The sequence below is a fragment of the Tiliqua scincoides genome, chromosome 2 (genome assembly GCF_035046505.1).
Source record: "Tiliqua scincoides isolate rTilSci1 chromosome 2, rTilSci1.hap2, whole genome shotgun sequence".
Classification (NCBI taxonomy): domain Eukaryota; kingdom Metazoa; phylum Chordata; class Lepidosauria; order Squamata; family Scincidae; genus Tiliqua; species Tiliqua scincoides.
In genome coordinates, this window is record NC_089822.1 from 106560210 (window position 1) to 106627774 (window position 67565).

At 44.6% G+C, this 67565-nt stretch overlaps 1 protein-coding gene across 1 annotated transcript; it reads right to left on the reverse strand.

The window, feature by feature from the left end:
* Positions 1–22026: 22026 nt before the first annotated feature.
* On the reverse strand, positions 22027–53188 carry LOC136639555 (sodium/potassium-transporting ATPase subunit alpha-1). Its single transcript, XM_066613854.1, has 23 exons — positions 52992–53188; positions 37777–37884; positions 37215–37274; positions 36038–36241; positions 35344–35457; positions 35100–35234; positions 34857–34974; positions 33653–33921; positions 33314–33512; positions 32330–32439; positions 30481–30615; positions 30073–30265; positions 29452–29627; positions 28973–29109; positions 28445–28595; positions 27750–27918; positions 26948–27102; positions 26642–26765; positions 24649–24794; positions 24097–24227; positions 23424–23525; positions 22716–22807; positions 22027–22315 (listed from the first exon to the last, which is right to left on the reverse strand). The coding sequence occupies exons 1-23, from the start codon at positions 53001–53003 to the stop codon at positions 22287–22289; spliced, it is 3069 nt and encodes a 1022-aa protein (XP_066469951.1). The 5' UTR covers positions 53004–53188; the 3' UTR covers positions 22027–22286.
* Between the last annotated feature and the right edge of the window lie 14377 nt (positions 53189–67565).

Here is a 67565-nt window from a genome sequence, read left to right on the forward strand (position 1 = left end):
TTTATAGGGCTTGAGCTATTGTGAGACCTTCAGGCCTTTCCTTCGCTGTCCAAGGGCCTGAGCTGGAGTGCGGGAACAGTGGGGGGTGAGCTTGGCACTGTGGCTGCCACCTTGGGGCCAACAGCGTGCTTGTCACCCTTAAACCTATCTATGGAAAAGAGAAGAATGGTGAATCTAATGAGAATCTCACTAGTCTCAAAGCAGATCCCAAATTGTCTCCTGATTTGTGTTAACCACCTTCATGTCCCATGTGCATCATTGCTTCTGAACAGGTTATGTTTTATTTCTGGGCAAGAGGTGTGCGGTTAAAGTTATGTTAACGCCCTCCCCCTTTCCTGACTTGGTCTGTATGTTTGGTAAAAGCACATCCCTGATTGTCCCATGTGCATCATTGCCTCAGTAAAATTCATTCATTCATAATAAGTTCCATTTCTAATGTATTCATTTCTGTAAATTTATTCAAATTTAAAATGTAAATTAATTCTATTTTTTCTGCCCTCGACACAGTGATGAGAGATGATGCGGCCCTCCTGTGAAAAAGTTTGGGCACCCTGGTCTCAAACCTTTTATAGGGCCTAGAGCAGGGGTGCTCAATACGTCGATCGCGATCGACTGGTCGATCCCGAGGCAAAATGAGTCGATCGCAGGCTTCTCTCCCATCCAGGCATCCCTGGGAGTGAGCCCCTGGCAGGCTTGTGAGCCCAGGAAGTGAGCCCCTGGCAGGCTCCACTCTGGGAGAGGAGCTGCTGGCAGGCTTCTCTCCTGTCCACGCATCCCTGGGAGTGAGCCCCGTTGACTCTACTGGGGCTGACTTACCTTTCCCCTGTTTTTGCCCTGGTATGTATGGAGATCTGCCCCCCCACCTTCCATCTGTTGGTTCTGTGTGCTGTGATGTCTATATAGAGATCTTCCCTCCCCCACACCTTTCCCCTGTTTTTGCACTGGTCTGTATAGAGATCTGCTCCCCCCCCCACTTGTATTGGAATAGAGGAAGATCTGGTGAGGAGGTAGATGTGGTGTCAGCAGTGGCCCCTTTAAGGGTAAGGCCTGGGCATCCAGCAGAGTGTGCTGCACAGCTGCAGCCACTTGAAGGCAATAGGGCCCTCAGGGATATAAGAGCACCTGAGGCAGGAAGGGCTCCACTTATTTATGTGAGTCAGCCTTTTCCTACATGAAGATCATTAAGTCCAAGTACCGTTCCACCATGACTGATGAACATTTGGAAGTGTGCTTGAGGCTGGCTGTCAGCAGCTACTGTCAGGACTATGCATCCTTGGCTGATTCACTTCAGTGCAAGTCATCAAAGTAAACTCAAGTAATTACAAAAAATGTTTATAGTTAATTATGTTGTGTTGTGCAATATTGGCTCATGCGGTTATGCAAGGTACACCAACATACATTGTACACATAAATGTTATATGTTATGATGGTGCGAACATTGTAAAAAAAACTCTGGTAGATCTCTGGGCCTTGCTGGGTTTCAAAGTAACTCTTGAGCCAAAAAAGTGTGAGCACCCCTGGCCTAGAGGCTGCTGCCTGGTTTATAAATGCCAAGAGGTGTCACTATAATGATGATTGGGCAGCAGTGCTCCCCTCCCCAGGTAAATGGAAGTCTTGCCCAAAATGGCAAGTCTTCCGTAAATTGAAATCTTGCCCAAATGAAGAGAATAAAAAGGAACATAAACTGTGGCAAAAGAAATGTAAGAAGGTGATACGGAAGACCAAGAAAGACTTTGAGGAACGTATGGCCAGCAATATTAAGGGGAATAATAAAAGCTTCTTCAAATATATTAGAAACAGGAAACCTGCTAGAGAAGCAGTTGGCCCGCTAGATGGTGAGGGAGGGAAAGGGGAGATAAAAGGAGACTTGGAGATGGTAGAGAAAAAACCTAAAAAAAAAGAGCACAAACTGGCAAAACAAGTCTATGTTGATAAGGCAAGTGAAACAAAATAATTTGGAGAAGCATTCTGCTAGCTAAAGGTATTCACCAACAATAATTAAAAACACATAAGAAACAGGAAACAAGCCCCCAAGGAGGCAGTTGGAATCTTAACTGGCAGAGGAGAATAAGTAGGCTGCAGAGAAGCTAAATGAATTCTTCACATTAATCTTCACTGCAAAATGTTCAACAGATAGCCATGCCTGAACCAACAATCATTTTCAGGAAAAGTAGCTAAGGAATTGAGTGAAATGGAGGTGGCTGGTTGTAGTGCTAACTGACAAATTAAAAATTAACAAGTCACCAGGGTTGGAATGTATCCACCCAAGAGTGAACTCAAACATGAAATTGCTTACCTTAGAAAAAAATGAAATTCAGCACTAAAACCTTTATTAGATGACTGGGAAATAGTCAATGCAATCTGATTTTTAAGGAAAGAGATGGGGAAATGACAGGCTGTTCTGTAACAGTGCGCTCAGTTAAATTTTTGAAAAGCGTCATTAAAAGCACAATGGGCATTTTTGCTCACTCTTGGTTTTCAGTGTAGTCTCATATTTATATCAGCTATATGCAGGGTGAGAAAAATTGCCAGTGTAACCAATCAAATCTCCAGAGGCACACACAGATAACTCTCAGATCATTTCACCTTTCTCCCCATAAAGGCCTGGGAAAACGAGAATGTCTTAAGTGCCTTTTAGAAATTAAGGGGGGAGCACAAACCCTATAAATAGATGTGTTCGAAAATGGTGTTATTTATTTTACTCAGAAGTAAGCCTATTGTGTTCAGTAAGACAGGCAGAGCAATCCCAATAAGCACTGGTGCCCCTATGCTGCCTCCAGAGTATCACAATTGCACCAACTCAGGAGTTGTCTGACCTGGCGTAAAGGCCTGTGCTGACTCCCAAAGGCCAGATCCAACCCCAGATGAGGTGATTTTGTGCTGGCCAGGGCAGGTCAGTGCAAAGGATGAGAGAAAGTGATAGAGGGTGGCAGGAGGGAGGAGCAGAGGTGGGGAGGGGGCATTTTTGGGGGACACACACGGTGGAGTAGGACAGAGGTCTCAACTTTTCGGTCAAGGGGCTGCATCAAATAGTGTCGAGGCTGCATGGTGTCGAGGGCTGGGGAAAAAAATCAAATATAAAATTTAAATAAATACATTAGAGATGTAACTTAGATGAATGACTGGAATGAATGAATGAATGAATGAATGAATGAATGAATGAATGAATGGGCTCAAACGTCAGGATTTTTCCAAGCACCAACACAGCCCAAGAAATAGAGCACACACACTTAAATGGACCCCCATTCCCCCACGCCACAAGCACAACTCTGGTTGTGTTTGGTCAACTGGGTCAGAGGCTCTCAGCGGATCAGAGGCTGGCCGCGGGCCAGATAGAGGCACTCTACAGGCCACATCTGGCCCCCGGGCTGGGGTTTGGAGACCCCTGGAATAGGAGGCAGATCAAGCCCTGGAGGGGATAGGATCGGCCATGGCAGTGCAGGCCGAATCCTAACCCCCTTCTCTGACCCAAGCAGCCTTACACAAATTTGCTGGCACAGATCCAATTAGCCCCATGGGGATAAAAATATTCCCTTACCCCAAGGTGATCTTCAGCCACCTCCTAACCTGCAATGGGTACAACACAGGTTAGTATTGTGCTCTTCGGCTATGAATCCTGTGTTACAAACACCTCTACCTATGAGATAGGGACTTTCACATCTGGACAGGTGTGTGTGCATGGGTGTGTGTGTGTGTGTGTGCGTGCGTGCGTGCGTGCGTGCGTGAGAGAGAGAGAGAGAGCTCTGTCCTGTGAGCATGTCAGTTAGACTCAGGGAATGATGGCGCACACAGATTATCTTTCCCCCCAAATCTCAGCAGATGGGTACGTTCATATGGCAGGAGGCTTCAACAACACCATATGCAGCCATTCATTCACATCTTCTTTCTCTTTGCATACCGCAACCTCCTGGAAGATGGATGAGGCGCCAAAAAACTGGAGATGTGTTAATGCTGTCCCAATCTTCAAAAAGGGAGAAAAGCAGGACGTGGAAAATTACAGATTCATCAGACTGATGTCACCATGAAAGATATTAGAACAAATTATTAAACAGTCAGTTTGTTCACATATGGATATTAATGCAGCGATTACTAGAAACCAACATGGATTGACTTCAAAGAATCAATTGAAAACCAAGCAGCTCCATCAATCTCTGTCTTGGGATGGACCGTATTAACTGGTCCTCCACCCTGTGAAGGTCAAAAGCTGCAGCAAATCTAAACCCAACCAGTGATATGTCAATTACGACTGTGTTATCAGAAACTAGTTGAGTGAGTGATTGAATGTATTGCATTTTCTTACTACATTTTATGAATGAATATATTGCATAATGACTTACTGCATATGAATCTATTGCATATTATGATTTATTCCCTTTCCCATTATTGTGTTTGTTAAAAGTTTCAACTGCATTTTTAAAAATTTTCTATTGTTACACCTTCAGCCTTGTCTCTGACTTGCTTGCCTGTCATTCCGTTGAGTTGTGCTTTTGGCCACTGTACTTGAACCCTGCACATGTAATGGATTTTCCGTGTTTGACACAAGCCTTAAAAAGCATACCCAGGGACAAATCTGTCCAGCTTCCACTGCTATATTTATCTCTATTATTTATCTCTATCATCTATTTATCACAGTCAATGAATGTTAGAGCCTCCTGGTCCACCCTCACCTGGACACATAACACATCTTCCTTCAAAATAGCACGTAGCCTCTGGAGCATTGGTTCCCAACCCATGGTCCATGAACCACAGATGGTCTGTGAGACCCTGAGAAGTGGTCCACAAGGTCCCAGAAAAAAAAAAAAGATTCCCTTTGATCACTTAGCATCTCTTTGAGTGAGCACTCCCCCACAGACCACCAGAGAGGGCAGAAAATAGACGGTTGGCAACAAAAAAGCAATCCACAAATCTCTATAAATAATAAATCTCTAGTAAATCTTCTCTAATTATTAGAAATTAAATTGTATTTTTTGGGTGCATGTAGTCTACAATGATTCCACCTTTTTGTCTCAGTGGTCCATGGACTCCCAAAGTTTGAGAACCACTGCTCTGCAGTGAGAGGTAGTGTCAGAGGTCAGCCAGGTTGGGTGCTGATTGAGATCCATGTCTTTCAGAGGGCTCACCCTGAACTGTACTCTGAACCTGAACCTCCAGTACTGGTCAGCCACCACAGGTTCCCTTATTCACCAATGGAGAAGATAGGAGGAGCCTCTGGCCACTGCCATCATTCATCAATTGTAAGCTTGAAGGAGTCTGCTGCTTTGCCCCAAGACACAACCTGACACCAGCACTACCCAGAGACCTTGACATCTCAATTCTGCCATTCCAACCCCAGCAAAGCAGCAGCCTTATCTAGTTACACTACACAAGTGGTGAGAAGACAGTACTGCACTCCCAAAGCTTTCTTCCTCTTATGCCACCCACAGAGCCACCTGGTGCTACATTATGTTACAAGTCTCCATGCACCCACTCAGTGTTCTTGGCAGCTTGGAATCCTTGGTGAAAGAGTGTGGGGAGTCAGTCTAATGCTACGAATCCATGTGGGGAGGCACATGTAGATATCCTGGCTGGGATGGGAATATAGTATGTTGCCATGGGGATACCATTTTTGGCAGCATCTCCTTAGGTTCTGGCTCTTTGAAATGATTATGGATTCCTCCATCTCACTCTGAACAAACACAGTCTAGTCCTAACAATGCAATGCCTCACATGCTTGGGATAAGGAGCTTGTTAGTTGGGTTTGGAGGGCTGCCAGCTTTAATTTCAGCGGATCTCATTCTTGCTATCAGTGAATGCTGGCTCCGCAGGACTTTGCCCTTAAAAAGGCAGGAGGGCACATGACACACCAAGAATAGTTTGTTCACAGCAGTCACATTGCTACTGGCTTCAACTCTGTGAATTTATCCAGGAGTTACTGTGCCGCAATATAGAATCTGACGTTTTAATTTGGGAACGAAGCACCATGTTTGTGTGAAAGGGAAAAGTGCAGTGAAGAAATGTTGCCAGCAATGACATTTTGTACATGGATGAAAATGAACTTGTTTTTTAAAGTTATTACAATATTCAGTCAGAGAACAAGAAAAACTACCACAAGGCATATCATCCCTGTACACACAAGATTAATCAATCCAGATGAATTATAGTTACATGCCCTTTGGCGGAATTTTCAATAACAAAATAGAGAATAAACATGTTTTTTTTTCAAAAGACATGTTTCCTAGAGATGTTGCAAAGCATCACATTTAATCCTATCTGTCAGTTTCCTAGAACTAGAGTTGCCATATTCCAGCTCATCCAATCAGGGCATCCTAATTTGCATATCAGGAATTTCCCCTTCCAGTTAGGCAAATTGCACCTTTATTGAAGTGTGACTCACTTGACAGTGCCCTGCACAAACTGAATGTATGTCTGTACTCTCTAACATGCTCTGTATCTTACAATCATCCTTTTTGGTGGCTCACATCCAGTGATCTGCCAACCTAGAATGTTTCCGAGAATCAGGAAACTAATCAAACCTAAAGGGGTTTCTTGAAGACAGAACATTTGAAAACCACTGATTTGATTAATCATTGTGAACTATTAAGTAACATCACGTCACCAGAAAGTAGCGAAAATTCCACTTGTGAGCTTCCCTGGGATAGTTCGCTAGTCCCTGGTGGTCTACAATGCTTAAAATTTTCTAGAAAGATGGATGGTGCAGACTTTCCATCTAGCCAAGAGTGTCCCATAGGCTCATAAATTTACTATTCTTATATTAATAATAATAGCACTGTGAAATCATTGCCAAATAATAAAAGTTACAAATACTTAGGAATGTTAGAAGCCGATTACATTCTGACGGTAAAAGTGAAAGATTTGACACAGCAAGATTACATCAAAAGAGTGCAAGAAACCTTAATATCAAAGTGGAATTGCAGAAATAGCATCAAAACCATAAAGTAACATGAGTAACAAGCGCACATGGTGAAAATCTGTTGTGTGCGCTGGTCAATGGCACAGCTCAATGGATCAGCAGAGAAGGTTAGAGGCAGCAAAGGTGAAGGTGCGACAGCACACCTGTATTGTAGGGATAATACTACAGTTATGCAGAAAGAGAACACACACACGGTAGAAAGACAGAAGCACAAAGTGTGTCATCAGCCTGACAGCACACATGGTGAGAAAGGGGGTGGGGGTTGTGGATTGATAGTGAGGCTGCACCGAGATAAAGAGATGCTCACCTATCTGTTTCTGTGGACTTGTGTGCAAAGCATTGCAGGAATCACAGGGCAAAGCTGCCAAGACCAAGATATCTCCTGGGTGGAAAGTGGAGCGCAGAAGGCAAAAAGGGGTTGAGCAGGAAACCCAGGAGCTTGGCTACAGCCATAGCGGGCCAGGCTGACAACGCTGCTTCCTGAGAGAAGGGGTGCATTGAGAAGTGGTCTGAAAAAGGGTGGTTGCTCAGCCTGTATGGCGCAATGGCTTTCAGTGGCGCTTGAGGAACGGAATAAGGGAAGGGGAGAAAGGGCTAGCCATGTTCCAGACCAGTACTGTGACTTTAAGGCTGGACAGGTTGCAAGAAGCCTCTGACCCCTCCAGGCCATATTTTTAATTTGTCAGAGCCATCACCTCCCCCCAATTCTAGCAGGTTGGCTAGAAGCCGCTCAGAGGGCCGCTCAGAGGCCAGGGTTTCCCACCTGTTGCAGTCCACTCCTAAGGCCTTCAGATCCCTCTTGCAGATGTCCTTGTATCGCAGCTGTGGTCTACCTGTAGGGCGCTTTCCCTGCACGAGTTCTCCATAGAGGAGATCCTTTGGGATCCGGCCATCATCCATTCTCACGACATGACCGAGCCAACACAGGTGTCTCTGTTTCAGCAGTGAATACATGCTAGGGATTCCAGCACGTTCCAGGACTGTGTTGTTTGGAACTTTGTGCTTCACACAGTACAAACAATACCATCAGGTAATGCAGCAAAATGAGGAATGACAAGCAAAGACACTTGGGGTCCTGTGACCCTCCCCCCCTTAGTACTTTTCTTCCCATAGAAGAATATGGGCTCTTTTGTGAGGTGAATCCCTTTGTGATTGGATGGCTCTGGATTGCTCATCTGTGGCCCTCAATGTTTCTATTGTGTTGCACCCAACTAAGAATGCAGTAGCTAACTCTGGGAACCTGTAGCCTCACTAGCATGGATCCCTTGACTGACTCCGGGCATGGTGAGTGCCTTTGGGGTTGGGAAGCCTTCCTTTGTGTCACGAACAACTTTGTTTACTTCAAGGCAGGTTCCTCCCAGGATTTGACTTTTGTTCACAAAGTCAAGTGTACAAGCAAGGAGTGGCTGCTGGTAGCATTTTTTTTTCCCAGGAACAAAAGCCAGGCAAAGCTTCGAGCCAACCTGCTAGAACTGGGGGGAGGTGATGGCTCTGACAAATTAAAAATATGGCCTGGAGGGGTCAGAGGCTTCTTGCAACCTGTCCAGCCTTAAAGTCACAGTACTGGTCTGGAACATGGCTGGCATCCAGCACCATACATGTGTATGCCAACACATCATGCATCTAAATAAAAGAAATGATAAGGTTGCCGTGTGTCATACAATGAGGTTGTCATCAACTAATAAAATGCAGGCTGAAAATATTCCAATGACAGCAGCCAAGGAAGTCAGTAACAAAAGGAGTGTTTGGGGTGTGTGTCACCTTTCTGGTGCTGATCCTTGGCAGAGGCAGTGCTGGGGGTGGGCGAGCACTATGGAGGCAACCGAATCTATTTGTTTCCTCCTGCCCAAACAACTTCTGCCTCCCATTCTGCCTCCTACAGCCAGTGTGGTTGCCTCTGGGCAGGTCAGCTCATTGAGGGAAGGAGCCCTGGGATGCCTTCCCAGGCCTGCCAAAAGACAGCTTGTTTTAAAAGAGCAAAAAATTCTAGCCCAAATTAGACCAAAAGAGAAATAGACTGGAACAGTGATTCCCACACATTTAGCACCAGGACCCACTTTTTAGAATGAGAATCTGTCAGGACCCACTGGAAGTGATGTCATGACCAGAAGTGACATCATCAAGCAGGAAAATTTTTAACAATCCTTGGCTGCAATCCTACCCACACTTATCCAGGAATAAGTTCCATTGACTACCATTGTGAATATACATAGTAGCTTGTTAAAACTACAGGTCTGTAACGTTTCCCCAAATGCAGTCACATACCATGGAAGCATCACGTTTAATACTTAAAAATAAGATACACATTGAAATGAATGGGGAACCACCTGGAATTGGTTCGCGACTCACCCAGTGGATTCGAACCCACAGTTTAGAAACACTGGACTGGAAGATAGCTTTCCAGGAAAAAATCCAGGAATTCTGGACACATGGCAAACCTACCCATAACTAATTTGGGCAGGAATCCTATCCACACTTACCTGTGTTAGGCCCATTGACTATAATGGCAATTGCTTCTGAATTGACACGCGTAAGATTGGGCTCTAAGCCAGTATTTGAGCTAGTGTTCATTTTCTTAGCTACAATTACTCTTACTGGAACTATCAGATTACCAACAAGATCTGTCTAATCTGGATAAATATAATTCCTTTCTCAATCTCAAATGACAAAATAGCAGCATGTGAGGAATGTTGCACCGTTTATTTTAGAAATCATGATTGCAACCTGTTTCTAAGAGTGTCCAATTTCCTAGCCTTTCAGCCCTGTAATATCACAGCACTGACACCAACAATTGCTTTCTGATGTATTTTTTGGTGTACAATACACAGAATGTTTAAAAATATACACAAAGCTCTTTAGGACTTGACACACACAAATTATGTCAAGCTCAAAGTCATTGAATCCCTTTGTCCATAGGTCCAGTTAAATTACCAGCTTTTTGCAGTAACATATTGACCATTAACATTGTAGTGGTTATCTACACAGGCGCTAGCCTTAGCCTTAGTATGTTGGCAATAAAGCAAAGCACACTCTGCACATGCGCAGAGCAAACTTGTGCGGCCTTGGCGACATGCTGAGTCTGAGGCTCTGTGGCCTGTCAACAAGGCGATGTTATAGAGAATCATATTTAGGAATGTGATTGTGGTTAAGCTAGAAAGTTGGCTGGTTACAGCCAGTGTGAGTCTCAGTTTCCTCTTGGAAATTTCCCTATTACGCAGACTATTGACTCATAGTTTAGTATTGTAAACAAGATCAGAGAATGGAAAACCCCAGCCTGTTGTGAATTGTATGAGAAGGAATAAAAGGCAGAGAAGGCTGAATCCCAGAAGCTCTTCTTCTGCATCAAACCTTTCTTCTGCATCTAGCTACTATACTTGTCTGTTGTATTCATTGCTCTAACTCTTTGCTGCCTCGAGATCTAACTTTCAAACCCTCAGAGTGCTTCTGCTTTTAAAACTCTCCATCAGGCCACAAGATATAGTCTTGTGTGTCTCCCACCAAGCACCAAGGCCCTCAAAAGCCTTGGGTGCTCCCCAGAGCAGCATCTTGCGCTGCTACAAACATATTACATCAGTGGTTTCCAAACTTTTTAGTGCTGGGACCCACTTTTTAAAACACTCTATCAGGACCCACCTAATTTTACAAGACTTTTAAAAAAATCTAGCAATTATTTATTTATTTGATTATTTAAAAGATCTATTTCTTTTAACGAGGCAGCCTTAATGAATTTCTATGAATGCTATCCTTCTTATCCCATTTCTCTCCAGAAAAAAAAAAATCTTCTGGTTTTTTAAAAATTCTTCATTAGCAGGCATCAACTGAGACACATTTATATCTCTATTTACACATGCTTGCAAACAGCAGGAGCTGAGCTCTTTGTAGGGCAATTAACTCCCTCCAGTTTGCAAGATAGTTGCTAATCGCTCTGCAAAGAACCTGCAGTTTGCAAAATAGCCGCTGAGCTCTTTTGCAAGGCAAGTTAGCAGCTTTCTTGCAAACTCCAGGAGCTGAGCTGTTGGCAGAGTAATTCACAGCTATCTGATTTTTGAATAGCATCAGGGCTTGAGGCAATTAGTTATCTGATCCTGCCATCACCTGTGTTTACATTGGAAGCTCTGTTCAGCACTTCATGACCCACTAAAAATCAGGTCGCAAACCACCAGTGTGTCCTGACCCAGAGTGTGGGAAACACTATTATTATTAAGAATATTTATATTCTGCTTTTTAAAAAAAAAGTTTGAAATGATTTACATAGCTTACAGCCCAACCCTATTCAGGTGCTGTGCCAATGTTGCACAGGTGCCAACACAATGTCCATCACATCCTAAGCTCATCCTAGCAATGCCAAACCAATAGTGCGCCAATGTTGTCATAGCATGGGCCAAAAGGCAAATCTGTCCTGGCAAATCACTGCTAGTGCAGCCCTTCCCAGTAACACCTGCAGCATTCACAGAAGCACCAACACAGCCTGAGAGTGGCATCCTGACAGCAATGAGTCATTGCAGTGACATCAGTGGATCATCCACATGACATCTGTCTGTCATCACCATGAAGTTGGTGCCTCATCCATATGACATCTGTGTGTCATCAGATGCCCAAGGAGCCAATCACTGCATCTAATCAGCCCCAATACTGGCAGCCAGAGAAGTGCTGCTGATGTGAACGGAGCATGGGATGGGGACAGGTGCAGGGTCAATGACTGACCAATGCTGGGGGTGACACCCCTTCATCAGCCCCTAGGAATGAACAACACAGTTACAGGCACGACCTCAACCATGGGGAGAAGCCCCAGGGACACCATACACACATAATAGGTGACATGAGGATGCCACAGCACTCCTACCTCTCACAGAAGTCACAAGCAGCAAAGATAACTCCTTTGGAAGAGGGCAGTCATGTGAAAGGTGAAGTAATTGAGTAGTGAGTCCTCCTGGAGCAGAGTCTCTGTAATAAAAATTCTGAGAAGTCCATTGTTAAGCAAATATTTTGCCAAGTTTGTTGTGTGGGACAAGAGGCTGTTTCTGCAGTGTGCTTCCTTTGTGCACCAAGTGCCCTTTTGCTATGCTTCTCCTCAGCAAAGTTCCCCTTAGAGAGATCAGAGAGATATAGCCCCATGCCACTTGTCTGCACATCTGTAAGCTGTGGTCTGCACAGCAGGGCCTTCAGTAATAGGGTTGGTATGCTGTGGCTGGCCACTAAATGTAGTCTGTATCCTATGCTCTGTCAAAGGAAAGCAGGGGGTGCAAACTTAACCAATCAAGGTCTTTTTCAAGAAAGCTATTTAAAAAAGGTTATTCCTATTTTACCTTTTCTCTCACCCACCCCTTCATCTTACCTTAGACTCAGAGTTAATTAGCAGTAAGAAGGACTTGCTAGAAAGAGGCAAGTTCTTGCCAGCCGCCAGCCAGCCTCTCCTTAACTAGACACATGCTCAGAGGTGCATAAATTTCTGCTTGGGAGCATGGGATTTGTGGTTTACCTCCCATAATGAATTGGACACACACACACACACACAATTGAGACACACTACCTGGCTTCTGTCTTGATTTGGTATGTTAATGTTACTCTTTGCTAGGGACAAGAATGAGACATGTCTACATGCAAATCAATGGAGCACAAGACTTCTGCATGTAATGGAACACTGGGCTTGGTTCTTCTGAGTGGGTAATTTAAGTAGGTTGAACTTTGTGCAGCCTCAGGTGTGCTTGGAAGATTTTTGGCTGGAAATCCAAATCCACCTCTGACGGAGGAGTGACTGGCTGCATGGGCTATCATCATAAGCCACTCTCAGAATATCGCTAGAGCTGCTTCATTGTTGACCTGGAGGCTCCAAGAGTCAGCAGTGATCTCCAAAGACTACTGAAAGCAATAAGGGAGATTTCAACAGGGCTTTCTTTGTGTAATGACATTACATCATGCTGGTGGAGGGGGGAGGTGGAAACAGTCTAGTTTGACAGAACACAAGCTTCTGTCTTTGCTGCTACCTGCTGTTTACAGGAGAAGACATGAGGCTGCCCAATCAGAGTTATGCTAAACTCATTGATTTTTCCATTGTCTTATGAGCAGCTATTATTTCCACCCCAGGGGAGATTTAAAAAAAAAAAAAGCACCAAGGGTATCAGGAAGTCCCGTCTCCAGGCAATGAAACTGTCATTCTGGCTTTTACAAAAAGGTCAGTGGAATTAGGCACTAGAGAAAGCGACATGGTAGATAGCATGGGATTCATAGTTTTCTCTGCCTTCCAAGCCTCATGGTCCCTGGCAGCAAATTATTCTCCTGACAATATGCAGGAGTGTTGTTTAAAACTAGGGAGAGGTTGACAAGACCTCTATCATCTGTAGCAAGTCATCCCCACAATGATGTCCCTTTATGAGCTTAGAAAGTGTTGGCTCTAGATTCTCTTCACCTTTCATTAATTTTCAGCATGAACAGAAGGATAGTCTCCAGAGCAGCAGAGCTGTACTGAAAGCAAATAAGTCCCATTGAGGATCAATGCCTGTAAACAACTTCTCTGCTAATACAGTACAATCTTTAAGAGCAGAAAGAGCCCTGTGACCGGAGAGGCTTGAGTGGAAAGGATGAGGAGGGGATGCTTAGCATTTATGTAGCAAATGTGTCCTGCACTAGTGTTTCACTTACATTATCTCTCTCATCCTTACAACAGCCCTGTAAGGTAGGCCAGTACAAGGCTGAGAATGGTGGCTCGTCTAAAGCCATGTTGCAAGATTATGGGTGAAGTAGGTTTGACTATTAGAGGAAATCTGCTTGACAGCCAACCTACTCTCCATTGTACAACTCCAGGGTTTTAAAGGTAAAGTCTCCAATGCAGGAATGAATCTTCAGTGGAGCCATATGTGTTACCCTTTGTTAGAGGCCCAGAGAGTTCACAGTCCTAAATCTACTCATTTGTAAGTGATTAGTGGCAGTAGCTTCACAATAGGGGTGATGCCACACCAGGTGTTACCCTCAGGAGTGGTTATACCACACTGCCAGAGCCTCTGTTCAGCTGTCTCTGGCACAGTCCATGCCCAGACACCTTGCACTCGAATTGACGATCATGTTTTTGGTACTCGCTGATGAGAATATGATGTGCCCGGAGTGGGCCAAAGATCACCAAACGGAGGTGGTCCAGAGGCAGGAGTCCAGAGGCACTTTTAGCACAATACCCCAGAAGGTTGAGGCAAAGTGATTACATCATTACATCACCCCTGAACTTCCAGAACACTGGGCTTTTCAAGATAAGCACTGCACCCTGGGGCACCACTCTCAGGGGTGCCTCTTGTCCATAGAGCTACTTGGAAGACTGTTGAATTATCAGCCAGGAGACCATCCACAGCTCTTAAGGGAACAAAGGGATTTAACAACTCCCAACTTCCATCTAGAGTCACTGTAGGCAAAACCAATAGTAATAAGACCCATTCACTGAGGCTTAAATTGAGAACAGATTTATTCCTCAGAAAAGGTGGAGATGAAGGGCCAAATCCTATCTAACTTTCCCAAGTTGATGCAGCTACAGTGCAATGCCAAGGTAAGAGGACATTTGTTCCCTTATCTTGAGGAGGCCTCTGTGACTGCCCACCCACTGCAGGGATGCAGTGTACATCTGATTGGCATAGCAGAGCAGGAAATTTGGTTAGGGTTGGGCCCTAAATCAAATCTATCTGACAGAGGCAGGTGCGGTATATTCAGGAATGGGGGTCATTGCTCAGTGGTTGAATACAAGCTTTCCTTACAGAAGGTTCCAGATCCAATTCAGGCAGGGCTGGGAAAGACCCCCATTTGAAATTCTATAGGGTGACTGCCATAAGCTACTTTAGCTGAAGTTCTGACTCAGCTTCATATGTTCCAGGTTCCTGAATTACAGTTTCGCAGCCATAAGTACAGGGTGTTTCAGTTGTCATATTTGTTTACTAGCTTTTTTTAGGTATGGAAAAGGCCAGGCACCTTTCCCAGTTATAATCCTATACACACACAGAATGGATTATCAGTAGAGTGGCTGGTTAGGAAATCTCACATTCACATGCAGAGAACCATCCAGAATGATCCATAATTTCCAGTTGTATGCTGGAAGATATGATCCAGCCAAAATTAAGCACCTGTAAAATTTTGTTATTTTCAGGCTATAAAAAAAAAGGGGTTACCTGACCAAAACCTTACCAAAATCAGCCTTCAGATAGCCTTTGTATTTGATCCAGAAAGCATTCTTTAGGCTTGTCAACTGATCAGAAAAATGGATTGATCTGCTCTTGGACCATTAGCAGCAGCTTAAAATGCAGAAATCAACAGGGGAAGCTTTTTACAAAATGAAGATAAACAAACAATCTTACCTCCTATTTGCTACAGATCAAATTTAACCAAAGCTATAGAGACTGGTTTAAAATGTGGAAATGGGATGGGCCCTCACTCCAGCCTCTAACTTAATACATTTCTGTGCTGCCCTTCGTCCATGGATGAACATCAGGACATACAAAGCAGACATTCTAATTTGAAGATGTGCTTTTTAGGGAATTGTCTTTCATATTTTTCCCACACAGTCCAATGCAAAAGCCTAATTTCCTCACTGTCTTTTCCCAAAGGGGTGAAATTTCTTATTTCTGAAAAGATTTGCTATCCTAGCCCTTCACAAATAGGAGCCAGTTTAGAAACCCTCTGCTCACCAAGTATACAGAACAGTTCTCTATATATCCACTTTTGACAACAGTAAACTCCTCATGCAACTGAAGACCCCATAGCCTGAAGAGCTCCTCAGATGGTCAATCTTGTATTAGCATATTGTGTGTTGGCATCCTTCAGTCTTGGAAGACTATGGTATTGCGCTCTGAATGGTGGCTCTGGAACAGAGTGTCCTCTCCAGTGCGCGAAGCCTGGGTAAAGTAGGTATGGAGGATAGGCTGTTACCCATGCAGCAAATCCCCCCTCTCCACGTCGCTGAAATGGTCCAATGGAAAGGCAGAGGCCAATACGGTTGGTTCCAGCGGCGTCGCAGGAGTTGCCAGAACGTGACTGTGTTCAGCCATGAACTGCCTCAGGGACTCCGGCTCCGGATTTTGCCTCGAGGTTAAAATTAGCATATTATAGGAAAGCCATTCACAACTGGAGCCTTATGGCCCCCTGGGTTGCCCTAGCATATTTGAAGGGACTGAAAACAAACGTTATGTTTATCTGTTCACATTGTATCCTTGCCCTGGAACAAGAGAAGAGCTCCTAGGGAAGCCCCCCCCAAACCAAATGTGGAGAATAGCTGTTACAGGCTACTGAAGACCCACCTATTTGCCTGCTAAGATTGGGAAGAAACTCAATGCACAGGTGAGACAGGCAGTTTCCTTCACTCAGATTAACATTTTATACGGCTGGAGTTTGACACACAAAACCCTGAAAGGGAATCCAGCCTCAGCTCAATGCTTGCCACCTGCCTCTGGCTGCATCCGCCTGCTCAGCTTAGTGATAACAAGAATTGATAGGCCTTGGCTTTACCTCCCTCTGAGGAGGTCAGCACTGGTATCTGTTACTCACCAGCTCAGCATGCAGCCTGAGGAGTGCGTGCAGCGCTTCGTGGGGGAAGGAGGTGTGGAGCAAGAGGCCAAGTCATCTGATCCATAATTGATTTATTCTTCTAAAATGTACTCTTATGGCACGTCAATGAACCGCTTGGCTGAGGTAGAGAGAACAGAGCTCTTTGTCTGCCCTGGGGGAACAAAGGGCTGCCTGTGAGCATGTGGGCAAGAGTGACCCAGCCGAGATCAGCTGCCTGGTTTCCTGCTTTGCGATTATACAAAGGCAGAGGCAAAAGAATTTAAGATTCCAAAGGCTCGAGAGATGGCGGCTGAGGAAGGGTCACAGAGGTGCTTGCTTAGAAGTTCTGTTTAAAACACAGAGCACTTTTTGGTGTGTTCTCAAATCTTCCACCAGTTTCCATTGGGCTGCTGCTTTCTTTTAATTTCTCTCTCTCTCTCTTGCTGTCTTTTCTCACATGCTCCAACTACCGCCTCTTTCCGTCACTGGCAAAACACTGCCCTGGTCTTGCCTTTTGGCCAGATGCTGAGGATACTTTTGCCACATTTTGCAAGCGTGCAGGTGACTCTTCCAAGTTTCAGTCATCTCCACAACTCTGTAGAAGTTGTACATACGCACGCACGTGCCCGTGTAAATAAAATACATTCCTTCCAACCTGTCCATTGAGATTTTAAATGTTGCCAAGTCTGTTTTTAGTTGCAGCCATTCTACACCAAGAATAAGCAGGGCCCAGTGTGGCTTGTATCTCCCCTCCTCCAATATGTGTGCTCACATCCTGGCCCCTGCCCCTGACTTCCAGGAGACTTCATAAAAATAGTGTGGGGTGGGGCAGTGAACCCAAATCACCTGCTGACATGCACTGCAAAACCTAGTTTTAAAAACCAGGATATGAGTACACATCTTATTTGGAACCAGTTCAAAGACAACACATCATCCAAGTGGAGAGATTAAGTATTTAAACAGGATCTCTCTCTCTCTCAAAAAAAAAAACCCTGAATAGTAGGCAGCCTTAAGGCAGGGTGGGTGGGGAGATTCAAGTCAGAATTGCACATGGGGGGGATTTTGTTATCCTTTCCTGTTTACCAGTTTGAATCCACCACCCCTACCCCCTTGGGAAGCATGCCCCTATCTTTTCCTCTGAGGGATGTGAAGCACTTTGAGGTTATTTAAATTTGGAAAAATTGTGCAAGGGGAGCAATGCGCCCTCCTTTGCAGCTGCCTTAAAAATGTTTTGGTTTTTTTGTGGCACAGGTCTCCCTTGGCACATCTAATTTGGCCCCAGAGGCTAGTGCAAGATGATCTATTGCAAGAAAAAAAATTGAATACAGCTTCTTGCAGGGAGAGAAGAGCTTTCAGCAATGTGAGAATGTAGGTAGGGAGACGTACAGGCAGTGACAGGAGAGTGACAGGTACACAAGCATGTCTCTGCTTTCCATATGTAAAATGGAGATGCTCTGAATTTCCTGCTAGAAAGACAAAAGGAGGAAATACAGTTGCTTTCTCCCAAAGTCAGATAACTACTGAAAATCAATTCATTACTTCCTAGCACTTGAGTACAAGCATACCTAACTTCAGGTGAGAAATATTCAAGTTATCAATGCCAAGTTGGATACAGGCATTGAAAATGACCAGGTTTCTCTGCAATACACCAATATTAGTAGTGGGCTCATCCTGAAAGTATCAAGTTTCACTTAAAATTAAGTTTCAAAGATTTTCATGCTTCAAGCAAAGGCCTGAAGTAGGTGGCCTCGAAGCGGCCTTCCAAATTTATAATTCTAACATATGCCCATGTGCTTTCAGGCCTGTGCCTGGTAAAATTCTGAAATCCAGAACAGGATCTCATTAAGATTTGCAGTGGATTTCTCGATATAGCTTTTCAGGGACAGCCGTTGTGCAAATTTTCATAATCACAGGGTCATAGAATTCAGTTTTTCTTGGTGCAGAATTTATAGGGTTTTTTTTAGTGCACAACACCTAACAGTCTGGACTTCAGAAACGTAATTGTAAGTTAAAGGTCAGCAAAGGCGAATTGACAGTCCTAGACATGTCTACTCAGAAGTAAGTCCCATTGTGTTCAGTGAGGCAATACTCCCTGGAAAAAGATTATAGAGTTTCTGCCTAAATTTTGCATTCCCCTCCTATACATGTTTACTCAGGAGAATAAGATTACTTTTTTAGTGGAAAGTACATAAACAGCCAAAGACCCAAAGCATGTTTTGGAAACCTTGCACGTGACTGGGCTATATAATGGGATAAGTTAATGCTGGAACATGATTTACTACCCCATTTGGAAAGGCAAATTCCAATGATCAGGTCTGACCAGCACACTGTAGCTTTCTCCCTCCTTCCGTTCTTACCCCCCCGCCCCATGGTATGCATGCATGCCCTCCTCCTTTACCTAGTGCTGGCTTTGCTATTCCTCCCATCTCTCTGCCAATCTGTAACCTGAAGCAGTTTCTTCCCCACACACTTCATTACCTTGGCCAGCTATGACAAGGATCAGATCAAAAAGTGGGTCAGAGACAAGATCTTTATATTCGCTGCCAACTTAGACCTGGCAAAAATCCAAAATATACCCTCTTTTGAGTTGGTATGATTACAGTTAAAATTTACTTGTCTATTCTTGAGAAAATGTTTGACCAGATTGTTTCTAACCTGGCTTTAGCATTCTTAAGCAGGGAAATATGGGAAACTCACTCCACAGAATGAGCACTTCTATATTTGTGGAGAAAGATCTGGCGCGCCTGATTTAGCACCTTCTAGAACAAGGGTATCAAACATAAGGCCTGCAGGCCAGCTGTGGCCTGCAGAAGCTCTTTATCTGGCCCCTGGGCTTTCCCAGTATCACCATCAGCTGCTCCCACCTGCTGAGCTGTGCTGAGGTGTCATTGTTGGAAGCGCAGCCCCCATGATCATTGGGCCATATCTTGAAAATATGATCAAGTATCAAATATTTGCATATTTTCTCTTCTGTCATTTGCAGCTAATGAGTTCCTAAATGAGAAAAAAGTGCTGATTTGTTATCATGACCAGCTTAATGATATCACTTTCAGCCCTCAGCAGGCATCATGAATGCTATTCAAACCACTATACAAAGTGTTTGACAGCCCTGTTCTAGAGAATACCATCCTAAAAGGTGACAGCAGCGGAGGAATGGGGGACGGGGACATTGCTTTATTAGTTGACACCTACCCAGTTGTCTGGGTGTTGGCATTAGTTCGAAACAGGAACTTCCAATAGATGATGAATAAAAGGTATTGTATAAAATCATGGAGCCTGAGGCATTTTTAGCTAGACACCAATGTTATAAACTGTGACATTTGTGTTCCATAATCATAGAAAAATCTAGTAACCCTTTCAAAACTGAGAACCTCAGTTTTCACAGTATGCTCTGCCCTTAAGCTATTCTTATACCAAGCCAAATTGTTGGACCAGTGTGGACGATACTGGAAACAGAAAATCTGGACTAGATGAGAATTTGGTCAGCTATAACAGATCTTGTGTGTTCAAACAGGCTTTTTGTGACACTCTTAATATGGTATGACACAGGCTTGATTCACAGAAGCACTTTTGCAACCTGGCTGCTTCTCCCAATGCTGACATGAACTGCCACAGCATCAGAATCATCTGCTTTTCAGTTCAGACAGTGATAGGGGTGGCTTGTGCTCATGAACCACCTGTGAGGAAGCACCACGACATGCCAAGGAATGCCACAAGCAAAAGCAGTTTCATGAATGACTTGAGGGATATTTGATTATTTAACTGTTGTGCTGATTTGGACAACATTGCTAATTTTTTTGTGCATTGTAGTAATTTGTATTTTTGTACTGACAATATACGTAATCAAATGTTATAAGTCACTGTGAGCTATCCATTGAGCTGGAAAAGCAGGATAAAATTCCTTAAATACTCATGAAAGAAAGAGGTCTCTAGTTTGCCCACTGAACCCTTTAAAAAAGTACACAAAAACCTAAGACAAAGCAAGAAAAGGTCAAGACAAGTTTGAAACTGAAGCTTAGTGTACTTAGTTATTCAATCTAGATCTTTCCTGGCAGGGGAAAGATTAGATTCCAAGGACCGGAATTCCATCTACTGTAAGACAGTTATTGCCGAGAGTCCAAAAGGACAGAAGAGAGCAAGCTGGCTTGCATTTAACCTTAAATGAATGCAAGCACATGCTAATAGTTGTCTGCCTGCCTCAGCTCTGCCTGAAGAGTCTGCTTATGGTAACTGGGCAAATCAATTGCCCTACAGAAGGCATCACCTTTTGGAGGATTGAATCTGGGCTATTCAAGAGATTTTTGTTCTACCAGTCTACCCAAAGGAAACCCAAGGGAAACAATCACCAAATAAAATTTAAAAAAAAAATCATTTGTAACAGAACCACCACAGGAAGCCAGCATATAAAACTCCACACCTGTAGAAAATATGCAGTTTTTCAGCTAGTGCTGAAAGGCAGGTAAAGAGCCACATGGATTTTCCAGGGCAGGCCAACAACTTAGCAGCTACCATACAGAAGGAGCTTTCATGGGTCACCACCAACCATCTAGAAGTGGAGTGCACAGCACTCTCTGGCCAATCTTACAGGGCAGGCAGATTCAGAGGCAGTAGGGAGAAAGAAAGACGATCATTCAGATATCTTGTTTCCAAGCTTTAAGATCACCACCAGCATTTTAAATTGTGCTTTCAAAGACCGGCAGCCAGTGGATCTTTCTAAAGTTCAGGTAAAAAGGGAAGGGTTTGTTAAACAGAAGGATGCAGTAGGTGCTAAACCGTACATTACACTCTTGGTATTTGGGTAGCCAGTATTTTGTGCCAAGTATTATTTGACAGGAGGTGTTTTGCAGCAGAGAAGGCACTGCCTTGAATAGTCAGCTAACCACAGGCACTTATTTCATCATATGGAAGAGAACTGGGGAGCTCAAACCAGTGACCCAACTCAAGTCCTTTCTTTCATCTTGACTGGTCAACCCTTTAAGAAATAAGGGCCCTTTAGGACAGTGGCATTCCTGGAGAGGTCCATGGGAACAAGTGACCCCAGGTGGCACAGCTGGGTGGGCAGTGGAGCCACCCTAGCCATGCCACTTGCACCCGCTACCTCCCCTCAGAGGTGTTCTGAGGGCCAGAGAGGCCACAATGGCTAACACTTTGTACTTGGAGGGTCAGATGCTTAAAGCTTGTGGGCAGTATCACTTGTTTCCAATGCCGTCTTATACCCAATTAGGCCATATTGTGTCGCAGGGTCATCGTAGAGTCCAGCTGCCATCATGGGCCAGTCACTAACAGTGCAATCCTATACATGTTTACTCAGAAACAGGTCCCATTAATTCAAAGGGGCTTAACTCTAAGGCATGTATAGGATTGCAGCCTAGGCTTCGGAGGTTTCTACCAGCCTGTGCATCTCTAAGCAAACCTTTAGCTCCCCAATTTTCTCAGAATACAAGGTTATGTAAAACCAGACACCCTCCTGCAAGTTTGGTTGCCATTTACCTTGTGAAAGCACCTTCTGCATTACCAAATTCCTGTGGCTTGCTCCTCAACAAGTACGCACTATGGCAGCAGTTTTGTCTGCACCTGAACCACCACGAGCAATGACACAAACATTCTCTTACGATCCATCTTTATTGTAAAAGTCCAGATATAAAATCTTATTCCGTTTCCTTACAAAAACAAAAAAAGGCACATTAAAAGCAAATCCACCTTTCACCCCAATCCCTAGCACTATGCTGGACACTCTTCTCCCTCTCCATTCCATGCTTCTTCTAGCTCCCTCCTCTTCCTTCTTTTCTTCTTCTTCTTGCATTCCAGAAGTGCACGCAGTGGAGAAGTGTCAGAGTAAAACCAAGCGTGGACCAGCAGTACTTTAGTAGTAGGTTTCCTTTTCCACCCAGCCTGTATTGCGGGGGGGGGGGGGGAGATATAAGGTTGCATTACCTATTTTCTCAAGTCAGACACAAGTTCTTAATATGTTATGTGCAAAGCAACTGCTTTATGAAATCCTCTATGAATGAACATAGTAGCACACAATTGCATAAACATGGATTGTGCTAAACATCCTCCGGTTCAGGCCATGTTTCCGGGCAATGCTAACCCTGACTAAGATCCTGGTCACAAGACCATCACCATGCCTATTTTTCTCCTTTTCAGCAAAGCTATGAAATAAAGTAGCAGGATCCACAAGACACCCAATTCTACCCCCCTAACCATAATGGACCCCTGGACATTAGGTGGATAGCTAAACCACCACAAAATACATCTGTCATCCAAGAACACTGCAGGACGGCAAGCTTACCTCCAGGGCTGCGTCTGATGATAAGTTTCCTTACTTCATCATACACAAAAATGAGAAGAGAGTAGGGGAAGGCACAGAACCACCAGGTTGGTCTGCAAGGGAAGAGATACAATTATCAGACATTCTTGTAAGGCATAGCCGGGGTTTGGCAACTACTACATGCAACTTAAAATGAGTCTAGAACAGGGGTGTCCAAACTTTTTGGCAGGAGGGCCACATCATCTCTTTGACACTGTGTCGGGGGCCAGGAAAAAAGAATTTACATTTCAAATTTGAATAAATTTAAATTTGATGGAACTTATATGAATGAATGAAGGTTTTGCAATAGCTCAAGGCCTATAAAAGCCTTTCCTTCACTGCTGCTGCTGCATCACAGATGTGGAACAGCAAGCAGTGGAGGGAGCCCTCGTCCCATAGCTCATGCAAAGGTCAAACAGTTGTCCTCATGTTGAGAGCAGTTGCATTGGGCCAGCATGGGCTCCAGCAAGTCTCTGGAGGGCAAGAGGCTCAATGGAGACTGGGGGCTCCCCGTGGGCTGGATTGGGAGTCCCTGAGGACCGCAAGTGGCCCCCAGGCTGGGTTTGGGCACCCCTGGTCTAGAACAATTCAAAATATTAAGAAAGGCAAAGATCATGCTGAAATCATCATCTGCTGCAGCAGAGAAGTTTTGATACAAGACAGCTAAATTCAACTGGATTTACTGCTTACTTGAGAGGATACATCCTCAAGGCAACATCCATTCCAGGACAGTAAGAGAGGAAGGCAGCCAGGGCAGTCTCTTCAAAGAGACCAAATATTAAGATCTTGTTCCTGTGAAAGTAAAGGAGAATTAGTCACAGGTATGATGACTTTCCCTAGTTCTTAGCATACATACTGAGCTCTTCTGCTTTAACAGCTTTCCACAAAGTTGTTCACAATATTATCTCTACATCATGTGGAATCAAAGCATACTGTCTCTAGCTAGTTACAGCCAACAGCATATTAGCCAGGAAGCCAAGCTACCCATTCAAAAGAAAGGGGGAACCTGATCAACCACCACCTCTCTTCTTCTGGGTTCAGCATTCTTAGCCATTCACTCCCACTTTAGTACAAGCACAACGGAGCACAATGATTCCTAGCCCAGTACCCACAGTACTGTAGCAAGCGCTGTTCCATGCAGTGGAATGATGTGCCATCTGCATCCCATCAGTTCATTAGAAGTGACTTTCATCCTATCCAGGATTAATCTACAGAACAGGTCTTGAATGCACAATTTCAATATAGAGTCCTCCCCATTCATCTACTGGCACACACCTGAAACATCTTTTTTCCAGGGAAGAGATACTTTGATTCTGCCTTGAAGGTTCAGTTATTTAGGAGGAATTAAAACTCTGATACTCACTTCATTCCCTGTTGGAAGACTGAATTCCTACGGGTCTTACAGATAACCAGATCAGCCCACTGCACCACCACAATACTGACAAAGAAGGCAGTGTGACAAGTGAATTCTACAATTTTCCTCTGCTCGTAGGTCTGAAATATTTAAGAAAAAGGCAAGGGGAGAAGAAAAGAGTTTGTTTTCATACTTGCTTCTTCAAGCCCATGGTCACAGAAAGTTACCACAAATGGGTCCAGCATATCTTGCAACAGCACCTCCTAGGCCAGCAGTTCTCAAACTTTTTGTGCTGCAACCCATCTCATCACCATATTGTTGTGCCCCAGATTGCCTTGCGTTTTCCTGATAAAGCCCCAGGAAAGCTTCCGGGCATTCTGGGGCACGGCGAAATGCAGTCAACGAAGTGACTATCATTGCCGGCGCTACTAGGAAGTCACAAAGCATTCTGGGGCACAATGCACCCCATAATGCTTTGCAGCTTCTGAATTGTGGTGTGCCTGCAACCCACCCAAAATCAGATTGTGACCCACAGTTTGTATGGGCTATTGGGATACTTACCCATTGCTGTCCATAGCTATCCTCCACATCATTAATCCACCGGTCATCCCATGACACTCTAATTCCCAGCAAGGAGTAAGGCAAGAAGCCATTCTCTGCAAGGATCACGAAGTATGTGAAGAAACCTCCCAGTGCTTGGATCATGCCTAAACAAAAAACGAAGATGGAAAGGTGCTTACACCACCTTGGGTAGCTATCAGAATACATTTTATGATTTAAAAAGCTGCACACAGATTCAAGTAGCCTCTAAGTTTTAGCCCATCATAAGACTACTGAGAGCCAATCCTATCCAACTTTCCAGCACCAGTGCAGCCACAGTGCAGCCTTGAGGTAAGGGAATACATGTTCCCATACTTGGAGGAGCAGTCACTAAGGCTCCTCAACTACAGGATGCAAGACATGCCCCGTTGGTATAGCTGCATCAGCACTTGAACACTGGATAGGATTAGACCCTGAGTCAACTCAGTCTCAGGCTAACAAAAGCTGCAGACAGATTAGTACTGAGCTAACGTAAGATCAGCTATTTCCCCCATTCTCAAAGGCTTTGTTGTGCTGCACCACTTCTGTATGCTTCGATGCCTGTCTTCCAAACTCCAGCTGATCCCTTCAATAGTTTGTTTAGCATCCCCCCTCCACTATCTTCGTTGCCTAGGCAATCCCCTTCCTGCCATCAGCTCACAAGCCCCCCTTTTCCTAGGCCCTGTATGTGGGTTTCTCTAGCTGACTATGCCTCCTCCATTTCCTAAGCTTCTCCTTTCTTCACCATTCATTCTTGGATCCCAGCATCTCAGGGCACTCTCTCATACTGCAGGAAATGATACAAAGATACAGCCCACATCCCAAGCCCTCTGCATTCTAACAAGAATATTGCACATCTCCCTTACGGGGAGAAGCACAAGCTCTTTCGCCATCAGCAAACCCCACATGCTGCTTCTGCTGCTTTTCTGTAATATCTAGAACAACCCTTGGGACCATTAGCTACCCTGCCTACTTTCCCACCCCTTTCAGATCCCTTAGTTTGAGGCTTCCTATCCACTTCAACTGTTCCTAGGCAGCCCTTTAAAGCCCATCACCACCAATTTGAGTAACATGGTTCTTGAAAAAAAGAAAAAGAAAAAAGAGTGAAGTAAATGCTACTATAAATTCACAAAGGGGACTTTGAAGCTCCATAATATGCAGTCAGCATCAACTGCCTACTAGGGGTTCACAGTTACTCATTGGTAATGAGCACTACCAATTTTTAGATTTTCCCCAATACTGTGCTGAGCCACAATCACTGGGGGGGAGGGGGTACTAACAGGACATGTTGCTGTTCTCTATACATTTGGGAAATAGAAACACCAAATCTTGGGCTGTTGGCTACACCTGATTGGTTCCCTCGTATTTTTTAATAATAATAATAATAATAATACAGGTATTTCTATACCGCCTTTCTTGGTCCTCAGATTTCTCCTTAGACTTTATTCAAGGCGGTTTACATAGGCAGGCAAATTAAACCCCCATAGGGATTTTTACAATTTGAAAGAAGGTTTCTATCTTTCAAGAGCCACAACATTCAGATGTTTCTTTCTGATCTGGTCGCAACATTCTGGCCTCCATCCTCCCATGCTCAGAGCAGATGGAATAACTCAGCTCAGCTTGTCAGCTGCTTCAAGGTCGCACGGTGCCAGTGGCCTCAAACTGGCGACCTTCGGATGTTATCTTCAGGCAAATGGAGCCTCAACCCTCTAGACCAGACCTCCTGCCCTCATTTGAAATGTTAAGAGGGAGCGAGGATAGGATATTGAAAATAGCACCAAAATGGCTAAGGCAAGACAAGATCTCCCTGCAAAGAGAGGAAGAAGGCAGTACCTTGCAGAGGTGCCAAGAGTGCCTCCAAAATTCTGTAACGTTAGCTTTGTAGTGTTAGCTTTGAACACAAATTCTGGTTGGTCTCAACACCTACTTATGAGCAAAGGCTTATATTCCCATTCATCAGAAAGTCTACACTTACCAATCTGACCATAAGCCATGCTGATCAGCCTTTCGTTTACCAGTTTGTCTGTTTTGGGGTTTCTGGGCTGTCTCTTCATGATGTCACTTTCTGCTTGCTCATAGGCCAGAGAAATTGCAGGAACCTTGAGAGTAGGAAACAGATCTTAAAACACTACTTCATAGGCTATGTTTCCTGCACAAACACATATTGTCCGTGCCATATTGCAACATAGGTCCGTGCCTCAGAAAGTTCCACAGACTATTGAATGCAGGAGCGCATTTACTCATAAAGATGAAAATCCTGCTCAGGTGCTTTCTCACTAACCATGTCAGTGCCCAAGTCAATGCACAGGATGGTAACGGTTCCCAGTGGCAGCGGAATGTTGGCAATAATGAAGATAAGGAAAGGAGTAATCTCAGGGATGTTGCTGGTCAAGGTGTAGGCGATTGACTTCTTCAGATTATCAAAAATCAGACGGCCTGAGAGAGGGGGAAAAAAAAAGAACAGGGAGAATATTCAGATTCACACTGATTTGGAAAGGGTCACTATAGCAGAACATACAGGTTCAATCTCATTACCTGTGGGTTCGTTATCTATAGTAAAAAAAATTCACAGTCTTAACCTGAGCTTCCGGATGCAACTGGAGTTGTTCTGTGGTCACATTCTGGAGCCTTTCTGAAGCCTGCAGAGGCTGCGCATGGCCTCTACGGGCCCCAGAAAGGCCTATGGAAGATCTAGAAGGGCTCTTCCAATTTTTATGAAAACTAAAAGTGCCCTCCTAGGACCTCTGGACCTCTTCCAGTTTTTATGCAGCCTCTACAGGCCTCAGAAAGGTTTCAGCTGTGGTTCCAGTCGTGTCTGGAGGATTTGTGGGTTGGAATTCATGGATTTCATTATCCACGGGTTCCGTACGCATGAGGGGACTGGGAACAGATCCCCCACGTATACAGAGACTTCACTGTATATGAGCTAAAGCAAGTTTTACTTAACATTTGGGGAATGGAAACCCAAATCTTGGGCTTGGTTGGTCCCCCAGTAGCCAACAGTCTGAAATTTTTAAAAGGGGGGGGGGAACGAGGATAGGATATTACAAATGCCACCAAAATGACCAAGAAAAAACACTCACCCTCTTCAACCCCAGTAACAATAGAGGCAAAGTTGTCATCCAACAGAATCATGTCAGCTGCCTGTTTGGAGACATCGGACCCAGCGATACCCATAGCAACACCAATGTCTGCCTTTTTTAAAGCAGGGGAGTCATTCACACCATCACCTGTGACAGCTACTATGGCACCCTGAAAAAGGGAGAGAAAAGGAACTTCAGTTCCAAGCCCATGTTTATGCAAAGTATCTTAAGCACAGTCTGAAATGGCTTCTTTCCTTCTCTTAAGGAGTGCAACATTGCTATTCACAATCACCTTCATGTCTGACACCAGAACAGGGCACCACACACAGCTGCAAGATGTATCACTTTGAGACAGTGCCCTGCACTACTGTCTATAGTGGAGGGATGAAAGCTCAGAGGGATAACACCTGCAGCTAAAAGCATTTTGTGTGGCCATGCTGGGATGTACCAGCAGGAGTACAAGACCTTGGAAAGCTACTGGCAGTCAGTAGGCAGTAGCAGGTTAGAATAGCCCATGGCAAATTCACAAAGCAGTTACTGGTTCTACTGCATCAGGAACCAGTAGTGGCTGGTAGTGGTTCCAGAAAATAGGGGCTAGAGAACATGTTGGGAGAGGCGGTTGAAGGAGCAAACAGAGGCGGTTGAAGGATACAGTGAACTGATGAAGCCACATCATGGGGGTTCCTTCCACTTGCCTGTCGTTGACAGCCTTCCACAATGATAAGCTTCTGCTGAGGAGAGGTTCTGGCAAAGACTATTTCTGTGTGGTGTAGAAGGATGTCATCTAGCTGCTCACCAGTCATGTCCTTCAGGTCAGAGCCATGAATCACACAGGCTTTGGCATCCCTGTCATTTAAAAGACGAAGGCTGAACACTCTAGACTGTCACGCTAGTTCTTACTCCAAAATACCCACAAAGAAAATCTTTCTTCCCCCACCCAATACAGCAACAAAGTACATTTTAATTTTAAAATGTTATCCTTCCATCTTTCTTGAGTGGAAGAAAGTAAGGCACTTTCTTGAGTGCCTTACAAGTCAAATTCAAACAAACAAACATGAGCAACACAAGATGGAGACATTGTTTTGCTTTCATTTTCAGCCAACAATGCCTACCATTCACCTTCACATTAACATTTGATGTAAAATGCTGGAATTTAGGAGAGATTCAGCAAACTCCCCCCCATCCCATGACAAGCTCTGTAACTCGTTTCTGCGGCTCAGTACCTGGGGTTGACCTGGCTGACAGGAATATTGAGGCGAAGAGCAATATCTTCGACGGTCTCATTGCCCTCAGAGATGATGCCAACTCCCTTGGCAATAGCTTTGGCTGTGATCGGATGGTCGCCTGTCACCATAATAACCTGCAAGGTCAACAAGGTAACATCAGTTCTGTGGCAGCAGAGGCCCAATGGAAATGTATTTCCAAATATATTTTGCCCTGAGCAGAGACAAAGGAGTAGGTGTTGCTGTAGTTTTAGCAGACAGAAGCATCACTGTGACATTTTCTCTCCTTCTTCCCCCACTCCCTGCAAAAGAAGTCATAAAAACAATAACAGATTTGCCTAGGCCTCCACCTTCCCATGTTCCCCCATTGGCATGCAAATAGCTCTCAAATACAGTCCCTTTCTCTGTGCTTTTGGAGCTGTGTTTACAGAGTGTTCAGATTTAGGTCTGGAAGAGTGCGGTGGGGAAGCAGGCCTGACCTTTATTCCAGCACTTCGGCATTTGCCAACAGCATCAGGCACAGCAGCACGAGGCGGGTCAATCATGGATATCAAGCCAACGAAACAGAGATTCTCCACTGGGAAGTTCACTTCATCTGTGTCAAACTGGAAACCTTCAGGGAACTGTTCGTCTGGCAGGGCCAGGTGGCAAAATCCTGCAACAATGCAAACCAAATTCAAATGACTTGCCAGGCTGCCATACTAGGGGAACTGGTACTCAGCCTAGCTATTTAAAATTCCTAAGTTGCCCAACTACCTTGGCAAATTTGGTTCGGCCAGCTGAGTTGCCAGTGAAAAGTATAATTCAGCCAAGGCTACTGCTTATTCAAGCAATAAGTAGCTAAAAAGTGCTAATAAGTCTGATGCAGATTGTCATGCAGCCCGGCGAAGGCTGTCTCTCCTGTTCCAAGACTGCACCAGGCATATAAAAACTTACAGGAAACCAAGCCAATCATGTCCTTGAAACATTCTAGTCTAAGAAAGATAGCATGTACTGCTCCACTTGACCCAATCCATTTGCAAGCATTTCAGGTGATCTCTTGGCTATACTGGGCAGATAAGCAAGTCCTCCGTTACTAAAAACCCACTCGCATGCCTTACCCAGTACTCTCTCCCCTAGGCCTCCCAATTCAAGGTAGGCATTTTGGAACGCATCTTTGGCCTCTTCATCTAGGGGCTGTTCCTTCCCATGCATCAAGATGGTGCTGCAACGGTCCAGAATCCTCTCGGGAGCACCCTTCATCACAAGCAGATACCGCGATTCTGATGGGTTTGCATTCTGGTGGATGGACAGCTGCATTTGAGAGAGATTTCACACTGTATTAGAAGAATCGCGGTATCTGGTGCACTTGATTTGGGGTGCACTCTGCAATTTTTATGGTTGGCCTCCACAGTTCCCTAAACTGCAGTCTGAATAGCATGCTATAGGGCCAACTGAACCCAAATTAGAGTCTGCAGATACCATTTCCATTAAACACACGAGGCATTTATTGCAAGGCTTGTTCTTACTTGGTATTTGTTGGTTGAGTTGAATGGTATCTCCACCACCTTGGAGTTCTTGTCCCTCAGTTCCCTGACAGATCCACAGCACAGTTCAATGCATTTCAGGAGAGCAGATTCAGATGCATCACCTGCCACTGATCTCTAGCAAAGAAAACACATGGTTCAGTAAATATCTGAAGTCTTTTAAAGTGAATCCTCTTTTCTCCACATAAATATCATTTCTCACTGGGCATGTTTCCCGTTTTTATGCAGTAACTTTAAGATAAGCTGTTCTTTTATGAAGGAACAGAAAAAAGTTCTTGAGAAAACCCAGTGGTGTGCCTAGCACGTTTGACACCCAGGGCAGACATCTCCCATTGCTCTGCCCTTGATCACTTGAAGCCACAGGTAGACCTGGCCTCCACAATGAAGATCTTCAACCCCCATGGAAGCCAGGGCTACTGGTCTTTTGAAGTGAAGGGTAGACCTGGCCTTTGCCTTGAGATGGTGAGGCCAGGTCTACCTGATTTTTGCAGAGATGGGAAGACCTGGGCTAACATTGAAGCCAGCACCCAGAGTGACAGACATGCAACATGGAGCCCCCTCTTATTGCTGGCACCTGGGGTAGACGGCCCATGCCCCCCTTTTATGCCACTGAGAAAATCCACAAAAATGCAAAAAAAGTACTTATTTCATCAACAGAGTAATTCATTTTGAACATAAACATCCTCAGACAAATGCAATGTTTGACAAAGCCCTTGCTAACCGCTCATGCTTGATAAGTGACTGAGCTTACACTGTGACTTGCTCCTGAACACACATTATTTGTTCCCCTGACAACAGGCAGCTATGCTCAAAAGGAGGTATCCACAAATTCCAGTTGTGTACAAGGCTTGGTAAAACATCCTACTGTTACTGCTTGTCTTGGATCATGGGTGCCCAAACCCCGGCCCTGGGGCCACTTGCGGCCCTCGAGGACTCCTAATGCAGCCCTCAGAGAGCCCCCAGTCTCCAATGAGCCTCTGGCCCTCCAGAAATTTGTTGGAGCCCACACTGGCCCGATGCAGTTGCTCTGAGCATGAGGGCGACTGTTTGATCTCTCCTGTGAACTGTGGGATGAGGGCTCCCTCCACTGCTTGCTGTTTCACATCTGTGATGCAGTAGTGGCAGCAAAGGAAAGGCCAGTCTTTGTTTGTTCATGAACTTTTATAGGCCTTGAGCTACTGGAAGACCTTCATTCATTCATATAAGTTCATCTTTAATATATTCATTTATGTAAACTTATGTAAATTTATTCAAATTTTAAATGTAAATTAATTCTTTTTTCCCTAGCCCCCGAAACAGTGTCAGAGGGATGATGAGGCCCTTCTGCCAAAAACTTTGGACACCCCTGCCTTGGATGATTAAAAAAAAAAGAACAGCAGAAGGCATCAAATGCTTGGCAAGTCACTATACGTTTCTTATGAGCAATATTAAGCTTGGTAGGTTGCAAGTTGTACAAGCCCATTCAAAACATTAGGCTAAGGGATAATTTCATTGGAACAAATCATTTTTGCATCTTTTTGTGAATTTCTATTTTTTTTCTGTTTGTGAAACAGATGGAATCCTTCAGTGTGCTTCTCCTTCTGCTGTCCCCAAGCTGCTTTCAGTTAGTCATGGAATCCAAAAAATTTGTGATTGCTCAGTTTGGAAATACTGACAGACTGTTGCTTTATCCTTCAGATACCAGAAAGGCTGATCTGATGCCTTTATCACCAGCAAAACCTCCATCATGTCCCAAATGGCTCTCTTTTTGCAGTGCTTCTCATATACAAAGTCAAAACCCAGGAGGCAGGTTAGCAACTACTGAAACTAAGCCAGGATGCAATCAACTCACCTTCAGAATGGGTACATTTTCTTGGTTAGCCTGAAACACAGCACGGTTGCATAGGCCTGCAATCCTGGCTAATGCAGTCCATGTGGCAGACGTCTTGTCAAAAGAAGCACCTTGGAAAGGAGAGGACAGGGGAAGCAGGAAGGTTATTTCTGTTCCTTTTGCAGATGGATTTTATTTGCTCAAGTTTTATTTGCTCAAGTATTACAAATCAATGCACTATACCAAGAATTGTTCCTTTATAAAGGGAAAAGCAAAAGAAATTTGTCTTTCTTTCAGACGAAGATACTTTAAAATTGCAAATGGGATCCCCCCCAACCCCCAGATTATGGAAGCAAGGGTTTGGTTTTTTAGTTTTGTCTATCTGCTTGGCATGTCTCCTGCAGCCTAAACAACAGAGACAGCAAAGTTACATTTCACTGGGGGGGCGGGAGGTGGAAGAAAAGACAAAAGACAGCCAGCTGTTCCCATCTCCTTCGCCCAACAAAGAGCACAGGACTGTCTCTTATAAAGGGTGATGGTGTTAAGCAGAAAGAGACCCATCTGCTTTCTCTCTCCCCCCCCCCATCTCTGCTACAGTTCCTAAAGAGGCAAGAATGACACTGTGTTGCTCAAGCACAGAGAGCCCAGGGCAGAAGGTGTTGCAAACACAAGCAGCAGACTTATTGCTAGCTCTTCAACCCTTCCTTGTGGCCTTCAAGTGACAGTTTGGTGCCTCCTTCCATCCCCAAGAAACATAACTACTTTTGACTGTTTCATCTAACAGAACAAGCCAGCTTTAAAAACATAGCAGGAAATTGAGATTTCTAACTTTCTTCTGATGTTATAGCTAAAAATTCTTCCACAAAGGCTGCCAGTCAGGTTTTGAAAAACTATTCATGTGTTTTCCTCAGCTACAGTGGGAACTGAACAAGGATTTCATGCAAGGGATTGAAACTGCAGCTCATTAGCTCTTTTGGGGACCATAAAGCAGAGCAGGCATCTTACCACTCTGGTTTTCTGTAGTATCAGCCTCGTGAATCTGGTTATCAAACCACATGTGTGCGACTGTCATCCGGTTCTGAGTCAGAGTGCCTGTTTTGTCAGAGCAGATTGTAGACGTGGAGCCCAGAGTTTCCACAGCCTCCAAGTTCTTCACAAGACAATTCTTACGAGCCATGCGCTTAGCTGTTAGTGTCAGACATACCTAGAGAGCAACAAAGATGGAAGCTTGTATGAATGAGAACCCTGCCTGCTCACAACTCTTCAAAAAGAAGTGACAAGTGTATGCCAGCAGTCAGCATACCGCAGCCCCCCTTTTACCATATAGTATCTGCATCAACTTACTGTCACAGTGGCAAGCAGACCCTCGGGGACGTTGGCCACGATGATGCCAATAAGAAAGATAACAGCCTCTAGCCAAGTGTACTGAAGGATCAGCGAAAGGATGAAAAAGGAGACACCAAGGAACACGGCTACACCCGTGATGATGTGGATAAAGTGTTCAATCTCCACGGCAATAGGTGTCCGACCCCCTTCCAATCCAGAGGCCAAGGTGGCAATGCGACCCATTACAGTACGATCACCAGTGTTAATGACAACACCACGGGCAGTGCCTGCAAACAATGACAAGAATTTTAGTAAGGCCATGTACTCCGCCAGGTTAAGAATGTATGCAGATACAGAAGGGTAATCTATAGAAGTCAGTGAACTAGGGAGACAGGTCCTTTGAGGTGCTTACTAGCCCTATAGCTTAAGGATACTTCATCCTGTATTCCCTTCTAAAACACTGCTCATTTTTATCCCAGTTTTAAAAAAAAGGTTATGAGCCTCTACAATATTCTTGCTGTTTATCTTTTACAGCCACAGCTCCAAATGTGAACAGAATATGAGATGGGCATCACTGCTGATTGCTTTTTGAAGACATCTGGCAATTTATTATTAAGAATATTTATATACCGCTATGCAAATGTCTCTTCCCCCCCCCCCCACACCCACTGCATGCACATGTACACACAGTTGTTCTTTCACTCTATACTACACTACTCACCAAAACACTGAATGGCAAAATTCTGCACCCTCCAATTTGTATACTACCTTTCATGCAAGGCCAAGGCCTTGCAAAATACATTTACATATGACAAAGCAGTTCTATATACAAGAACAACATCAGTTTTTCTCCTTTATTGGCCTGTAGATGTTGAGCAGCTTCCTTGCACAAAAGCTCAAAGAGGTGTGGCTGCAAAAATAGCAGTGACTTCTAGAGCAGATGCATATTCATACTTTCAAGTCTAGCTGAGCTGTGGCTAGAACTTAAATTCCCCAAACCATCAAGCACATCCCTAAACAATGACAATATTCAGACGGAGAACACAGAATATAACTGTGTGATATTTTTGGTGTGCATGAACAATCACCTGCCAGCTGCACTGTGTTGACAGAGGAGGTGCCTTGTCCGTTTCCCTATCTTTCATAGTATCAGTCACAGCCAGAACGCAGCACTTCAGTGCTCCACTGGCTCATGTTATCAAATACTGCAAGTAGTGTTTACCTTCAACACAGTTGGTAGAGAAGAAAGCAATATTTCTTGTTTCTAGTGGGTTTTCATTTGTGAAGTCTGGAGACCGGGTCTGAGGCTCTGATTCACCAGTGAGTGAAGAGTTGTCCACCTATGCAAGAAAACATGTTGAAGGAAGTGCACAAAAGGTTGCAATGAATCAACCATGGCAGACCTGGTTGCTCTGCAGGCTGTGGCTGTTTTCTTTTTGGTCCCTTAGTCCTGGCACACACATACCTTACAACCATGAGCAGAGATGATCCTCAGATCAGCTGGGATTCTGTCTCCTCCCTTCACCTCCACTAGGTCTCCAACTACAACTCCTTCAGCATTGATACTCAGTTTCTCCCCGTTTCGGATCACCAGAGCTTGCTGCAAGAGGAAGATGCTGCTTTCAACATAACATCTGACAGCATATGAACAATACTTCACCCACTTGTGCCTAGAGACCAAAGGCACGTAACAAAAAAAAAATGAATACCTGGGGCACCATGTTTTTGAAAGACTCCATGATCTTTGAACTCTTTGCTTCTTGGTAGTAGGAGAAACAGCCAGTTATGATGACAACAGCAGACAATACAACACCCAGATACAACTGCAAGGAGACAACATACATTTGATCAGTTTAAGTAAAATGCTTTGAGCATCAAAGCTATCCGTTTTCACACAATGAAGCCAGAATCATAAAACATTATGTGCAGTGTGAGTGAAGATCATCACCAGCAGCCCTTAGGGACCATATGATGGTAGAAGGGATGAAAAAAACAGAACAAACAAAGCATTTTCCAGGCCAAGAGGAGAAGGAGGGGGCCTGTGCCAATACAAACTGCCATTGATGAACCCCCTTAGTAAAGTTGAACTTAGTAAAGAAGTTTGAAACAAAGACAGATCCTGGCAGAAAAATGGATTAGTTCTGGAGGAAGCAGCCATAGCATACTGGGAACATCACAGGAAAGGTCTCGATAGTCTGGGCTGATGAAAGATACAACACTCCTACATTTGGCAAGTCTCACTAGTTATAATGAAAATGCTTTGGAAGTTTGAGAACAGTGAAGCCAAGCAGATCAGAGTTGCCTTGCCCTGTACCTCATGTATAGTTTAGACACAAGTTGACATAATCCTTGTAGCTATACACAGGACTTCTCCATTTTTCTCTCCACAACATATTTACGTACATTGTCGTTATTTGGCTCCTCCCCTGTTGCAGCTTGAATACCATATGCCAGAAAACAAAGAAGAGCTCCAATCCATAGCAGAAGAGAGAAACCCCCAAATAGCTGTCGGCAAAATTTAACCCATTCTGGGGTTGTTGGAGGTGGGGTGAGAGCATTGGGGCCATCGCGGGCCAAAATCTCTGCAGCCCGGGATGTCGTTAGTCCCTAAGACAGAGGGGAAGAGAAGAAAATTCAGTTACAGCTTCAAGCTTAGAGGATGCCATGGCTGTGCTCCACTCAGAAGGGCTATCCTCAAATTATGCAGTCTGGTTGGCAACCTTCATTCTCTGGTATACTATGGTTTAAGCCTACAGCACCTGGTATTCCAAGGTGGTCTCCCATCCAAGTACGAAACAGGCCTGACCCTGCTTAGCTTCCGAGATCAGACGAGATTGGGCATGTGCAGGGTAACAGTTGCTCTAATTATGCAGTAATGGGTTTGTTTTTGTAAGCAGCTATTAAACACACATACACAGCTTTTTTTTTCTGCTGATCTTTTCTAAAGATGCTTTCTTTGTGGGGGATAAAACATTTTAAAATGTCCAAGTAGGACTGTCATCAGATTAAATAAATTTTAGTCAGACAATTAAATCAAGTATGTGATTAATAGTTTAAGAAACTAAGCTAAAACTTGAAGGGTGAGGGAGGTGGATACTACATGTGTTGCCAAAGCAGCAGCCATCTTAGAAGAGGAATTCGCTCCTTGTGAGAGAGAAGGGAGAATGCCTCTTCTAAGGTGGTACTGTCACCTGCAGTTTTTAATAAGTACAAAAAAAATTGCTGGATTAGTCAATAAGCAAAGGCTGCACATCTTCTTTCAAGTTTACATTATATTCTCCATTTCACGAGTCTGACAACTCCACCCCCTGCCATATGATCTTCCAACCTCACTCAAAATGGCCATGGGCCCTTGGAGTGACAATGGAAGATCGTATGGGGGGTGTTCATGGCTAAATGGCATCTCCCAGCAGGGCATGAACTCCTGACCAAGACTCTGAAGCTAGGAAAGTAAGGGAGCCTTAACTTTTGAATGGGTCAGCTTTGCTCTGTCCACTATATTAGCAGTTTTCCCAACTGAAGACAAAATATTACAAGAAAGGAACCAGATCAGAAAGGAACTCTGTATTGGCCAACATACCCGGCTGAGGTCTGTTCCATATTTCCGATGAAGTTCATCAAGGCTAAGTTTGTGATCATCCTGCAGAATGAAAGAAAGTAGTGAGTCATGATCCAGGCACTCAAGAACACTGTCAATATGACAATGACGTTTGAACAGCTAGCTGAAAGATACATTGTGTATTACCAAAGCATCATAATAATTTCATAACCCTGAGCTCTGCTGCTAGACCAAGCCAGACAGTGGCTGTGTGGCCTTACTGAATATGCATGCTTGTTGTACAGAGGGCTGTAGTTGGCTGCTGCCCTAAATCAAAATGCTGGGCTTCGTCCTGATATAGCCAAGTGGATTGCATTTTCTTTTCTGTCTTCCATTTGACAGACGAGGTGGCGGGGAAGAAGAGAGAAACTTCATGAATCTGTCTAACAGTCCCAAAATTGAATTTCCATGTTCAAACAAGAAGCTGAAGTTTAGGAAAAAATCTTTGGCAAGCCTGACAGGAAACATTTTTTGACAACTCTATATACCAAATGTTACTTCACAATTTCATTTTTAAAAATCAAATCCAAAAGCTTGTTCTTACCAGTGATACTTCCTTTTTCAGTTCATCCATATCTTTTTCTTTCTTCGCCTTTTTCTTCTTGGCTCCATGCTCAGATGTAGCTGCAGGTTCATACTTTTCACGTCCTGTCTACAAGAAAACAGAGAATAGATAAAGAGCTGCTCTGTTCAGATGGTCATTGGGCCACCCAGCTCAATACTCTCAAATTGATGACAGTCTTTCATGGCCTTAAGGAAAAGCTATTCCCAGACAGGTTATCAGATAACCCATAACTTGACATGCAGGTGATCTAGTCTTGTTATTGCAAAGCATATGTTCCATGTGAGCTACAGATCCTTCTCCAAACTGAACAAGAAGTGGCCATACAGGAAAGAAATTTCATACACCAAGATTCACAATGCAACAGAATCAAGAGTCTTTGCTGGAACTTAGCTTTGCATTCATGATTGCATAGCATATTCATTTTTGTTAAGTGTTCCACAGCAAGGCTTTACAGCAAAACACAACAGAATGACATAAATACAAGTTAATCACCAACAAGGAATAATAGAGATTCCAGCTAAAAGTCTCATTCAATTAAAATAGGGTGCCAAACAAAGTCTCCCTTGTGTGTATTGTTGATTGACCCACCCAATCTCCTAGTCACATCCCATGAATCCAGAAACAACCTCTTTAGAAGTTGCTGCCAGCAGAATAAAATGCTATGGCTCAATTCAGGAATATTCAGCTGTAACTTAGCAGGATGTCTGGATTGACAAGCCACAGTTATGGCCATTACTCTACCTCCAGTGCACTGGTTCCCAACCTGTGGTTCGGGGACCACAAGTGGTCCGTGAGACTCTGAGAAGTGGTCCGCAAGGTCTTGGGGAAAAAAATCTTTGCTTGTGTGGCAAGACACTGGAAGTGATCAACCTCCCATGGACCTCCAAAGAGGGCAGATAATGGAATGCCCACAGCTACAACCATTGAAGTGTCAGCTGTGGCTGTGGGCAGGCCATTTTCCATCTTCTCTGATAGTCCATGGGGGAGCACTTGGGAGTCAGATCTCCAGAGAGACCAGAATCTCCACAGCCACAAGTGGTCCATGACAATTCCAATTTTTGCTTCAGTGGTCCATTGGCTTCTAAATGTTGGGAACCACTGCTTCAGAGATTCTGGCACCCAAGAGACAGGAGTGAGCTTAGTCTGGAAGATTTAAAGCCACCTGTCTGCTTTCACTTTTATTTGCCTTATCTTACATTTTAGAAGCTCAAATCTCCAGTTTGGGTTCTATACTACAGTTTGCACACTTTATGGTTAAATGCAAAGTCTAGACTTAGCCAGCATGACTGCATTTCCTTTACTTTCACCAATGGTTTTGCATGGCGAACCTCCTCTTCTCCCCCACAGACTTTTTACACTCTGGCTACAACCCAAGGAACCACATGTTCATAAAACAGCTCTTTTAGGAACAGATATTCCAAACATCTCATTTTGTTAAGAATGTGGTGGTTTCTGAAAACATTTTATATAAGTCGTACCACAGAATTAACAAATTCATGCAGCTCCATCAATTCCATGCTGCTACGTCATGGAACAGTTATAAACCTTTTGCAATACTCCTGATTTCATGAACAAAGAGGAAAGAAAAATCAGTCTTCAAAAGTCCCTTTACAAACTGAATCATTCAACCTTTCTGAACTTGGGACTTCTTCTTCCAAACCTATTTTGCATTCAAGGACCACTTTTCACATGTATGTTTCTTTTTTAAACAACCCATCTGCTGATGTCAGAGACTGTATTAAGATTCCTACATGTGGTAGCATACATTCCCTCTCTACCCATGGGAATTTGTGGATCTGGCTGAAAGAATATTAACCATTTTAATAAGGATGTTAACTCCTTTCCCAGCTCCTTTTCCTGCGTAGTTCCCTCTAGCTGCCCTTTGCAGAGTTTCTACTTTTGGTATTAGAAAGAGAGGATCTCGGTTTGATGCTCTTGAACCACCACCAGCAACTAGTCACTCCCCAGGGCTCCAGATCTACAGATTGGGAACCTACACTAAAAAGCAAAAGAAGTAGACATTTTCATGGACCTGAACCTGGTCTTGTCAGACTCTGCACCAAGTTAACTGAAGCCCTCTCTCCAATCATCATAGTCCCTCATAACAGGCAAAATGCCTGAGAGAATTTCCCCACAAGGAAGTTCACAAGGGCTCTTCTAATGGGAAGCTAGAATTCAGAAGTTGGTTAGTCACTGCTACTTTTGTCCTTTCGCTTTGTGGTTGATGCCTGCCTGGTTTGAGAAGTAGCCAGAGCTAGGGGGTGCTAGATGAACTAAACCCACTAACAAATCTGGGAGGGTTGCTTTGGCTGATCTCCCCAGTCTTAAGCAGGCCACCCAAGTCTGCCTTCCTGTTCTCCCTGCCATAGTACTCTCTGCTTTATGTCACCCTCTACTGATATGTTTAACAGGAATGACCCAGATGGAAGAGGTGATGCTTTACAACTTTACCCTTCTCCTTCCTCCCACACAGAATCACTTTGGAGTAGAAACTGAGTTGAAGGGAAGCTCTACTTGAATCCCCGCAGTCATTACAGGGACAAACCTGAAGGCTGCACTTTGTCCCCAAAGTGACTAATGAAAAGGGGACACAAGGGAACTAGGTTGGGAAACATGCCCCATGCAGCCTCCCAAGCAATCAAGGATGTGAGGCAGGCATTGGGAGGCAATTGAGTTTACCGGCAAGCAGGGGAATCCATGCAAGACTGGTAGTGGCAAGCTACACAGGATATTCCCCAATAGTATGATTAAGTGTGCCTGTGCAACAGAGAGAACTTTTGGTGTTTGGGTACAAGGGGAGTGGTGGAATGTCATTCCAGCTGCCTGAAATTCCTCTATCCTTGTCTCTTCTTTAGAACCCTGAGGTGGCAATATAGCAGGGCTTTTAACCTTTGTTTGCGCAAGCACCACTGCCTCCAGACATGATGGCTATGTGCAGAACTGGGTGGCTCGCCACAGTTGTTCCAGCAGCAAGGGAGAGGCTTCTCCAGTTTCTGCTGCCTCCTGAGCTCTCTTCGGTTCTTCACCCTCCATTCCCAAACCTGCCTCTCTCTTTTAAAGAGCAAAGTCTATGCTGTCACACAACTGCACTTGGTCAGCTCCATTCCTGGGCCAGGCAGAGCAGAGCCATGCCTGCACTTCACTTCCCATGACAGCACTTCACACACACGTACCACCTGCCAGGCTGTAAAGTATACTACTGGTTGAAAAGTAGTGCTTATACAGAGAGATCCAATTTTATAAATACAGGGTACAATTCACTGAATGGTTCCAGGGCTGATTTCTTAAAGTAAACACTTCAAAGAAGAATCCTGGAGAGCCGAAGAACTGTGTTTGCAACAGTCAGTGTTGAGGGAAAAACAAAATCCTATGTTATACTTACTGCCTAATTGGATAAACTAGGCCAGGTGCTTTTTTTTTTTTTTTTTAAATCAAACCAACAAGAACAAGCAACAGCCACTTTAATTGTGGAATATCCTGGGATATTTAACGATCATATCAACTTAAAAGCTGGAAGTGCTCTATTTTTACACACAGCACTAAACCCTTTGGCCTTCAATGCAACTGATAAAGACACAATTTGAGGGTAAACAGGGGTCAGCTGTTTGTGAACAAAACTTTAAGATGTTCATATGTGGTCGGGTTCATTTTCCTTCCCTTGGTTTTTCTCCTACAAAACGTCTACAATTCTATGCCACTGGAGAGGCAAAGAATATTTATTTTCCTCATAGTTCCACAGGGCTCACAAGGCCATGCAACATTATTAAAAAACCGCCCATGGTGTTCTTCCTAAGTGGAATGAAACTTTTGTTCTTTGCCTCTTATCTGTGCTGAAAATGCTCTACATTCTTTATGTTCTATTCACTGCACTGTTTCTATCTCACCCCCCCCTCCTTTTTCTGTTTTAAAAAGGAGTCATGTTCAGAAAAAAACAAATCCAGCACAGACCAATTTTCAGAAAAGCCTATAATTGTTATCCCAACTTCAGCTCTTCTAGCTTCTTACTTTGGACACAATGAAATGGAAGAAATCTTAGATTAACACCAGATAAGCACACCAGAGACTGCCTAGGCCCAGGGTGGATTTCACTGGCACTTCCGTTTCCATCTCAAAAAGGAAATGTAACTTATGAATCATGAACAGGCAGTATTCTTCCCATGTTCTCCTTCCTCTCTCCACTCCCAATTTCAAAAGTGGCTTGGACGTTTTAGCATTGTGCCCTCCCACTTCTCCTGCAATCAAATTCATGTTCCTGACATGAATCCCCTTCCATCTCAGTGCAAGTTACTGAAACACAAGTTAAGAGTTCCACTACTCACACATCACATGCAGTCAACTCATTCTGACAATTGCTGCCGAAAACCAACTCCTATCAGAGCTGGAGCCCAAGACAGACAGTACTTCCTGGTTGGGGGGGGGGAAGGTTTTCATGGATGTTTGGCTTAGATACAGCATGGAAACTGTCGGGATTTGAGCAATACCAAACCAATTCTTCATTCCAATTCTTCTTTCCGTTCAAATTCATGACAGGTCAGAGTAGTGAGCATAACTAAGTACAAAGAGTCAACAAGGGCGAGGCCTCACAATCCATTCACTCTTGCTAAATACACTGGGGGACTCCAAGAAATGTAAACCTGAGACGGGATAGGAGCCAGGACACTGCAGGCCAAATAGATCAGCTGTGGATTCCCTCAAGCTTTAGAGAAAGGCGAGAATGGCAACTATGGCTGCAGCAGGGGAAGAACGGGTGAGCCAACATAAACCAAAGCAGCAAGCATCCATTGAAATTATGCAGATACTTGGCAAAGTCATCTATTAGAGGTCATGGATATTCCTATTTACAAAGCAATACATACTTAGTATATTTTGGCCACTGTGGAGCTTCTTTCTAAACACCAGTGAACAAAGACGTGAAATACCTTGTCTCTCAATGCAACTGTTATTGCAATACAGATAGTTCAAGCCCTGGATATTAAGGAATGTGGTTAGTCATATCAATTTGTTAATAGGACACTCTCTTCATTATCTGTTTTTTATAATGGGCATTTATGAAGTGCTGGCTGTACTAAAAGTTTTTTTTTTTTTTAATGCAAGGCCTGCCATTCAAGCACAACGCAACATGTTGATTGAGCATAAATACCTACAGCTGAACACGAGATTTGCTTGGTCCTTCCACCACAAAGAGGGGTGAAGAAATGCACTGTCATACATATTGAATGCAGGGTGGTGTTGACACCTCATGACATGTGCAGTGCAATACCTAATGCAGTCAATAAACATGTGCACTTCTAGTTCTAACATCATGTTGCAATGCTCCTATCTTTTCTTGTGATTGATCCTTTTAAGCTTTCTGCCCCACTGCTGCAGATCTGAAGGGCTGTCAGCTACTCTTTTTAACCCAGGTTCCTGGGTTGCTTCCTGAACAAAAGCTAAGAGAGCTTCCATATTTTGGAGATTGGCACAGCCAAGCAATAGTTGTGCTATATTTCAAATGCGAGACCAGAAAAGCAGCGAGTTATCAGAGACATGGCTGCTGGGGAGAAGGAAGGATAGAGTGTTCTCTAAGCTCTTCCAATTTGTACATGATCAAAGCTGGAGTATATAAAACAGAGCCCATGGGAATCTGTCCTGCTATTACAGTGACATCACTGAAACATCTCAGAGGGAGCTGGAGACACTACTGTTATGTGGCCACAGCAAGAGATGTAAACCAATGGTTATAATCAAGGCAAGTCATGGGAAATGAACTCTTCTCTCCCCCACAAGCTTGGAAACCTTTTACCAACTGGGATAAATCAATGTGTCCTACATGTTGTGCAGGATTTATACAAGAGGGCCTGCTTAATCTGCCTATGTCGCCATGGAAAATCACTACAAGCTTATACACCAGCTGCACATGATACCATACTGTATCAGCAGAATTTGTTCTTGGTTTTGTGCTCTGGAAAGATTGGGTTTTATACATACAGTAGAATTGTATCAATATAGAACAGGTTCAGGAAAAGTTATTTACACCATTTTTTAACTGTTTAAAAACCAAACAATTCTTCAGATACTTGGTGACCTGGGTTGAGTCAGCACAGAGAGAATGTTGCACTAACACCCCCAGGCACAAATGGTATTTTTCCCATTGGTAGAAATACTCACTAAGTATTAAAGTAATACTCACTAGGTCCAACCCCTAAGGTTCACATTCCTCTGCTTTAGAAGGAACCCTTACATTCCACTTAGTGCTAAAGATAGCTGACTTTCATACTTTCAAAAGGGAAAGCTGCCATTGTTTCTTTGCCCCAATAGCCCTTGGGGCAACCAAAGATCTTTTGCATTAGGCACTAAGTCTGCAAAGGCTTCTTGAATCACCATCTTAACACTGTCACATATTACAGAGAAAACTGTACTAATCCCATATACTGAGTTATGCCCCTGAACCTGCAGTCCTGTATTCCCTCTTACTTTTTTAATAAGCAAACAAAAAACAGAAACTAGCCTGAGGAAGGGGGTCTATTGAAACCAATAACCAGCTCGCTATTGAATGGCTTTGTGTTGGTCCTAAAAAAAAGTACTGCGCAAGTACTGGTGTTTGGATTTCATCCAGATAGATTCCTCCCTCCCATTTACTACACCATTTCTCTACACCTGATGTCCTAGAAATATTGCAACAGTACAAGCATATTACTCGAGGGCCAAAGGTCACAACTGCTATGGTTATTATGAGGCATCATTCTAGTCTACCTTTCTTCCAAGGAGGTCACAGCAGGATACGGGGTTCTCCCCATTCCATTTTGCCACTTTCCTTCTCCTCCCCCCAACATACACACAGTTGCCTTTGGTGACATGCAGATTCTAGAATGAATATGGCCTGTGGCATAAATGCAGGACTACTACAGAATTGTGTGTCTATAAGCTAGTGATTGTCAGCCACTGTGCTGCGGCACATCAGTGTACTGCAAATGTGTAAATGGTGTGCCGCAGGAGTTTGAGGGAGGGTCATTTATTAGTAGTGCCATTGGGGGATGTGAGCCCCTGGTCAGCAGTGCAGTGTGCCTTGTCAATTGTCAAAAAACAGAGGGTGAGCCTTGACAAATTTAGCACCTTGTCAGTGTGCTGCGAGATGGAAGAGGTTGCAAATGACTATTACAAGGCAACTCGAGGAGCTCCAGAAGAAAAGCTAAGAAGTCAGCCAGAAAATGACTGCTTCCCTCCTTTGACCATTTCAGGGAAAGATCAGCTACTCTGACAATCTCCTCTTTCCACAAGCCTTCAATTCCTTATATGGGGCCACAATATCCATTTTCACTAATTGGAACAGTCCAAGTTGCAGTGTTATCTGTTTCTAAAGCATGAAGTGGGGTTGCCTAAGGAGGCACAGACCGTTAACGGGGACACACTTCCCTAGCAGAGGTTGGCTTGATTTGGTTGCTGGAACACAAGCACAGGGACATGAGCTAGAGATGCAAGATTGCCAGAAATGCTGAAGGGATGGGGGAGCCCACTGCTTTCTAGAAAACAAAACACACACTTGCATTTTAGGAAAAGGCACCATACAGTATATGTAATACTTGTTTCCTTATCAATTCTGAACTGACTTACTATTATTCAAACAATAAACCCAGAGAGGGACCTGCAAGCTGCTACACCCTCTGGGCCAGCTGAGAAAAAAATAGGAGAAAATACAATGTTTAAGCCATCCAAATAGTATCAGCAAAAGAGAGTTTTTATCTGGACTTAGAAAAGTCTCTTTTCCAGACAGCATTATTATTTTTTAAACCCAGAATAATAAAACCTGAGCTTGCAACAGCACGAAGGGACAGGGGAAGCAACAATCCATTTTTGAAACTTTCCAGCTCTCCAAAACAAAGGAAAGAATGCCTAGCCTGGGCCTCAGGAACCCGGAGGCAGGTTCCACCCAAACCGGCAAGTTTGTCTTGCAAGGCTTTGCTACCCATAGCAGGCCTGCTGCAGTTTGTGTCTTTTGACCTTTTAGGGTCCACAAAAGCAGACAGGGCAGTGGTGTCCCAGGGCTTTATGGGGAGAAGAGATCTCTGGGCTGAACAGGTTGCTCACAGGGTCTAAATCGGGAGGACATCAGATTATGGGTAATTATTTCTATTATCTTCTCCTTCAAACTCCAGATCACCAAAGATCAAACCCAGATCACCAGATCACCAAAAGATCACCAAAGGAAGGCAGCCAACAATTATGAAGCAAGAAGGCCCTCTGTGAAGGCCCCATGCTTCTTGTGAAGCAAGAAGGCTTCTCTTGTGACAAAGGTACAGAAATGCATCTTGCATGTGTTTTATACATTTACATTATACAGGGATTGTAATACCTTGCCTTAAAAAGCATTCGTTCATTTTTCTAGAAGGGAAAATTGTTTTTTTATTAAAAAAGTTTCCCCTAGACTTTTCTTTTTGCTACTGGAAAAATGGGGAGAGGGAGCCTAGAATAAAATGATTTTTTCCCAGTCTTTTGGAGAAGATTTTTCTGGGCCTTCATATCTGTTAGATATGACAATCTTCCCTCAGCTAACAAGGACAATTATGACACTTCCCCTAACACCAGTGTGCTGTTTGTTCCCTTGTAAGTCTGGTACATTCTAAGCAGGTTGAGGGTAGGTGGGGAAGATTTAATACATAGATATTATGAATGCAAGAAAGAAAAAAAGCATGCCATCACCCATTGGAAGCTCACTGAACTGTTTAATCCAGTGTTTCTCAAACTGTGGGTCGGGACCCACTAGGTGGGTTGCGAGCCAATGTCAAGTGGATCCCCAATCATGTCTATATTTTATTTTTAATATATTAGACTTGATGCTACCATGGCATGTGACAGCATTTGGGGAAGTGTTACAGACCTGTACTTTTAACAAGCTACTGTGTATACTCTTTTAACAATGTTAGTAACTGGGACTTACTCCTGGGTAAGCGTGGGTAGGATTTCAGCCTAGGATGGTTAAAAATTTTCCTGCTTGATGATGTCACTTCCCATCATGTCATAACTTCCAGTGGGTCCTGACAGATTCTCATTCTAAAAAGTGGGTCCTGATGCTAAATGGGTGAGAACCACTGGTTTAATCCTTGCACCAAGGATACAGGCAGGCAGACACCTTTCCTCCCCCCTCACAGGTCCAGCATACATAGAATTGTTGTCATGGGAAATGTGCATGACTGATATGCCAACAAATGACATGACAGTAAACCCAGATCCCCATATTCACCAGCTTGTCTGGGGCCAAGGACTCTGGTCTTCTGCTGAGAACCCCTCTCAGCAGCACAACCTGAGAACCCCATCTTCTTTCTCCCAAGTTCTACCACTCGGCTAATAGTTGGAACACACAGAAGTGCCACCAAAAGACTCACTGCTTTTGCATAATCTAAAGCAGGCAGAGACACCCACCCAAGTCTGCCAAGTTCTCTTGGATGCAAAGTGGATGTGGAGAAGAGAGAGGGTCAGTGGTAACCAAATTGCAGACTAGCAGATCAGTCAAGTTAAAAGTAACAGACCCTCCAGCAAGATATAGTTAGCTGCTCATAGCTACAGAACTCAATGTCCCTAGCAAAAGCAGTCTCTCCCCACACAGCCATTGGTTCTGGACAAAAGTTTAGAAACAAATGAAGGCACTGATGCCTTTGGTACAGTTCATTTATCACTTCATGCAGAAGAAAACAACTTGTATGTTTCTACACAGGATCATAAGAACATAAGAACAGCCCCACTGGATCAGGCCATAGGCCCATCTAGTCCAGCTTCCTGTATCTCACAGCGGCCCACCAAATGCCCCAGGGAGCACACCAGATAACAAGAGACCTCATCCTGGTGCCCTCCATTGCATCTGGCATTCTGACATAACCCACTTCTAAAATCAGGAGGTTGCGCATACACATCATGGCTTGTAACCTGTAATGGATTTTTCCTGCAGAAACTTGTCCAATTCCCTTTTAAAGGCAACCAGGCCAGATGCCGTCACCACATCCTGCAGCAAGGGGTTCCACAGACCAACTACATGCTGAGTAAAGAAATATTTTCTTTTGTCTGTCCTAATCCTCCCAACACTCAATTTTAGTGGGTGTCCTCTGGTTCTGGTGTTATGTGAGAGTGTAAAGAGCATCTCTCTATCCACTCTATTCTTCCCATGCATAATTTTGTATGTCTCAGTCATGTCCCCCCTGAAGGCTGAAGAGGCCCAAACGCCATAGCCTTTCCTCATAAGGAAGGTGCCCCAGCCCAGTAATCATCTTAGTAGCTCTCTTTTGCGCCTTTTCCATTTCCACTGAATGGAATGACAATTTAATGACAATGACATTGAATGGAATGGCAATTTAATGCCTCCCTTATCCTTAAGTGAAAAAATTCTAAATCAGTTGTTACAAGCATTTACTAACACAAACTACCAATTTATTTAAAACCAAGTATAAGTGATTTTAAAGCACTGCCCCTCCATTCCTACTTACCCAGGGACCTGGAGAGACAAGATCTGATGTGGTACTTTGAAGGACCTCAATTCCAAGGTTTGCCTAGGCTCAGAATCCAAAGTGATTTAGGTTCACAGAATGATCAATTGTGCTGGACATCAAATTATGCTTCCCCCCCTTTTGCTACCACATTTCACACTGGAGCCACACTAAACTAGATTACAGGAGGAACCCAGCACTATTTCTGAAGCTGACCACAACAATAATGTTGCAAGTCTCCCATAAGTGGAGATGAGGTAAGAAGATTAGTCTTCCAATTTAAACATGTCCCCATTGCTCATTTGAATTACAGTAACTCAAAGCATAAAACTATTTCTTAGCAACTGCCTGCATGTGTGGCATGTGAAATGAAGAGATCATTTCAATTTCTCAAAATCAGCAGCCCTGGCCAAGAAAACCTGACAGTATTGACTAGATCAGTAGTTCCCAAACTGTGGATAGGAATCCACTGGTGTGTCGAAACCTGATTTTTGGTGGGTCAGAAAGATCAGATAACTAATTGCCTCAAGCTCTGAGGCTATCCAAAAATAAGATACTGTAGCTGTTAATTACACTGCAAAGAGCTGAGCTCCTGCACTTTGCAAGCATGTGTAAATATAGGGAGACAGATGTCTAAAGGTTTTTTTATGGTTATTGTTACTTATATATATTATAATAATTATTTCTTTCTAGAGCTCCTTTTTAAAAAGTCTGGTAGACCTAGGTAGTTTCTGATAGAGTGTCATTTAAAAAAAGTGGTCCCTAGTCCTAAAAAGTTCAGGAACCACTGGACTAGATGCTATAGAAGGACTTCATCATCATTTATGGATATACTGTATACACCAGAGCATTCCACATTTGAAACGGATCAAGCAATATGGCAAAATGCCACTACTGTATTCAGAATTTTGTTCAATAAGTACAAATTTGAAGGTTTTAGCAAGATTTTATAATGAGGGTGCTATCAGATGTTTCTTTCCATTTAGTCTGTCATGCACACTGATTGTTTTCTGCAGAATCCCATAAATGCAAATAAATATCTAATCTAAGTCCTCTGGGATACCAGAGTTGGGAGTGAATAAAGGGGTGGTTTAGTTCCAATGGAAATTTAAGTTACACCAGCATCAAGTTGTTTGTATGGCCAATGCTAGCAATCCGAGAAAACTGTCAAAGTATGCACACGTGTGTGGGAGTAAGCCCCACAGAGGTCCGAGTAGAAATGCATAGGATTGCACTGAAACATTCCATGCAGTTCTCAAAAATGAAAGTGTCATAGTGAAGAAAGTATTACAGGTTAATTAAATACCCATAAGCCCCCATTGCAGTGGAGGAGTCCTAATGGCATTAAGAAGAATTTGGCATGAGCAGGGATATCTTGGAGCTACAGTAGACTTGCCGGTTACGCAAGCACCAAATGCAAAGGTGGTCAACTCAAAAAGCAACAGAACAAAGCAAATTTTCCATTTTTCACATGTTGAAAACTGTTCATTCGAATCTGTGCAATGGCTCGTCTCACCTCAAACCAATTCTTCCAGAGTTGAGCCGTCTCTGCAGTTTGCTTCACAAGTCCAGGTTAACAAGGAGAATTCCCAGATGGCATAATCTCCGCTTTGTTTGTCTTAACATAGCCAAGGCAACAACAGGCAGATTCCGACTGAAGCTCTTATGCTTTTGTTATAATTAAAGGTTACAGCTCCATTACTGCAAACGTTATTGAATTAACAAAAACCAGCAGTTACTGGCAAAAGCCAGTTCAAACTGATGTTCACCATCAGCATCCTGTCCTAAACTAGTTTTTCCTGGGGAACTGCCAACTGCCAACATACAGACAAGTTATAGAGCTAGCCTTGGAACAGTCTGTAAATATGCCAAGACTGTTACAGGCAAACCTCTGCACTGTGTTCTCTCCAGCCATTTATCTTCAGGCACCTTCCTACAAGCAGCAAACAGAAGCATGACCAGGCCTGTCCTGCCCACCTCCTCGGTCATTAACATCTTTCAGAACTGCATAACTGGCATGAGCCACCAGATACAACCAGGGCATTCCCCATACTTATAGGGAAGTGAATCCCAGTGGATTCAGAAGGTGCTTACTTCTGGGGGAACATGTTCAGAGCTTGCTTGGAGACATTAACCTTCTTGTTCAATCTTAAATATACAAAATTCCTCAGTTGCAATGAACCACAATTAATAGGAACATTAGACAAAAATATCCCCAGGATAAGCTGATGCAGTCAGCCTCAAACAAGCTATGCATTGCTTGTATTTGATAAGGCATTTGCTCTACACCTGGCTTTTAGCTACACCACTTTTTAAAATTTGCTCAACCACCAGTTGGTGCTATTAGCGAAGAAAGATCCTGGGCAGGTTCAATGTCATGAAGGGCACCGAGTGTCTATTGCCTTGAAGCACCAACCTGAAAGCCACTACAATGGGTAGCATACATTCAGTTAACAGTTACACAGCACACCTAGATCTAAATTACTACATTGCACCAGACTGCAGGAAGTTGCAATATAGTAATTTTCCCAAATTATGCAATCACAAGTCCTGTTTCCACTTGCACTGCTTCATAAGTAACTCTAATTAGCAATTATCATTCAGAACTTGCTCCCCTGAGGCCTCTAAATAAGAAAGAAAACTATTCTGCATTAAAATTAAACTGTTAGAGAGCATAGCATGTTGAAATACAACTAGAATCATTAGCTTCCATGCTAACATGAGAGCCAGCAGTGGTTAGGAAGTTCAAGGGGGGGGGGGTGAAGACTCTGCAAGGTTTCAGGCATCAGGTTCCCTGGGTGCTTCAGCCAAGAACTATCTACTCCGCTCAAATCAATTTCAGAAAATTGTTGCAAGGATAAAATGGGAAGGGAAAGAACCAGGTTCACTCCCCTTAATTTCCTGCAAGGAGAGGAGGATTACAATATAACAAGATACATTCTTCAGATACAAATAGTTTGCTCTTTCACTTTAGGATAATTTTCCCTTTTCTCCATTGCTTTAGGATAATTTTTCTACATTTCATATGTTGCTCTAAGTACAGAATCTTTAGGAAACCCCCCCTCAGCTTAGACATGGGGAAGCTCTCCTAGAAAGGCAAGTACATTTTCACCAGAACCGAGTACACAACTGAACCCAAGACACAGCCCAACCCAGCCATAGAAAGCACTAGGGTGAAGCCACTCACAGTTGGACATCAGGCGTAGAAATGGTTCTCTAATACTTTAAAATCCCAATCAACTTTAGCTCTCCATTGACTTTTTCATGTACATGGGCAATTCATCTTGGCAATGGACTGGTTTAAAACCAAGCATGGATAAGGATGAGCAGGGTAACATGTTCAAATAGTCGTCACAGAGTGTCATTTCATGCTTTCAAGTCAGAATAACCATCTTGTAACTCCCCTTGTTGCCAGGAAGATGGCTATCTTCTCCAAGCAATAAAGGAAAAGTGCACAGAAAGAAGTGCATCTTCATTCTTTCCAGGAAAACCCTCCACTGAACGAGCAAGCAGTTGGCTTTACTGAATCAAGAGACTTCAGCCACAAGTCTCTCAATGCCAGCCTGCTTTCATTCTACCTAAAATGAGCAATTTCCACAGCAGACTAGAGAAAGCAGAAACACAAGCCACGCAAAGGGAGGGGAGAAGAGCTCAACAGGTAGCTCTTAAACCAACTCTCTGGGTAGCCACATGGCAGGGCTCACCACACACCTGCAAGGAGATTTAGCCACATTCCTACAGCATGAAAATCAAAGGAAAGCTACGCATCTGACAAAATGGTGTGCTCAATTTCTGGTGTGCCACTACAGTGGGTTCATTTTTGAACATGATCTCCCAGATTCTCTGCATGTGAGAAACCAAAGGATCAGAGAAAGGCCTCAACAGAAGGCCCCAGCTCCCTCTCTTGAATGTGAGAGTTGACTGCTTGCAGGGATAGAGTAAACGTGGGGAGGCTTTCAGAAACACCCCTATTGCTGAACAGCAGGCTGAACAGAGTTCAAGTCACCACCATTCTGCCCATTATCTAGATTGGAACTAGATAACTGATCATGGTAACTAGATCTAGGAAGGCACTAAGCCTTCCTCCTGAGCCCGTTTGAATCACACCCTCGTGAGCATGCCCACAAGTTGAAAGTGTGCCAAGGACTGATGGCACAGCTTTTCCCTCCCACCCACTCTGGAGGGCGTCCGACCCACACCCACCCGTGACTTGAAGCTTCCAGCTCCAGTTAGTTGCTCGTTTACACAGAATGACCTGCCAAGGAAGGGGGGGGGGAGGAATTACCCGTCCTGCGACGCCATCTGGTTCCGCCTCCACCAGGAAGCTTTTGCTTTCCCCTTCCCTGGGTCCCCCCCCCGGGGTGGGGGGGAAGTACCGAGTCCAGATTCCACTACCTCGCTTCTGACGCACGGAGATCCTCCTCCTCCCCCCCCAGACCAGTCCCAGGTGGCCAGCTCCCTCCCCTCCAGCCTGGAAGTGGGCCCTCCCAGCGCCCCACCCGCAGCCTCTCCAAAAGCAGCCCCTGCTGCCCGGACGTTCCACCCCGGGGGAGGCAAGAGCCCGGCAACGTCGGGCTACAGTGGAGCCAAGGAAGGCACGCTCGCTCCACTGCCCCCGCAGCTGCCACCAGTGCCCAGCAGCGGGCACGATCCAGCCGTGCCAAGGCGCGGACAGACAAAGCAGCCTGGAGAAGGCGCCAAAGAGGCGCGCCCTCTCCTCTCTCCCCATCCCCTTGTCCTTACCCCTTTCCCCATCGCTCCCCAGGCGCTTCAGATCTTCCTCCCCGGAGCAAGTCTCAGGCTGTGCGGACCCAGCGGGCGCAGAAGGGCTGCCACGTGTGCGCTGCAAGCAAGCGGGGAGGCCGGCAGAGGAACCTTCGGCGCTCCTCGCTGGGTGACTCGACTGCTACCTGACTGAGCCCAGGCAGAGTGGCCGGGCGGGCGCCTCTTCCTGCAGCATTAAGCTACTGCCCAAGTCCCACCCTCGACGGGCGGAGCCTGCGGTGGAAGGGCGGGAGCCTGCCCTCCAGGCTGGGAACAGATCGCCGGGTAGCCTCCCCGGGGGTGTCTTGCGTGCAGTCCAATCCTATGCATGTCTTCTCAGAAGCAAATCCCATTACAGTCAATGGGGCTTACTCCCAGGAAAGCGTGGATAGGATGGCAGCGTGAGAGCCCAATTGTATGCATATCTACTTAGAAGCAAATCCCATTACAGTCAATGGGGCTTACTCCCAGGAAAGTGTAGCTAGGATGGCAGCCTGAGAGCCCAATTGTATGCATATCTACTTAGAAGCAAGTCCCATTACAGTCAATGGGGTTTACTCCCTGGAAAGTGTGGATAGGATTGGGCTGCTACTCTGTTACACATGCGTGCTGAGCACTGGGCTGCAGGTCACCCATCTTCCAGAGTGATCCAAGTATTTTCCACCTGGACCACAAGCTGCTCGATGCTATGTGTGCTTGATGCACACAATGCCCAGTCCAGCCGCACCAGTCAAGAACCACTGAACGCAGCTCTTAATAGTTGGAATGCATGGTTGCAGCTCTGCCTAGTAGAAAACTTTTAGTTGCAACCTTGGAGGCCTGGGGGTGTGTGAGCCAGAGCTGGAGAGAGGGCTCTAGAACTCTCTCCACACCCTTAGGTTCAAATTTAGGTTCTAGTAAACAACAGAGATACTTGAGACAGACCTTGATAAACTTCAAAGGAGTCCCTTGGAAACCAGAATTCAGAAGTTAGAAGTGAAAATAGCTGGCCCAGTGGCTTAGCTAGAGGGGATTCAAAGCACTGAGTTTTGCAGGCCCCCGAATGCGCCCGTGCAAGTGGCCACTTTGGAGCCATTCTGAGCTGGGGGAGCAAAATGATTTGCCTCCATTTTGCTCTCCCTACCTTGAATGGTTCTGAAGGCGTCGCTTGCAGGGTGCATTCAGGCACCTGCAAAACTTAGTGCTTTGCACCCCTCTAGCTACACCACTAAGCTGGCCACAGCTAACACTGTTGAATTTATATGGAAAAAGTTTCTTCTTTGCACTGACTTTTTAAAATTATATTGTGCAACTTTGTACTTCTGAAACGTCTGTCTAGGGTGGCATAAGGCATGGTGTATGTCCTCAGATGCCAGAGCAATGAAAGCTCTTTCACTCAGCGCAACAAAAGTCTTATCATTGTAGCCACAGGTCTGTTAATGAGTGTGCCACATGATGCTGTGTCAATGTATGTCCAATGACAGCCAGTGGGATATCTAGGGTGTGGCAGGTATGGATAACTGCCCTGGGGTGCCACTGGGTAGAAGGAATGGGGAGGTAGCCAGATCACAAAGCTGCCACCTTGTGTTTTGGTGGCTTCACAGTTTGGTTCCTCCTGTTCCTTCTGCTCAGTGATGCCCCCTTCAAGGGGGAGCCCCCACAGAAAAAGTAACAGGGCAGCAGTGAAACCCCAGCCATCAGCACTTCCTCCTTCATCAGCAGTGGTGGCAGCCGCTTTGCAATCTGGCTCCGCCGCTTCTCCTGTGGATTCTCCGGCTTGAAGTCTCCCTGTAGAGCTGTGGAAACCAGCCAGGGGAGCTGCAGAATCCTCACAGAAACTCACTGCTCTATACAATGTATAGGATTGTAGTCCTAATGGGGAGCTGTGGCCAATGGCCCAGTAGGTCAAGGGAGCTGCCAGTCAGAAAGGTTTGGGGACCACTGGTTTAGGGAACCACAATCTCTGGGGGCTTCAGAAAAATTTCAGAAGGGGCATGGTTTTTAAAGTTTTAAGTGCTCTCTCTCTCTCTCTCTCTTTTTAAATGGCTTGTGCAGCAAGTTTCCAAGTAAGTTTTTAATAGGAGGCTTCCAAGCTCAGAGCCTCATCAAGTCTAAATCTGGCACTGGAGCTAGGGATGGGATTTTAAAAAGTCATCGGAAACAATGGGAAAGGGGAAAACACCACAAAATCTCACCTGTCATTACTGTTTCCATGCACTTTCTTATGATGCAGCATAGGATGCAAAGTACACTTTGAAGCCAGTCACACAGCGCACCAACACCAATACTAAAGCCCCTGCCAGGGAGACCAGAAAATAGATGACAAGGTCTGCGGCATGGAGCCTCTCTAGCCTTGTGTCATGCATGCTTAGAGCAGAAGGGGGGGAGGCAAAATTCCCAAGTCCTGTGCTTCCCAACCCTGACAAAACAAACTACACGTTGTGTGTTCCTATTTGTGAATTAGGGACCTGCCATTTTAACTAATCACAGGTTCCAAACCCACAGACTTGGACAGACCTGGATCCTCTGAACACAACCAGAACTATGCTCTGGTCATGTCCAGAAGGCCTTCTGAGGGCCTTTTTGGTCAAAAACTGGAAGTGATTATTTTCAGCCTTCTGGAGGCCTCAGAAGGCCTTCAGAGTATTGGGAAGGCCAAATAGCTCCAATCACATTCAGAGGGTTCAAAGTGCCAAGACTCTTGGATTTGATTATCCACAGGTTTTAGCATCCACAAGAGTTATCCATGGATGCTGAGGCATGACTGTATACACAGTCATCCCCCCCCCTCCAGCCTACGGAAACAAAACAACCCAGCAAGCAAGTCTCCCCAGCAAGCAAAGCATGAGATTTAGGCTACAATCTGATCCACACTTTCCTGGGAGTAAGCCCCATTGACTGGAATGGGACTTACTTCTGAGTAGAAATGCATAGGACTGGACTCTTAAAAGCTCAGCATCCCACCTGTGAAAGAAGTGGGACAGCTGGCAACTGTGAGGGCTGAGTACAGAGTGGAGGGGAGGGGATTGATAACAGCTTAGTTTCCTTCCAGCCCCAAGTGTCAGGCTGCAGCGTATTTGCTTAACTCTATGGAATTTAGCACAATGAATTTTTTCTTAATCACGCCTGGTCACGGAACGAAACTAACGGGTATAAATAGGCTCCGCCTGTAATTGTCTAAACATGGGCTTTCAAGATCTTTCCAGTTCTTGGCAATTTATTCTCTGGGTATTAATATTATTACTTAATCTTTAATTAGTCCTCGTGTTAGGCATGGGTTTGGGTGATGAACTACCACCACCACACCCCATTAGGCGAACCGACCCAAAGTCCCCTAGATGCATGAGGCCAGGACATGTGAATATCATGTGGTGCCAGGTTGGGTGAAAGTATAATCCAACTCTGTCCTTTCAGATATGACATCCTCCATCTCAGCATGCATGTTTACTATACATATTTTCTTAATTGATTGTTTTAATAACTGTTTTAAATTGTTTTTAAATTGATTATATTCTGCCTTGGTGGTTCCTTTTATTAGGTCTGAAAGGCAGCCTAGAATGACCTGTCAATAAATAAATAACTCAGAAGTAAGAACTATTGTGGTTCAGTGTGGGTAGTATGTCCAAGACCTCACTCACACATGATCACAGGTACAAGCACATTCTCCCCCCCCCCCAGCATGCCATTTCCCTTCTCCAAATCCACCCAGAAGGGGCTGTTCAGTTAACTGTTGCCTGCCAACCCTCTTTATTTGGATGTGAGTAGTACGGCATTGCATGTATACCTGTGTATGTGGCGCTGGATGCCAACCAGAAGACCATGACCCAGGTTAGTAATGGGACTTGAAGCAGGACTGAGGCAAGAGGCCTCAGATCCCACAGGCCTCAAGAAAGCCACACACACTTTCTCATTTGCCGAACGACTCACCCCCTCCCTCTCCCTGCCATCCTTGCAGGCTGGCTTGGGAGAAGCTTTGCCTGTCTTTCATGTCTTGGAAAATTCAGTGAGCAGCCACACCTTGCTTGCACAGCACATCTGACCCTGTGGACAAAACCAGCACATCTGACCCTGTGGACAAAACCACATCTTAGGAGCTTCTTGACTTGGAGTAAACAAAGTTATTAATGGCTGTGGGTGCCCCTGCCCCCTTTGTCTCTTCCCAAGGGGGAAGGTTAATGTCAAACAGGGTGGGATGACAAATCTGGGGTTCCTTCTCAACCACAGGATCATGTCAGACCGGGCACAAAAAATAGTTTCATAAGAACATAAGAACAGCCCCACTGGATCAGGCCATAGGCCCATCTAGTCCAGCTTCCTGTATCTCACAGCAGCCCACCAAATGCCCCAGGGAGCACACCAGATAACAAGAGACCTGCAAGGCTTCCTGGGAATTGTAGTTAAGAACATAAGAACAGCCCCACTGGATCAGGCCATAGGCCCATCTAGTCCAGCTTCCTGTATCTCACAGCGGCCCACCAAATGCCCCAGGGAGCACACCAGATAACAAGAGACCTCATCCTGGTGCCCTCCTTTGCATCTGGCATTCTGACATAACCCATTTCTAAAATCCATTTTAGATTTGGATGGACCCATTTCAAGGTCCATGACCCTGGTGCCAGTTCTGCTGTCCCCCCTTCTTGCCAATGTATGGGGCAAGACATCCCTGATAATGGTCTGTTATTGCTTTTTATACATATTGATTTACTATAAGAAAGACAAACATTCTGAGTGAAGGAATGTAAAGGAATTGTTATCCTTCAAGCTATCATAGGGTTCCATCTTGAGGGGCAGTGGGGTGAGCTACTTGTCTTCCCTTGTCCCCAGTGTCACCAGTTGAATGTCTTTGCTTGTTTTCCTATGGGCAGTTAAGATTTCAGCAGGCTTTTATTTATTCATTTATTTTTATTCCACTCTTCCCCAAAGAAGCTCAGGCTCATGTCCATAGTTCCTCCTGTCCTTTTGTCCTCACAACAACCCTGTGAGGTGGATGGCTCTGAGAAACAGCGACTGATCCAAGGTCACCCTGGAAGCTTCATGGCTGAGCAAGAATTTGAACCTGAATCTCCCAAGTCTAAGCCCAATTCCCACCAATGGTTTGTTTCTAAACCCACCAATAGTTTGCAAACTGTGAGACTGGCTCTGGGGGCCAACATGGCAAACTCCCAGGGGCATTGCGGGACACTCAGCACCCCCTGGAACTACTCTGTAATGGGAACATAAAGACCACAGAGTGACTGAAAAAATGGTGGTAAGAGGCTCAGCGGGCAGAGCTCCATAAGCACCACTTTCAGTGCTTGAAAAGTCTGTCCACCCTGAGCTGCTTACTGCCACTTTTTTGGTTGCTGCACAGTCTGAAACCCAGAAGTAATGTGTGATGATGTCATCACATCATTGCTGTCACTTCTGGGTCTAGAGCTCTGGAGCTCTGGGTCTGGAGCTCCCTGTCCTGTGGTAAGGACAGGGCGCAGCAAAAATATTTGGGGAGCACTGCACTACACCATCCTGGTTATAGGTGTTAATAGCTTCTTATGCTCTGTTTTTGTTATGGTGCTTAACGTTTATTTTTATAATGTTTATTTTTAGTGATTTGAATAAAATTTGGGCTATATCAAAGTTGCCCCCCTCTTGTGCAATCAGACGTTGTACTTGCAGAAGATGGGGCGTGCACACAACCCCTTGTTTTTTATTGTCAGTTTCTTCAAACATGATTAGCCACTTTGAGTATTTTATCTAGAAAAGTGCTGTATGAGCACAATGAATGAAATAAATCATGTTAACTGCAGGCCTTGCCGTGGTGGAATATAGGATAAATATTCTCTCGGCATGGAAAAGACAATCCATTGATTAGGTGGATCTTTCAGGCAAGCAAGCTGTGCCAAGTTCTACCTTCTACTAAGTAACATCAATCATCTGACTCTGAAGCTTTCAATAAACCAGGAAAGCAAATGAGCACAGAAGGTCCAAAAGACCATTTCTCTCTCTCTCTCTCTCTATCTCTCTCTTATTCAGCAATTCTACCTAAAGATCTTTAGGGTCTTTAGAGTAGAAAATATAATACACAAAACCCAGGCAGCAGAAGGTCTGGAGCTGAAATAAGGTCTGATTGATGACCTATATAAATTAGGTTCCAAGGCAATAAGAACAGATTTGTATTTTTCAAAGGGTAATTTGCTTATGGAGGACACAAATAACAAGAAGTGATTATGTGCAACTGCATTGCCATCGACTTTCCAGCTCTCGCACCCCCTGCTGGGTTGTCTTGAGGTTTTAATTAGATTACCTGAAAAGATAAGCCTCTGATTTCATTAGAGGAAAACTTGATACTATCATACAGTACTATTCCAAGGCAATATGAAACCATCAGGACAAACAAAAGAAACACACTATGGTAAAAGTGGGTAAGGGCAGACAGGTATAGAGTATCAGGAAAAAATTCTGGAGCTCCAGAGTAATATTTCACCCATATCCATCTCTGACCTTAGGATAGGGCTGCCATCTGTTGGACCAACCCATGCTGCAGTAGTTGGATCTGGTAAAATTAGCTGGTGACAATGTTCAGCTCCCAGGCATGGAGAGTCACCAGCTGATTTTTCTGGAGCAAAGACCTAGGAGTAGGTCAGGTCAGTGTTTTTTCCTGGCTGGCCTCGCACATGAAATAGAGCGTCATCACAGCTGAACTGGACTCATACAGATGCAATATATAAGTGTTAGCAGTGCATGGCAGTATCACTGGTATCAGAGCAGTCAGGATGGCTACATTTACACCATGTTCATAGAGGCACCAATGCTTCAAAATGGCACCTCCAAGGTCCTGTTCACATGAAGGGGTTTTCAGAGTGCATGTGATGCTACTGCCCCAATTTCATCATGTTCCCAAGGCACACCTGCATCGCCATTGCAGATTTCCCCAATGTTATTTCCATTGTTGATGTGACGCAGGTGGATATAGCTGCTCCGCCTGAAATGCCAAGGGTGTACCACAACAAGCATCACCAGCCTATTGCCTGAATGTCCAGGCTATGTGCAATGTGCAAGGACTCCTCACCAATGCCATCACCAAGTTCCCCAGCACTGTCCATGTCACCCTCCCCTGGTCAGAGGGGGCTGGCTGGCTGGCTCCTAAGTTGGTCACAATCCAAAGGTGGGGGAGCCATGCAGGTATGGGAATGATACCTGACTGCCATGGCTACCCCTTGAGGCCCTATGCAGCCGACCTCCTGGAAGCCATGGGCAGATACAGTGTGGTAAGTGGCATCCACCCTGGCAGCCTCAGCTGTACATGCCCCTCACATGCCCATCCCATGTCCTACCCTGATCTCCTCCTGCTTTTGGTCTCTCCACCAATGGGGCTGCACAGTCATCCAGGTTGCAACAGTGCAGCATTAGTCCACTGTTGCACCATTCTCTGTGGGGCGCCCATCAGTGGCCGGCCTTCTGTGCCAGTAGGGCCATTGTTGCACTGGAATCCATGGACATAGGCCAATGTAGCCCAGAAATAGGACCATTAGAAATATATTTCTTCCATTTTGCACTTTATTCCAGCACTTAATGGCATTTATAAACACTAATAAATTCTGACTTGCTTATCTCCAATTAAGCAAGTCCCTTTGCTGAATCAGAAATTTGGTGGGCCATAAATTAGTGTGCCAGCACCGCTTTAATTTGCAAAATTACTGCAGTCCATAAATCATTCAGAAAGGTATTCTTAAGGAAGCCACCACTTGATTCTTGCTCAGGGCTGGTGGCAGGTTGTGCTGGGTCCTGCGGCAATGCCTGAATCTGGGCCGATAGGCACATGCAAAGTACATACATACACACACATGAACACTCTATGTCACAGCTTCCCCCTAGGAAGTTGTTCCCTCTCAACTTGGCTTGCACCTCATCATTATCATTTACTATTTATAAAAGCACGTCATAGGCACTTGGTACTGTACGAGAACAGAAAACGCAAGTCCCTGCCTGCGGAACCACACACTAAAAAAATCAGACACAGAAGGAGAGGGGAACAGAAGAGAAAGGGGAAACTGTGCCTAAAATGAGAGAGTAAGAAAATACTCACCTAGGGCTAAGAAGATGCAGGGCCACCCAATCCTGTCCAACTTGCCAGCCTGAATACAGCTCCAAGATAAGGAAACAAATGTTCCTTTACTTTGAGGAGGCGTTCATGGCTTCCCACCACCACCACAGGATGCAGTGTGCATCCCATTGGTACAGCTGTGTCAGCACTGGACAGCTGGGTAGGGTGAAGCCTGCAGAAACTAAATCGTACACAAATCAAAAAAGCAAGAAAGAACATTTGAGTTTTTAATAATTTCTTACACCGAGACAGAGAAGCTCTGCCACATACTTGAAGAGAACGTGGCTGCAATCCTAACCACACTTTCCTGAGAGTAAGCCCCATGGAACCAAACAGGACTTACTTCTGAGTAGACTTGGTTAGGATTGTGCGCTGTGTTTCATGCATGAGGAGCAATAAAGGAGAAAGTGCCAAGATGAGAAACGGCACCAGGAATCGGGGGGGGGGGGGGGTTCTAGAAGAAGAGTAGTGTTTGATAAATTAAGGACCAAGGAAGAGAACAGAGAGAAGACAATGAAAATGGATAACAAGGGACAAGATCATGAAGACTTTAACACTGAGACATGAAGCTTGAGCCTAACAGAAAACTAGTGAAACATGTAGCCATGTAACATAATTGAAGTATTAAGAAAACTCTAATGAGCAGAATAGAAAGTATAGGTTTCAGTGGAAGACTGGAAGGCCAACAGGTCTATTAGAAGTTGCTGCACTGTTACAACTCAAGGTTCCTGCCTGCCTTTCTGGCATTTCAAAATGTGGCACATTGTCACATGCAAGCAGGCTCCCGCTGGAAACTGAGTGGTGGTAGCTGCACAACAGCAACCTTCAAAGCTATCCCAGCAACAGTAGGTTGACAGGTCGCTGGGCCTGGAGAAGGCTGAAGATTGCCAAACAGAGGTGCTGTCTCACCACCACCAGCTATACCCCTTGAGTGACAGTACCGTGCTTTATTTGCTTTTCTGATTTTTCTTGATATGCTTCTCAGCCTTGCTTGAAGAACCCATGTGTGTTCTACGAACTGCATGGAAATGAAGAGGTTCTGCAGGAGTAGCTTCTTCCATCATTACCTGAGTCAAAGCCACACCTGTGTGCTCTTCCACACAGCTCTTAAAAGCACAGGATAGGCATCTATTTCTAAGAATTATTTGATCTGCAGGGCAGCAAACTTCATTTTTTTGCTTCTACCAATTAAAATAAGTCCTCACCGGAGTGAATGTCAACTTTTAAGTTATCCAGCAGTAAGTAAATGGTGCTGTCCGAATACATTCAAGTATGAGTTAAATATGCTATTAGCCCAATCATCAAAAATCAACCTGACTCTTGTCTGTATCCTGTAATGTTTGGGTCCAGACTTTGCCCCTAGCCAATATTTCTATATACATTCACACAACCCTGTCACTTCACATGAATACACTGTAATCCCATTTCTGTTTCAAGGTCATACTCAATTAAGACAGAACGCTGGGAACTGGTTGCTATATAAATAGGTGGTTGGTACAGTAAGGCTGCAATCCTGTATGTACTTACTTGTGAGAAAATCCCACTGAAATCAATGGGAATTGATTCTGAGTAAGCATGTACAGGATTGTGCTGTAATTGTATGAAATCATCCTGCCCCCACCACAGCAATACTAGTACTTGCTTAATGAGTTAATAACACCAAATGCAATACTTACAAATACAGTTTTCGTACCACATTTTTAAAGTGTGCCTTTTGTGTGTTTACATACCAAGCTGATCTAGATTTATCTAGAATGCAAATAACAGCAGTTTTCAAGGTTTACAAGGCTTTCAACTGGTTCATTCTTGTTCTATTTAGACTGAAAGGCAAAATTGCTACAATGATGGTGTATGTTTGTGTGTGGGGGAACATTAAAAAAATGTTCTGGGGGGAAGAAGGGATATTTTAAAAAATTATTGAGCTTTACCCTCCCTGTTCCTCCTATACATAGTCACATGTCAGTTTAAAATTGAGTGGCAAGAGTTTTTAATGTTATTTATTATTTTAGTTAAAAGCCCAGACACATCGTAAAGCAGCAGGCCGTTTGAAATCTACAAGCACAAGTGCCTGAATTATAAAATGCTCTCCCCCTCATCCATATCTGATGCTCATTGCTCATGGGAATAAAGAGCGACAATTCCTGGAACAATGAGGGGTATTTCATGTTATGAATGTGCCGCTAGAATCACAGCCTTGAACTGGGCTTTATCTCTGTAAAAACAACTGTGCAACATACACTCACACATTCATCAGCAGAATTTTTCCCACATGCAGATGGAAAAAGTTGCAAAGGAGTAACAATAGTCTGATGTTTCTCCCATAAATGGAAGTAGCACCAGATCACTCTGTGGCTGGCTTAGTGAGGTCTCATGGAGGCTCTTGGGAGGAACATTCTGGGAACGGGAGGGCTACAGCCAGTCTACCCTGTTTCAGTGCAAAGAAGGAAGAAATGCACTCAAAGGTGCTCAAAGATTGGCTCATACCATTCACGATGAAGGAATGTGTCCTCCGTAGTGTACCTTGGGGGGGGGGCAAAGCGGTAAGTACTGCAGGAGTTACAATGCATTATGTAAGCGCCCCCTAGCCACTCACCGTCTGAGTCATTCTGGGCAGCGATGGCAATATGCAGGTGTATGCCAAACCAAATGGAGTCTCCTGCACATTGTGTCGCTGTCCAGAATGATTCTGACAACAAGCGGGAAGGGCCGCTTGCATGGCATCAGTGGCGCCTGCAGTATTTACTGTTTTGCCCCCCAGTGTCTCCTCCAGAGCACTGCTTCTTGAGGACTAATGTTGCTGTTCAGCAAAATAGTTACTGGTGCGCCACCTACATGGGTCTGACCCAACCATGAGGCTGAATGAAGCAGTTGCTTTGAGGGGTGGAATAAGGAAAGCATTGCCATGAACTGACAGAGCTGTCTCAGGCCTTTGCCTGCCCTCTGCCCCCACTTCAGCCTGCCACCCACCAAGCCACTTGAATTGGCTCTGTGATCCTCTTCTCGCTTGCTGACACCAAGTGGGAAGAGGATCAGGGCAGCAGCAGCAGCTAGTACTCCTTCTATGTTGCATGGCCATGTGGCTGCACAGCTAGCATCAGAGCTTTGCGCTGTTCCTTCACAGCACATTGGAGCTTGGCAATGATGTCATCCCCTGCACAGCTCTGTTAGGGCTCAGTGTAGTCCCTGTAATTTACACTGGGAGCACAGGCAGCAGCCCACCACCTCTTCCTCCAGCTCTGCCACTCCAGGCCAGGTGGGCAAGAAATTGATGAAGGTGGAACCCCTCCCCACACCTGCTTCCTCTTGCCCTTAGATTTGTCACCACCTCATCTTGCTTCATTCACCCATGTTGAAGAAAACGACATGGATAAAGCATTCTGGGAGCATGAGAGGGTTTTTTTTTTTTCAGAAGGGAGGCTGAAACTGGCAGGTGGTGAGGTGGACCTGTCCCATTTCAAGCTGCAGATCCACCTGGACACTCTTGCAGCTGCAGCTCCTGCTTGAGAAAGCAAACCTGGCCACTGTTATCCATGTTTTGATTGGATTATTGCAACTTACTCAAGGCAGGCTGCTCTTGAACCCTATTTTGGAATTGCAACTGGTTCACAGTGCTGTAGCCAGATTGCTGACAAGGGCTGCACAGGAATGGCACATCATGCCCAACTTGTGAAAACTACACTGGTGTTCGATCTGTTTTCTGATCCAGTTCAAGGTGCTGGTTATACCTTTAAAGCCCAATACTGTTTGGACACTTGGTACCTTAAGGAGTGCCTCCTGCTGTAGGAATCCACTCATCTGTTGAGATCTTTGGGGGAGAATCTGATCTGTGTGCTGTTCCTGACTAAGGCTTGGTTTGCATGCATGTAGGAGCACAGAGTTTTATCTGTAACTGTTCCTGCACTATGGAACTCCTTTCATCAGGTTGTTCATAATGCTCACTCTCTCTCTGAATTTTTTAAAAAGGCTGTAACAGTGTAATTCTATGCATGTCTACTCAGAAGTAATTCTTATTGCATCCAGAGAAGCCTACACTCAGGAAAATGCATAATGGATGGTAGCCCAAGTCATATTTGTTTCTAAAGGCCAGCGATTTTCAGCTAGTGTGCTGTGGCACCAGTAGTGAACCCACCCAGCCCCATGCCCAGGGCAAAGGTCCGTGATGCCGCCCCCCCATGTAAAGCCACCCCCCCATGCACCTGGAGCAAAATGGAGCCTCACACAGCTCCAGGACCAACCAGAGAAGCCTTGTAAGGCTTCCCCGCATCTTAAATTGTGCTTTGAGCAAACTGGAAGCACAACTTCCGACCACGTTGGGTGCCTCAATGAGGCTTCCTGCACAGTCCTAAAGGCACCGTAGACTCAGTGCCCAAGGCATCAAAGTGCTAGGGCACTTTGCCCGGTTCACAAAGTGCTAGGTCTGCTGCTGTGTGGCACATTGGTGTGCCATGAATGGTCAGCAGGTGTGCCATTTGAGTTTGGGGGAGGGTCATTTATTTGTAGGGCCATTGGGGGGGTGTGAGCCCCCAGCAGGCAGTGCAGTGTGCTTTATCAATAGAGAAAAAAATGATGATGTGCTTTAACAATTTTAGCGCCTTGTCAATGCATTGTGACAAAAAGGTTGGAAATCGCAGGGCTCAGGATAGTCTGAGAGTTGTTTGTTTCTGCTGTTGGAGTATTTGACTGTTTATCTGTCTCTGACTCACATTATTAATTTGTTTTAAAATTGTTTCAATTGTTTCTATGTTTTTATATTTTACTGCTAGCTGCCTTGTGATTTGTGAAAGAAGGATTAAATGGAAAACCAGTCAAACCCTTTCCTTTATTAATCAAACTGCTCAAGAGAGTATTTATTTTCCTAATGTGAAAATTCAAGGCACACAGCTAACTTTGCAGTTGCAGCCAAAATGATTAAGAGGTACAGATGCATATTTGGAAGGGCGAAAGTAGTCAATGTAATTGCCATGCATGTGTGTAACTGTAATGGCTCTGAGACTGAGGAAACCCTGGTTCACATCTTGCCTCTGCTACAAACTCACTAGGTGGCCTTAGGCATGTCACTCTCAGTAAGGATGACTACAAAATAATGTTGGTGAAGCATTTTGAAAACTAATAGCCCAATCCAATTCCTCACCATTGATGACGACACAACCATCATCAGTGTGGCTCTGTTTTTAGGGCAACTGTCTGTAGTAATGAGTTGTCAGACCCTCTTCCTAAGAAGCCAGCAGAGGAAGAGGGACAGATAACATAGGCCTACAAAACTGAGGGTCAGAAAAGTTTTTCCCAAATTTTATGGTGGTTTGATATGAATTTGGGATGCTGATTCCAAAAATGGCATCCGTTTTGCCCTATCACGGCTAGTTTTGGAGACACGGCATAGCCTCGTTAGTGAATGGTTCAAGCAGGTTCATGAGGAAGCTAACGAGGCTCACTAACGAGGCTATGCCGTGTCTCCAAAACTAGACGTGATAGGGCAAAACGGATGCCATTTTTGGAATCAGCACCCCAAATATACCCAGGAATTAGTGTAACGTTTAAGGAAGCAAAATGTGTGTTGGCCTGCGTAATTTGTTTCTGCAGTTGCCCTAGAAAAGCCGCAAAACCTGGAAGAGTCTCCCAGAAGCCGGAAGAGACATCACAAAAGGTGAAGTCCATGGAGAAGACCATAGAGAACAGTGCGCGGTGGAAAGAAAAAATGTTGAAAATCACTGCCCTCCATAGCTTAATGCAGCTCAGCAACAGATTAGCAGTCACTAGTGTTATTCCAGTCGGCAATAGACCTGGCAATTGAAGACTGTAAGTGAGAATTACCAGACAGTTATTGTTTCTCTGATAACCCTCTGGATGGGCAGAATGGCTGCTGGTTCCTTTGATCTTTTTTCAGCTTTGTCTTCCACCTCCTGTTATCTGATAGCCTGTAGACTAGAGGACCGAGAGTGTGTTTTACTTGCATAGTTCATCTTGCATTCTTTTGAACAGGGCAGTGATTACTGTGTGAAAAGCAAGGCCCTGTGTGGCCTTGTAGCCCAGCCGCTCTTTCAGCTTTTTCCGTGCTGTGTGAAAGGACTGCATCATGAGGAGCCCACAGATACTTGTGGCAGACATTTATTCATTTCTTTAATTCATATTTTTAGGCTTTTAAAAAAATCATCAGGCAATTCATATATGTCTAAGGGCCCAAACCTATCCAACTTCCCTGCAGCTGTGCAGACAGGGCTTGTGCTGCATCCTGCGGTGGTGGTGGGCAGTCATGGAGGCCTCCTCAAGGTTAGGGAACTTGTGTTCACTTCCTTAAGGGCTGCATCGGCGCTGGAAAGTTGGATAGGATTTGGCCCGAAAACCTTGCAATTAAATTAACTACACACACACACCATGAAGCTGCTTGGATTTGTTCCTCCTAGTGGTTGGGTATATAACTGGTTGGGAGCAAGCAGCAGCGGGAGAATGAACCCTAATTTCATAACTAGAAGAGACATCCCAGATTCTTTGCAAGG

Bases quoted from the DNA above. Each gene is read 5' to 3' on its own strand.
- LOC136639555 (XM_066613854.1), bottom strand. The intron at 36,242-37,214 runs GTATGTTGGCCA...CCTCTGTCTTAG, and splicing joins ATGGAACAGACCTCAGCCGG to GGACTAACGACATCCCGGGC. The intron at 29,110-29,451 runs GTCAGGCCTGCT...TTGACCTTGCAG, and splicing joins GCCGAAGTGCTGGAATAAAG to GTTATTATGGTGACAGGCGA.